Source organism: Mya arenaria, chromosome 7 (genome assembly GCF_026914265.1).
Source record: "Mya arenaria isolate MELC-2E11 chromosome 7, ASM2691426v1".
NCBI lineage: Eukaryota > Metazoa > Mollusca > Bivalvia > Myida > Myidae > Mya > Mya arenaria.
In genome coordinates this window covers 14,988,867-15,060,955 of record NC_069128.1, presented here as the reverse complement: position 1 = coordinate 15,060,955, position 72,089 = coordinate 14,988,867, and the positions used below count along the sequence as shown (strand labels likewise).

At 33.2% G+C, this 72,089-nt stretch overlaps 2 protein-coding genes across 2 annotated transcripts; both read right to left on the bottom strand.

Moving 5' to 3' along the window:
* Nucleotides 1-24,203: 24,203 nt before the first annotated feature.
* On the bottom strand, nucleotides 24,204-25,250 carry LOC128240949 (uncharacterized). The gene has a single exon (XM_052957937.1). It carries the CDS (start codon nucleotides 25,248-25,250, stop codon nucleotides 24,204-24,206), a length of 1,047 nt encoding a protein of 348 aa, XP_052813897.1.
* Nucleotides 25,251-55,793: 30,543 nt separating this feature from the next.
* Nucleotides 55,794-56,354, bottom strand: LOC128240947 (homeobox-like protein HDP1). The gene has a single exon (XM_052957936.1). It carries the CDS (start codon nucleotides 56,352-56,354, stop codon nucleotides 55,794-55,796), a length of 561 nt encoding a protein of 186 aa, XP_052813896.1.
* Between the last annotated feature and the right edge of the window lie 15,735 nt (nucleotides 56,355-72,089).

Here is a 72,089-nt window from a genome sequence, read left to right as displayed (position 1 = left end):
GTTAGTGAACTTAAATAAGTCTTAGTACAAGACAAGTTTGACCACTTGAGAACTAAGTTAAAGCATCGGAACAAGTAATGTTTTAAGTATATATGTTAATATGCTGCAACAGATCATTGCCCAATCCGGAGGCTAGGTTTCAATAGAAGTTTCAATTTTATTTCGACGAACAAGTCCAAATTAGAAGTTGAAATAGATATGATTATTCTCTGCCGAAAGTTTCAATTACTGATAAGTACAGACCCGTACCTTAATAACTGATATGTACAAACCCATACCTTATAGTAACAATGCGTATAACAAAATGTGGATATTCTATTCTGCGCACCTGTTTATTCTATCTTGAAAATATCAGAAACATATATCGTATAGATAGATCTTCAGGCTTTGTGTTTGATGGTGATATTTATCTCCAAAGTGTCGATTATTTTATTGTCAGCCAGTACAAATTGGCAAAGGTTTTGTGTTCTAGGTGGATATGTGGATAATATTACTCTACGTGAAGTTGACAGCATCTAACATAATTGATTACTTTCAAGATGCACTCAACATTTGTTTTTCAATTTAATGATTCACTAAAGAGAAGCACAAGAGAATCTCAGAGATTACACTGGATTGCAAGGGATGATTGATTGTGATTATCATGATGGGTACTCAGTTGTGATTTACCATGTTAGGCGGTCTTAAATAGTATCCTACTAGGTTTTCAAGTTCAAATGGCAGTGATCTCCCCTGCCGCTTAGCCCGGTGATCTCTGCCACCACGTTTAACTTGTATCCGGATGTCGATTTTGATTTGCATACTGCATATTAACATATATACACTAAAAGCCATATAAAGTATATAGTGTAAAAATTACTTAATATTTTAATAATTGATACATTAAAGTGACACACTTATTCAAAACCAATACATACAAATGTATAACAAACATACATTTTGAGTAATAAACCTTTAACTAATTACTAAATAATGCATTTATGGAAAATATAAATTACTGTTAACAAGATTATAACCGTGCATTAAATAGCTGAAAACACAAAAATATTAAATAATTGGTGAATGCTAAAATATTTACTGTGATCTACTTTAGTCTCATAGAAATACCGTGTTTAATGTACATCTATTTCAAATTAAACTCGGTATCCTTCATAAAAACCATTATTTTCGACATTTATTCATCTTTTTCGGTATATTAAGACAATAATATTAATTGTGATAAATCTTATGAGGGAGTAAGAGTATCGTTAATATTTACGAAATTATTGGGGTGAACAATTCATAATAGTCTGCCAAATGTAACAAGGTATGGATATATAAAGGATAAAAATGATGCATTTAATATCTCGTGAAAATATTTACTGTCAAAACTGAAATTCACAGACTAAGTGAATATGGAATATGGCGTCATAGTTGCTTGGTATCTTCCTGCGGCAATGCATTCAATTTTTCATCTTACGTAATTCGTCTGGTTAGACGGTGGATGTTGACGTCGATCCACTCCTCGTCCCAACACACTCGATCATCTCGATTGTATTAAGGTCAGGAGAGTTAATTGGCCTCTTTATGACATTGATCTGCTTCTGTTGCACGTATGTCGATGTGGCACGAGCGCGGTGTGCGGCGACATTAGCGTGCTTATAAATGCCACGAAGAAGGACACGCCTCATATGGGTAACAACCACAGAATCGGGTACACCTTGTTTAACAAAAGTTCTCTGTACATGATAGCATTTAAATTCCCATTTAACAAGGACTGTTTTACCGTAGTCTGTAATAACTTCCCCCACAAGAACCGTTTCGCCGTCCCATCTGTCATCTTCCTTTTACGCAACAGTGTGCCCGGCGTCTCCACACACGTAGTTGACTATCGCCTTTGCTAACGTTAAACTGCGACTCACTTGTAAAAGGCGACGTACCCCACTGACGTATATTCCATCGAACATGACGTCGACATCAAGCGCGCCGGTTCTGACAATGTCTTTGACAGAGAAGTTTACCGACATAGGAACGTCTAACGTACAGTTTTCTTTGTGTTTTTGTCGACGACGGGCCGCCACTTCGTTGATCGTACGACTGCAAGAAACACAATATATAGCATTAAATGTTCTGAATAAGTTCCGGAATGATTTTTTTTTTTATAAATTTAAAACAAATATGTTTATTATTATTTCGTGTTGGATGTAAGAACCATAGTGATGATCAGTTTTTGATATAAAGCTTATCTAATGAAATTGAATAATGGGTATCACTTAAGCCTATTGAATACAAAACACAAACACATTTTAAACAATTTTGTATACGGCAAGACGTATGAGATTAGTTCCTTATCCGCAATATAATGATATTTTACACGTCCCATAAAGGTCTCACATTTAAACTCCAATTAAAGTACCCTAAATAATAAACCCGCCGTATATGTGTTGGTCTAGAAACATTCTCTTAATAATTGATTGTGTTGATTTGTATCTTCCTGTGGTTTCCGATATAATATTGAAAAATAATGCGACTAAAAAGTCCGGAACAGAAAAGTCCACTTAGAAAACATCGTATGAGTAATAAAGCTTGCATATTTGTATCTGAATTACAGTAATTTCATGATTTATGCTGCAGATGTTGTGAGGAGTATTGAAATGTTTGTAATTACGGAATGGATATCGATATTTAGTTGTTTTTTTCATTACTTATAGTTCAATTGTGCAGACAGCTGCTGCTATACACTATCGAGTTTGTACCAAGACAAATTCGGCATTCATAGGAAAAACAAGACTTTTTTTAATGCCGAGTTAGGAATTTGCGTTTATTCAAATATAAGTGATAGTTTATACTGGAGTTTTTCATTTGCTGTATGGAACCCTGGAATGGATTTGGCACGGCTGTGCTCGGGTTTCATACGGTGTCGTTTAAATGTAAAAGAATGACACAAGCTTTATTCTCGGTCGAAACCAGACCCATTTCAGACGGCATGCCTTAAATCCGCGATAAGGTGAGAAATCACATTTAATTACTGATAAATAGATTTTATATAGAATGCCAATAACGCGTCCACAAGCACCCGTCGTGCAAGCCTCAAGTCTATGATTAAATTACAGGTTAAGACCAATAGATCTACATACCGTCAAATAACCAGAAAAAAGGACAAATCAAATCATCAGACATGTGCTACATCAGGAGTTACTATAGATTAATGATCGATTGAAGTGTTTATCATTGTTAGAACATGAAATGGGGCTTAACCGTGACATGGACACGTTTTGTTCACTAACCAGGTGAATTTTGTTTCAATGGAAAAGAAAATACCAATTAAGATATGAGATTAACAATAGTAAACGTGTACAGTAGACAATATGAGTGTTGCTTAACATTGAATTTTCTTATTGTTCAGTTTAAGCTGTTGTTTTGTTTTGTATCTTTAAAGCCATATGTACAATACAATTAAGTGCAAAAAAATGCAACAAAAACTACAGAGATAGAACCAAAATTTCGAACCTTCTCAGACTTTGTTAAGTTCCACATATATTATTTTAAACATGATGGCAAACCAACAATGGAATAAGTAATGGACCGATTGTTTCAGAACTTTGTTAAAGTTAGCATCTTTGTTAAATTAATCGTTGTTACTTTTGAAATTGGGCTGCTCTGGAATTTTAATGGATACACTTGTGATCTGCATTTGTTTAAAAGGATTTCAGAAAACTATTTCAGGTGTACCTGTTTTATTTAAAAATACAAGCACACCATCAAATGATTCAGTAAACAACGATCTCGTCAATCATAATGCAAACTCTGATTCAATTCTGAACAATCGGTCAAAATAGCAGAAAGGGTTGACACATTAATGCATTAAGGTTTTTGGTTACTGCGATAAAATTGTCAGGGCAATCGTAAAATTAGTCACTTGTTAAAACCTGTTTAACCCATAAAATGTATCCATAACAGAGAAGCCTTATTGGAAAAGGTTAGGCATTGTTATTCATTTTTCTTTCGTACAGGGATTGATTGAACACAAAACAAACTGACATATCATTTGATGATGAATTTCGTTACTGACATTTTTTAAAAAAGTAAAGGATAGTTTATTTAACTAACTTACCCTGTTATGTGTAGCACATGGATATAATTCTTGCTATTTATCATATTGTAGGGACTGACATTAATTGGTGCTGCTCATCGGAGTGCATCAAATAAATAAAAACTAACTCATACAGAATATGATTTATCATCAATTTACCTAATCACAGATGGTGCATGCAAAGGTTTTGATTAGTTTCATAATGCAATTTGCTGTGTCTATAGATCAGGTTAATGAGCTATCTTGTCTTTTACAATTTTAGTTATGTTTTTGATTCATGAAAATATATTTTAAGCCGGTGCTAGAGGGCGTTGACAGGGCTGCACAACTCTTCACTGTCACAGTTATGACAGTTTTATTCAATTATATTCTGTTTTGATTTTTGTTCTAGTTATGTCTTTTTATTATATGCCTATCAATTTCCTTTTCCATATCCAACAGTGAAAATACAGCACGCCGTATTGAAAAATCCGTATCACCATACTGTCGTTTTCTAATTCCGTATCATGCGAGTACCGTGTGTAATCTCGGAACTACTTTCGCGTTGCTAAAAATAGATGACCAAAATAAACTGGTAAAACCTGTCAACTTTTAAATACATTAAATTATCTAAATATACTCACGCTCCAGAAGCATGTCAATTTTCAGGAACATGGTTTTCATGTTCTTCAAAGAACCATCAGGATAAGCACGAAGCAGAAAACACTTCCAATCTATCTGGACAGCTACTTCAGTAAACTAGTTGTTTGCCATTTCGAAGTACATATATAGTTGCATTATCCATGTTAATCACCCTGAATATGAGCAGCTCGCCAATACAAAGAAGAAGGCGAATTCGCGTCATCGATAGAAATAGCGAATGACTCACGAACATGCAGCAATTCTGCATGTCATGATCGTCAAAAAATCCCACGAATATTTACTTTGTTTAAAATGGCCGCGTTACGTCTACAGGAAATGACGATCAGTGTAAACTTGTAAAATAAGTACCGTTTTTTTGTGTGTGTTTTTGTGCTGTGACATTTTATAATTGTGTTCGTATTAGCAATTTGCTAATTTTGCTAAAACATCAAATATTTTGTTCTTATTTTTCACATTAAAGTGAATTCTGTAACTTCTGACTTCGTTTCGCTGTAGTAGCCTCCCTTGACTTCATTACGCAAAACTAGGTAACACATTCGAATTCATACGCGCATTTGACAGATGGCGGTAAATTTAAATGTAATTGAAACCGAAAAATAAAAAGGAATACTTAAATAGGCAGGTATATAATAAATGGAATATTACGATAACACGATTTTCTGGTGACCTGCATCACGTCTTGTTCGGTGAGCAAACATGTATCCGTCTCGACCTGCGGTCCCGACGGATACGTGTTTACACACCGAACTCGACGTGATACAGGTCACCAGAAAAGCGTCCTATCATAATATCCCCTATGTATCGAATGTTCTGTATAACCCAGTCCCAACGGTTAATTGCATGCTTGTTTGACGAGATTATAGCGAAGTTTTCCTCGAGGTCCCGAAGAATTCGTTATTACTGCTTTCCATTGTATGATCGTTCTCCCATACTTCAAAAGATAGTGAAGGCATAGTATAAATATTCATTTTAGCAATGATTTATCTTTAAAGCTAGTAAAGCATTAACATACACATCATTTCAACATTAATTAATTTCGTTTCATGACATAATAAACTGAGTGCTTGCATTTTAACGAGTAAAATGTCCCCCAACAAATGAGTGAAGGTGGTACGTTATTTTCCTGACCAATGTTGGGTAAAAAAACTTTCAGTTGCGGTTAGGGCAGATAATCCACCAATGTCCCTTATTGGTGGTAAGTTTTAAATTTCAAACCCCATTTTTCTAGACAGAAGTTCATTTCGATATTCTCCGGTAGCCTTATGTAATTTAACTCAACATCGTTATTAAATGAAAATAAGGAATGTAGTTCAAAAATATCGCATTCAAAAGCTTGAAATAACATGAGTAAATTACAAAATAAACCACATAATACTTTATTTCACGTAAAATGTCTAAATAAACATAAGTGTTGAATAGCTTTGGCTCTACATTAATTTTGTCCATCACTCTCTATGTCATTAACTAGAGTAGAAGATTCATGTCCCCGGAATTCCCAAGAGGATAAGGAACCATGTTAATAAATACAAAATATGTGGTGGAATTAATGGAACATTTCACAGCATTAACTTATAACTACTGGACAAGTTTCTGATAATCAAAATGATAACTTGGTGACACTGATACTAATGAAAAATCCACATGTTAAAACATAGCGATATTTTACCTTTCTAACCTGTTTCGAGGTATCAATTTACCGTATACGAGAAGGAAATAACAGGATAGCTATAACTGCTTAAGTCAATCGCCATGTTCTTGTATTGGATGTAGCAAAATATGAAATCGCCGTTATATCAAATACCGTGGTGTTGTTGTTGGTAGGTTATTATTTGCTGGTTGTTGTTGTTTCTGTTGTTGTTGTTATTATTATGGTCGCTGTTGTTTTTGGTGATGAATTGGATTTAAAGGCAACATGAAGGAAGCGTTGATTACGTAAAATTCACGAATTTTTTATTCTACATGAAATTTAAATGCATTGAATTCAAAGGAGTTGCAACATAATTGTCGTTGATTTTTTGTTTTTGTTGTTATTGACTGTTTTCCTTAACGAAAAGTCGCTCCAACAAATAAATTTCTCTTTGAAATAAATTATTTGCGTGATGATGATAAAGATTTTCATCGTTCTTGTTTCTTGTGCACTTTTCAATGATAATATTTCAACGCGTTTCGGCAATAACAATTAGGTTGTCAGTACTTGTAGTACTTTGGAATCAACTTGTTTTTGGGTTATGATGCATTTTGAAATTATAAGATTCTTTAATGTTATTCAAACAATGAATCAATTCACGTCATGCAATGAGATAGAATAATGCAAAACAGTTTGCTTTGAATACTCAAATGCTTATGTGAACGTCATTCAGATGATTTTTTATCTTAAGCGTTGGTTTTATATCCTTATAAAAAGGCTAGTAAAAGATTGTCGAAAGGCTATAAAAAGACGCAAAAGGAGTCAGATTACATATAGGAGAATGAAAACACGGAAGATAAAAGAACAGAACAGTTTTATGACACGTAAACTTTATTGTTTTTGTGTTATATCAACATATAAATATATCAACATTACAACTATACTCATTTTTCCGACATATAAATGATCGACTGAAAATAGTTCGAATGCGAACGTTTACATGTTTGAACAATCACTTTTAATATAATGACTTACTAACATGACAAATATAGTATTGAATATCTATATTGATAAATCGGATAAAACGTGACTTAAAAAACCTAAATGCGAATGTAAAAAACTACTTATAACCCTGCACAAATTAATAATGTGGTTTATATACTAGATTAATAATGTATAGCGAATCTCAAATGCTTTATGTATATATATATATATATGCTTCAAATTTATTTTATCACAAACACCATTCATGCGTCGGTGCAGTACAACATCTTAGTATTGATTTCAACCTCTTGAGCTGGTTGAACTCCCACCCCAATAAACTATTGGTTTCACTGACCATGCGAGGATGGTATCTCTACCATTTACTGATAACATTCATGCCATTTGTGCCCGAAGTCTAGTTACATTGTGTATCTCTTTAAACGTTTTTGGGCTAGGGGCCGTGTTTCTTTAAAGAAGAATTAAAGTTTGAATTTTGGCTTTTAAAGTCTCTCAAGCAGTTTCAGTGTCCGCTGAATAATAAGCGTCATAGTTTATCAGTAGATGGTTGGCTTCCAGTCCGTCCCTATTGTTTGCATTGCGAATCTTATACTATGCAACGATGTCCACATTTGTAGCAGTTCTGTTCATATGATCAAATATCGCAGCCTTCGATCGAGGATATTCTTTAGATGATTGAAATTACAAGTATTGTTTTTTTCTTACTTACAAAGCGAAATTCAGTCAACATTGTTGTGTGTTTCTCAGCGCGAGATTATTAATTTTAACGGGTGGATAATCACAGCATTTAGACTAGTTGAAAAATTCTATGACAAACCAGGCGTTTATCAGGATAGTTTAAAATTGCTGACTGCAAATATTTAAAATGTCTTTAATCCATTCAGCTCAAATGATGATGGTTTAAAACTTTTATTCCAATATTCCTGTTATAAAGGTTTGAAAAATTCGAGGAGCTATAAAGATTTTGTGTCGTCGATAATATCGCTACGTCTTGCAATGAGCGCCGTGCTTTTTTTATTTCTAGTAATTGTTTTAAATCATATGTAAATACTTTGTTTAAAAAACTGAGATCTTGATATGCATATGAAATTCGGAAATGTATTTCATGTACAAGTAGTTACCTCATTTCACCCTTGATTGTTTGACTAGCGTGTTTAAGCTGTCGAGATAAGTCAAATCGTGTTTAAAACTTATGTGAAAACAAATAATAAAATAAAATAGAAGTCTATGAATAAGGGTTTATTGTTTTACATGTATCTGATAAACATACCTTTTTTTATGACTGGATAATAATTTTGGAATGTCTGCAATACAGTGATATGTCTGTCATGTGATATTTAAGTGGTAATAAAATAGGTTGTAGATAATACATTTTCTAACATAAACATATTAGTTCATATCATTCAATATGTACATGCTTTTAAAATAACCGCACTTTAAATTGTATTAATATCCAAATCGGAATCGAACCACAGATCGTTAGATCCAATTCCGGTACGCTCAAGTGAACGAGTCATATGTTTATTTTCAGGGAGCCAAAGAATTAAATCTATGCACAATACTTATTCTTTCATATAATCATTTGCTTAAACACTCTTCCTTCAGATACATATGCATGATAAAGCGTAAGATCATATCTCTGGCTGAAGTTCATGGGGCAGAGACAGGTGCTTAGTAGTTTTATAAAGTGGACAATGTATTTGCAACCAGCCGTCTGTATTATTCAATGTGTCTAAGTGCATGCCAATTAAGAAAGATATACTTTCCTCAACGATAAAATATATATCATTTTATATAGTTGTTGGTGTAGATTACGGAATCATTAACCGCTGAATAACCACTTCGTTATTCCTCAGATCTTTGAACAGTAATGCATTGAACTTCTAATTGAATAGTAACCTTCGTTTTGTCTTAATGAAGTCATTAATCATGTTTGATGTTCTGTTATATGTAATGAAATTGTTAATTGTTGAGAGCTGTTTATAATAACTATTGGTTAAACAAAACCATATACCTTTTGAGCTATTTAGTTTTTGATCAAGGGGCGATTATTCAAAAGTAAATATTGTCAAGCAACTTTCATCATCATGACGTTTACATTGATATCATCAAAATAAATAAGATGATTATGCTTTTAAATCTATTAACGTTATAAGTATGTTTCCAGGTTATTGGCTCTACATTGAATTACCGCCCTTTGCTCAGAAACAATGGAAACAAGTTTGTGATCAATTTATCTCTAGCTTATATTTGCATTACCAGCATCGAAAGTCTTATGGACATGGTCGGTATGTGGGAACATCAACCAGTATCAGTACAAAAAAATGTTAACACGTTTTGAAGTTTTTAGTCTTTTTTCTAAATAAGCATGTGTCGATACATACCTTTTTGACGATCAACGATCATTCAGCTTAATTGTTGATAGTTATGCAGTTTCTTAAGAAACTAAAGCATTATGTAAACTCTGGTTTAAAAACGATGTATATAGTCGAAGAGATGTGCGAAAATTTGGTGGGTGTGAAAATATCATGATATGCCTGACACGATCAAGCCAACGTCGCAGACGGTCGACAGTTCGCGTTTATCCTTTTTACACTTATCTTGCATTTTTGATCTGCAAGAGTCCATACATGAACTTTTGTTGTTTGATTTCGAATTCAAATGGCAAAAGGAAATCTACGTTGCCGGGACATTATTTGGACTTTCAAAGAGTTGTCTTAACACTATAATATTCGCAATGGAATACGCGAAATTTTTCCTAGGTTTTTTTCTCTTTTATTTGTTTATAAACTGTTTTAAATAAACATAAATGAAACTCAAACTTTTGTGATAGAAATGTACACTGCATTAAAGGAGTAAATTCTCTTATAGTCCTCTGATTTAATAATATTTAATATAAAATTTTATTGCATGAAAACACATTTGACAATGAGAATACCAATGCAAATGTTAACACAATATTTAAACTGACATTATAAATTCAAGCATATAAAGGGATTGGGCCTTTTGAGTTTTTCCAAAATCAGTTACGGCCCTCATCCCTCAGGACACTTTTGGGAATACATTGCACATTCAGAAAATATCATAGTATCAACTTTGTCAATGCAATAACGAGAAAATTGTTTCGACAGTAAAGAAATTATATCAAGAAGTAAAAATTGCATTTCGTTCTGAGCGATGTGTTTTTGATCCAGCGGCCTGATTTATCTGGTCAGATTCCTTGAAGTATTGCAGGAAATGGAAAAGCATGAAGTGCTGATTTTGAATTCATTAAACACCTGTATTTCGGTAAATGCATACCATGTATATTTATATATTTTGAGGGACCGCTCCATTGTAATCACCAAAAGTCGAATTAAGTTATCATTTTTAATTATCGGCATGTTTTGACACAAGTAATGGCAACAAAGAACACTCACATGAAGGAAAATGGTCTTTAAATGATTCTTAAATGCAACTATATGTCATTGATGATTTCGGATGTATTTCAAGGAGTTATATCAAGAGATTGACGGATGCACATCATGGGGATGTTTCTTTAACATACTATTTGAGAACATCGGGAACACAGCTGATATTGTTTAAGGCAATTTATTATGAAATTTAATAATGTATCGCCTGATTCTGTTCTAAACGTCATGGTAAATAATGAGCCACTACACATTAATTAACAATAATTACTATCTCGACATGAAATATGAAATAGTTGCTACAAGTAAATACATTCATGATTAAGAGAAGTGCTTTGCATGTTTCAGCAATTACTGCGCATGATAAAGTCTTACAGCATATGAGTGTTTCTCTTTTTTTGTGCAATTATTCAATTATAAAAAGACGGTTATCACTAGAAGCTCGAGGTTATGTAAATCTTGGGGAATGAATCTGATTACAAACAAAATGGATGATTGCTCAATAAGCATCCATGACTGCAGGATCAGACAAACTATATAAATCATATATACAACGGAAGGGCGTTTTGGAAAATCAATGCCAAGGTAATTCAGTTAACAAAATAATGAAATTTACATACATTTTAACTGGCGACAGTCCAATTAAAACTACACAAAGGAGCACATCAATAAAATAATTACGAGCTTCTTTCAATGCACTATGATCAAAGCCATTCGAACAAACACTCAATGAGTCAAATAACGCCGCAAGACAGCAGACACAGCTTACACAAGTAGTGATGATTTCTATTTCGCACATGTAAATGCATTTGCAATGAGAGGGTTTATTTTGCCACCAATCTATCCACATAGCTATCGATGATCGGCAGATGCCAGACTTGATGTGGCCATTGGTATGTCAACACAGGTTTTGGTCCTCGGGTGAAGCCTGTCTTGATGAGGCAACTTGTCCATCAACATTATAGCCTGTCCTCGTAAACAGAAACATGATAAGATCCAGTCCACAGCTATCCATGCTTCGATCGAATAAGCATATTCCAATTCAGCCTTTTTATGCCTCGTAAAATTGCTGTCTGGTGAATCGTGTAAACAAACAATCTGACGCTTTTCCTTTTTGTGTCAACATACGGACACTGCTTCGGAATTAATCACATCCAATTCTATCATAGAAATGCAATTTTCCGGTCTCCTATCTCATACGTTATATACGCCAATTAAGAGCAATATCAAGAATATTTATTGCCCGAATTGTAAATAAAAAAGGCTTTTTAATAAGGCAATTGCTGTCAAATATGAGCATTTTCTGAATTGGCCTTTGCAGTGCTTGTTGACACGAACGATTGTCTCAGGCATTTCCAGAGGTCAACAGTTGCGGCACACTGCGATAAAACAGTACCATACCCAAAGATATTTAGTCCTCCTGTGTATGTATAAAAATAATGTGTCATACAGTTAGCATTATACACTGTAACAGCCGCTGAGAGTCTTAAAAGGAAATAAAACGAAATCAAAGAAAAACGGAAGAACGAAACGTCATCGTCTTTATGTTGCACAATGGATTGTTTCTCCGCGTTATGCACTCATATATATGTGGCGTTTAAATCGTAACTGGAGTGAGATGATTGTTTACGATGGAAATATTATCACACAGGAATGGAACATGGGTCTTAATCATAAGCAAGTTGGATAGGTCTCTGTTGTTGCGTCCATATAATTCAAATAGTAGGTAATATTGGGGTTATCTCTGTGGTTGTGCCCATTTATACTAGGCACTGAAATAGTTGTTTTTACAAGCCGTCGGTACCAACTTACCTTCACAAATGATCGTGTCTTTCATTTCCAAGAATAGCTTAAGTCAAATATGAGTTCCGCCATAAATGATTCGCCTCATATCCTGTCAAGGGTAAAAAGATACTAACGTCCGTGCATAAATTAGAATCGGAATATGTTATTGCACTTAATATTGCATTAAAGTATCGAGGCTCTTCTTTTGTGAGCTTTGTGGTTTTACCATTTTCCCGATATTTTTATACCAATTTTGACGTCATAATGATAGGAATCCATTCTATAACTAGAAGTATGTTTATATTTTATTAAGCGTTGCTTTGAATTAAAGAATCGTGAATATGAAAGAAATTAAACTATATCTAAAGCGAAACAACCTATGTCGTATTTGGATTAATCTGTGTGAGAATGGTTGTCGAGGAGGCCATTTGCAGCAGATTTGCCTTTCTAAATCATTTGTCTGTTTAGATCATGCTTTGATGGTCGTTTTCAGTGGAATAAATGCTTCCAAACGGCAATGACGCCATATAGATTGCTGCAACAGTGTTGCTATTGGAACTTTGCAACATTGTTTTTTTTTATTTACTGTTATTGATAAATTGCATCCAACAAATTATAATGTGCCCAAATAATGATCGTAGTGCTTTGCAAAATACATTTGTTTGAGGTATGTGAGGTATATTATATGTGAATATATTTTCGACTTTCAAATACGACTTTAGGACAATTGTTTTTTTTTCATGCTCTGAGCAACATTCACAGCATTTATGACATTCATAACAGAAACAATATTCACAACATTTTCGACATTCACAACAAACACGTCATTCACGACATTTTCAACGGTAATGACATTCGAAATATTCACAACATTAACATCATTCACAGCATTCACAACATCCATGACACTCACAGCGTTAGGGTGATTGCATCCAAAAAATTATAATGTGCCAAAATAATCATCGTGCTGCTCTGCAAATTACATTTTTTTGAGGTATGTGAGGTTGGCTGAATATATTTTCGACTTCCAAATACGACTTTTGGACAATTGTTTTTCATGCTCTGAGCAACATTCACAGCAATTATGACATTCATAACAGAAACAATATTCACAACATTTTCAACATTCAGGACATTAACATCATTCACAGCATTCACAACATCCGCGCCACTCACAGCGTTAGCGTGATTCACAACAATAACAACATACACGAAATCAGAAACATTCGCGAAATCCATTACTTTCACAACACTCATGATGAACTCACAAGTAAAATTAAACATCACCGGTAAAAGTAGTTCTCACTGTTCTGGTGGGGATTTTATAATACCATATGTGTTTATGAAATGTAGTTAATTAGTTTATTTATGTCGCATCTGTTTATATTTGCTTTGATACCCTCATGTGAGTATTTAAAGTGTAGCATGAATTTGCTGTAGCTTTATTTTGATCGTCTATACAAAAAAGGTAATTTTTGTTGTTGTTGTTGTAGTTGTAACCTAATAATGTTTGACCGCTGATTATTGCATTCCTTTTTAGTATGACACAGTTGTCATTAAAAAAGTTATTGTTTAACAATCCAGATTACAGGGACCATCCCAGCATAGATCAACTATGATTCAATTTAATGGGAACAAACTTGTATCTGATTAAAACATGACTAGTTTTAAATAAAAAATAACAAATATAGCAAACACATCTATATACTGTTTATAATTATACATGCCGCCTTTGACCGACAAGATAAATAGTGACATAAAACAGAACATTGTTTAACCTGAAACTCATAAACAGAAGTACAGATTGGCGACCAAGACAAATTTACAAAGTAAATGAATGCACATGGCAGTGCCATTAGGTCTGATTTTGTAAAACATTTCGATATATTATGTTAGAGAAAGCGATTGTGACAACTGTCTGATACCAAGTATATATAAACGGAATGAAAAAGAATGAAAATCAAATTAAAAAAAATAATTTATAAAAAATACTACTGCTATAATTAACGGCCGTATAATGTGCATTTCAGAAGTTAAATAAATAAAAGATCTTATACTTTTTGGTCAACGTTGAAAACTTATCAGAATGAGTGTAAGTCATCTAAAAAACAATTAAGCTCGGTAACATTATCGGTTTATTCCAAAGAATGGCTTAAAATAGTAATACTATTACACCAGTATTGCAGTTTGTAACTTTTCTTTTTAAATCGGACGTGGAATTTGCAATCTTTAAATGCCCATGACATGTTAAATTATATAATTTTCGGTATATTTTGACATAAAACCACATTTACATTATCTGATTTACGGACGCTCAACATCACAGTTGCCCCACCATATAATTTGATGAACAAAGGCTGTAATATTTTGATTGAACAAAACGGAATTTACATCTGCAAGGATAACATAATTAAATTCATTTCAATATTGTAACTTATTCCATCTCACCTGTAGATATAATGTATCGATTTCAGCATAAAAAAGAACCAATTTGATTTCGGTAAACTGTTGCAGTAATGCAATTTCCCCCCATATCAAAAAAATGCAACAACGTGCCAATAGCTTTACAGCTTCCATGTGATAGATTATCAACCCAGGTGGTATGTATGTTTTTGCTCTATTCCAAACGATAAGAAGGTTTAAACCTTCAAGATAGAGATGACATAGTTTGCTGCATTAACAAATATGTATCTCACTTTGTTTTCTGAAAAAATAAATTAATGAACAAAAGCTCCTACAAAAATACACAAAAAGTACACAAACATCAAACAATTTGAAATTGATTCCACGGTAGCCATGGAGACACATTCTTGTCTAAAACAATTTTTTATTTTGCAAATGTTATTGTATTTCATAAAATAATCTGTGTTCATCAATAAAATCCATCAATTGAAGTTTATTTTGGTATAATGAAAATTCACATTGATATTGAATGCAATTGAATGAAAACATATGCTATTGTTTATTATTTTGGACAACATTTTTAATATGGCCTGTGCTACAATATAATTGAGAAACAGCTGTTTATTGGAGAAAACAAATATGTCAATGGTCATTCATTTGTTTTTTTTTCTAGGTTTAGTGTTCTGATCAAGAATAAGTTAATATGAAACAACAAAAAACTTTTGTAAGAAAGTAATTCTGCATGTTCCCATGGCAACCGATATTCTTTATTTGATATTCACACCAAAGTGAAAGAATTTGACCAATGTTCATGTTTTAATTGACTACATTACCATCTGTTTAATCTTTTTAATGTCATAATGAATAATTTTCAGCAAATAAAACTATCATAATAAGTTATTTAAGTGATACTTAGCTAAAGATGGAAAAAACAGTTAACAATAGACTAATGGCATAGACCTTATACTCTGTTTAAAGGATCACAAAACAATAGTCCAGTATGAAATTGATATTACAATATTACTGAATTGGAGCATGATTGATTAATAAACATTCCGCAATTATATATCTTTCAGTCATTTCATTTCAGTTTTAAAAGGTTGGTATGGAAACATATCAACTATGTTTTTTTTTTAAAAGTACAATATACCAATAAGTTGCAACTCTAAAGTTGTAGTCATTTGAGACTGCATAAACACAACATGAGACAATGAATCAAAACTATGCTTTTGTACAGTATAAATTAAATTTTATAAGTACAATCATGTTTCTTTAAGGAAAAAAATGTTAATATTTGTTATTTCCAACCGGGGACTGAACTTGTCTTCGTTAGTAGCAGTACTCAAGACTTGGTGAAGGACAGTATCAAAAGTGTATATGATATAAAATAAAATGATCTTTAAAATAGTGAAAAAGAAGTTTAACGAATCTTTTTATGTACATATGTACTAAATAAACAATAACAAGGAGTTACTTTAGATGGACAGGATAGAACCAATACTTAAAAACAAGTTGCCCATTGTACCCACTGGCGGCACTAAAGGGGGAATCGTACCAGGCAGCGCCCCTCACATCGTTTGAATTTACTTCTTCTATATCGGAAAAAGAAGATAAGAAGTAATTTTATACGCTAAACATGCAACATCTCAGACTAGAATTGCTTAAAAAATAATTTGGGTGGGGGAACCATAAAAAACAGTCTATGCAATCCGCCCTGGTACCATTGTAAGTAGTTAATTTTGTAACTGTACGAATTCATTTTTAGGGAGCATAACTTATTTATTTTTATAACCATTGTGAAACAAAGTTTTGCAACTCACATTGGGACAATGATACGAGAGAGTGTGGTCTTGTTTAGTAGGGGAAACCGGAAAACCCGGAAAAGAAACCCACTTGTCCAACTTGGTGACCACTAACCAAACTCATACTCGCATAGCCTGGGAATAGAACACAAGAGGCGAATAGGAAATTCATATTGAACCCATTGGTATAGTTATATAGATATCATATAGCTTTCCTATTATTTAACATGTGTTACTTTATTTACTGCTTAGAAAATACATGCTCTGCCTCAACAAATCAAATAGTTTTAGTTCTTTGATGGCTGTGCTAAATTTCATTGTAGGACTGTATATTCTAATACATTTGATATTATTTCATCTTATGATAACATTAAAACAGAGAGAGATATACATGAGTAAGCAAACTATCATAATTTTTATACTTTAACTATTTAGTCATCGGGTGGTTTAATGTTACCAAAGGGCCATCAAAAAAAAGAACACATTGACATGTCTGTATAGTCATTTTTCAACACCATACTGTTTGTACATATTTTAAAATACAATGTAAAGCTTTGTAAAAATCACTGCAACTTTGAAAAAATATAATGTATCCTTTTTAACAATAACGGCAGAATGTTAGATCTCATCTCTGCTTTAAGTTACATGCAATGATTTAACTTGTCATTTCTTAGAAATCTTGTGCATGTATGCAAAAACATAATTTTGGTTCATATTGTACATGTTGAGGAAAAGCTCTCATGAGATGCAACATGTTTTGCCTTTTTTAATTTAAAACACACATTATTTTGGTGACATAGACTGTGATTATATTTTTTCAAATAAACATGTAAATCCATATGTAAGGTAGGTTTTTTTCTGTGTTGAAATTCCTTAATTAGTTGTTTAAAAAATGCATGTATAATAAATAAATTCATAAGAATAGTAATTGCCAATTACAATTTTAACATTTGATTTTTTTCTAAATGTTTTATTATTTTCTGTGTTATGACACTATTGTACATCAGAATCATAAGGAATACTTTTAGATGTGATAATAAAGGTGTTTTGGTTAAGGGGTGATTATTTAACGCGTTGGTCCTTTTCCCCCTTGTAAAACCTTCGAGGTATTTTGCCACCTAGTGATTGGGGGGAGGGAGGTCCACCTTACAAAATTATGCAGGGGGTGTTTTGTTTGAGGTGTAGTTGTCCCACATCCTTATGTGTAACCTTGGAGCCTGTAAGGTGTACTTTAACTGGTTTGTTAAAAATAAAATCTACTCTATTGTATTACATTCTCCAGATGACAGCAGCCAATTGAATTAAACCAGTAAATTTGTTTGTAAGTTTAAAATTAGTTGAAAATAAATGTTTATTTAATAATTGGTCATCATTCATCAAATAGGCACTGTTCGTCAATTTAATTAAAACTGTCATGTGTGAAGTAACCAAAAGATTACATGCGGATCAGTTATCTTAAGTGTTTACAATTTGCCCCCAGATGACTTGCGGATATGTAAAACAATCTACGATTAAAGTAAAAACTTTATGACATTTTTGAATGAAATATGGTTCTTTTTCGACTAGATCTAAATGATAGCAGTCATATCATTCTTTGTATGAAATAACTAATTAAAATATGCAGGAGTTGTTAAAATAACAATAGCAATAAGAATTGACAAATGTAACAGCCGACACAAACAATAACTGTCACGTGATTGTTGTTTTTCCCCGCCAATTTAGGTCATGAAAATATTGTTGTTTATAGATAAATCATGACTGTCAACGGCGGCCATCGAATTAGTAGACACAAATACCTATAACTTATGTGTAAGAAAAACATTTTGTAACAGTATATGGTTAAATGTCAAATAACAGTGCAATAAGTGTGAGTGATGAAATCGAAAGTAAATTTTCTAAGTTGACACCTAATTTCACAATTTAATCTCAAGATTGGTTGGTGGTGTTTATGGATTTTAAATCACAGAATAGTTTGGAAATACTTGTCATTGAGTCAATGTAAATCTTGTGTGTATTCTTAATTACGTGTTTATTCATGTTTGGGTTAAAAGTACAGTAAAACAATGAAAGAGCTGAACACATGTGTCGATGACATTTACTGATGCCGGGAGTTGTAACTGCAAACCATTCAGATAAAACAACACGGAAAACTATTTTGAATAAGTCCATTTCAATTTGTAATGAACTTAAACGTTCACTATAAATGAGATTAGTTGTTCTAACCAAGGAATACTCTTTAAATGAAAAATAAACAAGCATGAAGTATAGTTGCCCTGTAAACGTATACATAAAATGGCGGAGATGGGAGAAAATGAAAATACCCGATACATAATTATGGATTTCTCTGTCAGTTTACTATTATTGGTACATAAAGTTAACTCACATGCTAGATTTATTATTTTTCTATGTGATATTTATGTACTGATGTGGTAAATTGCTGCAAGATTTGAATTTGAAATGGTTTTGCTGAACATCACATGGTAAATATCCCGGTCCGAAAATATCCGGACTTAGCATGGATTGGTTGCACCCAACTAGGTCCGAATTTATTCGGACGCCGCATGGTAAGGGTTACAACTTCTCATTTGTCCTAAAATTCAACAATAATACAGGAATTAAATGGGTAATCCTGAAGGACCCAGTATCAACCTAAATTAGCAATCAATTTATGAATTTATTTTATGTTCTCTACGACCCGCATCCCTCCCCCCCCCCCCAAAAGAAACCAAACAAAAAAACACAACAACAAACCAAAAAAGAACCAGCTTGTTTCCGTTGGTCCAAAGTAGTAGCATTGTCTTGAATTGGTATGCAATATTGTTTATAAACTTCATGTGTTGGCTCTTGATTTAGGTGGATTGTATATTTAATCTCTGTGCATTTTCAGCGAACCCAGTGAACGTAATATTTACTAGTGCATGTATTTCAACAAATAGATGTACTTAATGTTTGTATACGTCATCATTTCATCTTATGCCTGTGAACAATCAAGTCTGAGGATCTGTAATAAAAGTAGAGGCTTGGCTACTGTAAAATACTAAAATTTTGCAATGGTCAATATTCTTTATTCTTTTAAGAATCGATCAAGTAGTGAGGGTAGTAACCTAGCGATTAATTACTATATCAATGGTACCGGTTGTCAGTTATTAAACAATGACAACGCAAGATCTAACCCTTATCAATTTGAAAAAAAAATGCAAATCAACGATTTAATTATTATCGCGAAAAAAAAAACGAAAACATGATAGTGACTTAACCATGAACGAAAATAATATTATTGACAATAACAAATATCCAATATGGTAGGTTATAATAGTTTCACTTTTATGCACGATGTCTGAGTGTAGTATGTTTACATGACTATAACTATTATTACTAAAAGATCACCCCTTGGACTGATATGATAACATTGTCGAAACGTATTTATAAGATTTGTAATTAAACCAGTTTGATGAGGCCACTGTTCTATCCACATATTTATCGGTCCTCGGGAGACGGGTGTCCTGATCAGTTGTTGAACAATAACACAGACATGATTCAGTCAGCAGCTATCCATATTTTTATTGAGTAAAATTTGAGTTCTGACGGAGCATGATATTATCTCGTCTAAAGCAGAATGGGATAGTATTTAGCGCTTTTATCTGGAATTGCTTTGGACAATCAGTCCTGTAAACAAGCAGTAAAGAGGTCGAATTCAGAAAATGCCGTTATTTACCAGCAAACACTCAAGTAATTGGCTGATCTATTTACAATATGGATAATACATAGTGGTGGTATTGGTATAATTTGGCGTTTATGATGTATACATTACAATACCGGAAACTTCCAATCCAATGACGTAAAAGCGATAAACTTGGTCATCAAAATTATTCTCTGACATTGTTAGTTTTTGAATATCCTAAGTAAAACGGTCGTTATACACTTTCGGACGTTCGGCGGCCGATCCGTATCACGGCTTCTAGCACACCGGATAGGCATTTCCGGTGAATTCAGCCGTGCTGGAAAACTCCATCTGGCATCCCCCCATGCCAGATGAGTCACGCGCTGTGACGTAATAATTTCAATTTCTTTTATAATACACTTAATGTAATCATAATTATGAGATTTAAATAGATAAGTTCCATTAACATTAAATTACAAAAATATACTTTAAAAACAAAACAAAATAACCCTTAAAAGACGTGATACTGAAGGAACTTCTTGACGTATGCAGTAAATACGTATTACTGCGCGTCATGACGTCAGTAAACATCATCGCACGCGCATTTTGGTGATACGTACAAAAATGCGCTTTTTATGTATTTTCTCCATAAAAATGTAATATATGTATGCTAGAAAAAATATCTATCATGTGTGTCCGTTCCGGATAGAAAATTCCGACCCTCGGGCACGCTGCGTGGCCAGTTACTCGGCAAGCCTCGTTACCTTGCAACGCAGGTGCCCTCGGGTCGGATTTTTCTATCCGGAACGGGAACACATGACAGATATGATCAATATGTACATTATAGGTGAAAGGTTCCGCAGACTGTAACGTTATGCTTTGTTCGAGTTCTCAAATGAAACTTACAATATTTTAAAGTAAGAAAAAACATTCTTGTAATTTTAGTTTTCTTGGTCGAAAGAAGGAATTTACTTTTGCAAGGATATAAAAGTATCATCCACATATCGGAATTTTTGATCACCTTTAGATATAGCGAACCGTTTTCAACATAAAACAGCTCCCATTTGATCTAAAGAAATCGTTGGCATCATGCAATTTCCTCCCACATAAAACAGTCTAACAAATCAACAAATTGCCATCAGCTTCACAGCATACTGATAATTGATAATTAAAACATATGGTTTGTATGTTTTGTGATATCAAATAAAAACTTTCAGATGATATATTATGCTGCATCACGAATTATTTATTTTCTTGTTTAATCATTCATATTTAACACCTTACCTCTTATTTTTGAGAAAAGCAAAACACTGATATGTAACAAGCTACTTTAAACATACAGAGAGCACACACAATTTTAAACATTACATAACATTTGTAGATGACTGACAAAATCATGAGCCTAGAAACCATTTAGAAAATCTCTTGGGTAAACCAATAAACAAAATCAGCATCGTGTTTACATTGAGCAAAGAATGTCTTCAAAACATCAAGCTTGACAGAAAATGAAACTTACAGACGTGGTCGGCTGGCAAAAGCTAAACTACGAAAAGCCCTCTTTTTTGGGGGAAAACTCAGAAACCTCTATCTCTTTGTTAACAAGATTTTCAGGAAATGTCAGGACTCGTCTCATCTCATCTGTTGTCAGGAGATGTCAGGCATCAACATATCAACTTATATGATGCATGTTAACATGAACATCCGTATTGCACTGTTCAAAATATCAAACAGAAAACGACGTAAAAGATTGAATTTATTTGGCACGACTCGCTAAAACTGCCATTTAGGACCAAATTAAGCCAATATTTCATTGTACTAGTTGTACTGGTTACAGTGGTAATAATAAAACTATAATATACATGTGTATATTCTATTCTATCTGTTCTTCGTAGATTGGTGAAACGATTTTCACAATGCCTATAATAAACATAAATAAGAAAATACACTTTCATCATTCACAAATGCTTGTGTGAACGTCTCGGTTTCCCAAAGCCGAATGCCTTTCAAATTTATGAGCACGAATACTTTCTGCTTATGATGGCCACTTGGTGGTTTTATATACTTAACAAGGTAAGCAATTTTCTTTTATCCATCATGTTTTATTTTTACGCTGAAAAGTTTTTAATTCGATCGCTTAATTCTGTTTTGTTTTTCATTTTAAGTAAAGACTTAGAATTAGCGGGAGATATTCAGAGTTGAATTGTTAATTTTATAGTAAGGAGTTAACATCTTACTCTTGCTATTAACCGACGATTGTGTTTTGCTGGCAGAAATTGAAAATGACTTGCAAACTATGTTAAATTGTGTTAATTATCGGTTTCGAAAGTGGAGGTTGACATTGAATAAGAACAAACAATGAGACTTCAAGTAGCACACATATTCATAGACCAAGTTCTGTCAATACACAATTATAAATCAAACGAGTCCAGTTAGGGGCAGCCCTGCATCTTCTCATCTTATATATCTGCACTGAGACATTGCAACTTTTCTTAATATTCTGGTTCATGTAAGAAATAACCGACCTAACTCATGATATCAAAAGAGGCCCATTACATTTTTAAAGTTGCTAATATTCTGTAATGTTTTTACTAGTTTTAGTAGACGCTGATGTGTTGGTTGTCAGTAGAACACTTTGCATATTTTTTCTAAACTAGAAGTAAAACTAAAAATGTAATCGTAATTGAGCATATATATGACAATCAAACACACTACATCTTGTAAACATGATTTCAGAAATACTTATTTCTTTCCAATTGAAATTCTTCGAAATTATTTTATGCAACTGATGACTTAAAGAAAAATCTTTGTGAACAAATGTATTGTATCAATTTTCTAAGCGATAAGAGGATAGGAACTAGGTGATTATTTATTATTTTTATAAATGCTTGTTATTTGATCAGTTTGACAGGTTAACTGATGTCGTATCTTATTTCTAATAGAGCAGTAACAATTATGAAGAGAGACGTTCCGACTACGAAATAGATTTAGCTATATTCCAAATAAAACAAACACGATATTTCATCCAGACGTTAAAGTACAACGTGCGCTTAGAGAATGACGTCATATCTAACATATTTTGCTCAAAAAACTTGCATCTTGATTTCACATGTCTTGTTCAATCTTATTGGTAATAATTTACTTTGAAATGGTAGAGAAAACCAACACATATCTTGGCATTTGGTGAACAACGTCATGATAATGCACTTACATAATATTTGCTCAAGAATGTTTTAACATTTAACCCTTATAAATGCAATGAATACATTGCTAACGAATAAAGAAAAAAACATCTAGCCGAAAACAACATCTAACTTGCAATGCTGTTATAAATACATATATGTTTTACATGTAGCGCAAGGCATCTTCAGTCAACTTTTATAAGTCTCAGTAAAAGACAAGTTTGATCACTTGAGAACAACAAAACATTGTCTATTCCGGAGGCTAGGTTTCCATAGAAGTTCATTTTTATTTGGACGACCCAATCCAAATTAGAAGTTGAAATATATATAGTTTATTATTATTGTATGCCAAAAGATTTAATAACTGATATTTATAGGCCCATAACTAATAGTAACAACGTGTACAACAAAATACGGACATTCAATTCTGCGCATCCGTTTTGTACTTTTTGAACAAATAAGAATACATATCGTTTGGTTAAGTCCTTATCATGCATTGTTTTTAATGATCGTTTGGTTAGGTCTTTATCAGGCATTGTCTTTAATGATCGTTTGGTTAGGTCTTTATCAGGCATTGTCTTTAATGATCGTTTGGTTAGGTCTTTATCAGGCATTGTCTTTTATGATCGTTTGGTTAGGTATTTATCAGGCATTGTCTTTAATGATCGTTTGGTTAGGTCCTTATCATGCATTGTCTTTAATGATCGTTTGGTTAGGTCTTTATCAGGCATTGTCTTTAATGATCGTTTGGTTAGGTCTTTATCATGCATTGTCTTTAATGATCGTTTGGTTAGGTCTTTATCAGGCATTGTCTTTAATGATCGTTTGGTTAGGTCCTTATCAGGCATTGTCTTTAATGATCGTTTGGTTAGGTCCTTATCAGGCATTGTCTTTAATGATCGTTTGGTTAGGACTTTATCAGACATTGTCTTTAATGATCGTTTGGTTAGGTCTTTATCATGCATTGTCTTTAATGATCGTTTGGTTAGGTCTTTATCAGGCATTGTCTTTAATGATCGTTTGGTTAGGTCCTTATCATGCATTGTCTTTAATGATCGTTTGGTTAGGTCTTTATCAGGCATTGTCTTAAATGATCGTTTGGTTAGGTCCTTATCATGCATTGTCTTAAATGATCGTTTGGTTAGGTCCTTATCAGGCATTGTCTTTAATGATCGTTTGGTTAGGTCTTTATCAGGCATTGTCTTTAATGATCGTTTGGTTAGGTCCTTATCAGGCATTGTCTTTAATGATCGTTTGGTTAGGTCTTTATCAGGCATTGTCTTTAATGATCGTTTGGTTAGGTCTTTATCAGGCATTGTCTTTAATGATCGTTTGGTTAGGTCTTTATCATGCATTGTCTTTAATGATCGTTTGGTTAGGTCTTTATCAGGCATTGTCTTTAATGATCGTTTGGTTAGGTCTTTATCAGGCATTTTCTTTAATGATCGTTTGGTTAGGTATTTATCAGGCATTGTTTTTAATGATCGTTTGGTTAGGTCCTTATCACGCATTGTCTTTAATGATCGTTTGGTTAGGTCTTTATCAGGCATTGTCTTTAATAATCGTTTGGTTAGGTCTTTATCAGGCATTGTCTTTAATGATCGTTTGGTTAGGTCTTTATCAGGCATTGTCTTTAATGATCGTTTGGTTAGGTCCTTATCAGGCATTGTCTTTAATTATCGTTTGGTTAGGTGTTTATCATGCATTGTCTTTAATGATCGTTTGGTTAGGTCTTTATCAGGCATTGTCTTTAATGATCGTTTGGTTAAGTCTTTATCAGGCATTGTTTTTAATGATCGTTTGGTTAAGTCTTTATCAGGCATTGTCTTAAATGATCGTTTGGTAAGGTGTTTATCATGCATTGTTTTTAATGATCGTTTGGTTAAGTCTTTATCAGGCATTGTTTTTAATGATCGTTTGGTTAAGTCTTTATCAGGCATTGTTTTTAATGATCGTTTGGTTAAGTCTTTATCAGGCATTGTTTTTAATGATCGTTTGGTTAAGTCTTTATCAGGCATTGTTTTTAATGATCGTTTGGTTAAGTCTTTATCAGGCATTGTTTTTAATGATCGTTTGGTTAGGTGTTTATCATGCATTGTTTTTAATGATCATTTGGTTAGGTCCTTATCAGGCATTGCTTTTAATGATGATATGTATCTCCAAGTTGTCGATTATTGGCAACCGGTACAAACGGGTAAAAGTTTTGTATTCTTGGTGTGTGTTTGGATTATATCACAATACGTGAAGTTGGCAGCATCTAATATAATTGATCAACATTCAAGATGCAGTCAACATTTTTTTTAAATTGAATATGCATCAAGCAGAAACACAAGAGAATCTCACAGATTACACAGGATTGCAAGGAATTACACGAGATTACACGGGATGACACGGGATGACACGGGATTACACGAGATTACATGGGATTACACGGGATTACACGTGATTACACGGGATTGCAAGGGATTATTTATCGTGATTAACAATTGACTCAAACTCATTCATTGTCGTCAAATAGACTTAATCGTTAAATTAAAGTTTACTTTTTTAACAATAAGAAAAGTTGTTTCGTACTATCGGAGGTATTCCGAAGATAAAGCGTTCATCAGAATATGCATCAAATATGATTCAGTTGCAGAGATATGTGCATTCAGAACACCTCGGCCATTTTCAATTGAAAACAACCTTGGATGTATATGGGCGGTTAACAATATCAGAAATCTTAACATTTAACTGCGTTGCAAGTAGATCGCGGAGTAATTTCAATTGAGCAGTTAAACCTAATGCCTTAACTCTTGTGAATCTTTATTATTTATGCAATCATACACTTCACTGACAATGGATTTAAACTTAGTTGTACAAAAGACACGATAAATACATTAAATAATTAATACTACCACTTAAATATTTACGAACTACTATACCATTTATACCGGCATACATTCGAGATTGTTTTGATGGAAAATGGCCGAGGTGTTCCGAATGCGATATGTGTTCTTCCTCGGGTGCGCAACAGCAGTGTATTTTATAGATTACAGAAAAAATTGTTAAACCAATTAATATGGACGGACTATACCTTAACATGATTTTCCTTATCCGCGATAAATTTATAATTTGCACGTCAGCTTATTAAAGGTATATATACCATTTAAAACTGCAATCAAAGTAGAATAAATGACAAACCCGCTAATTGTATATTGTGGTGATTTGTATCTGCATGTGGTTTCCGTTGTTGTGTTGGAAAGAGCTGCAACTAAAAAATGTAATTTAAGATGTTTACAAGTCCGGAACAGAAAAGTCCACTCAGAAAACATCGTATGAATATTAAAGCTTGCAGATTTGTATCTGAATTACAGTAGTTTGTTAATTTATGCTGCAGATGTTGTGATGAGTATTGATTGTCATTACGGAATGGATATCGATATATAGTTTATTTTAATTAGTTTTAGTTCAATAGTGCAGACAGCTGTTGTTATACACCATCGAGTTGAACTGAGTCAATTTCGCAATTCATAGGACAAACAAGACCCTTTAAATGCCGAATTAGGAATTTGGCGTTTATTCAAATATTATTGAAAGTTTATACTGGGGTATGGTATTTGTTGTATGGATTACTGGCGTTGGTCTGGCACGGCTGTGCTCGGGTTCAAGATGGTGTCGTCGGAATGTCAAAAATGACGAGAGCCTGTTTCTTGGTCGAAACAAGACCAATTTCAGTGGACATGAAGGTAAATCCGCGATAAGGTTAGAAATCCGCATGTAATTACTGTTAAATATCTCTAATATAGAATGCCAACAACTTATCCAAAATCAAAACAAAATATAAATACACTCATCGGTAGACTTGTTGCCATTGGCATTATATTTCCGACGTTCAAAAGAGTCAGGCCTATGATTTAATTACAGGTTCAGGCCAATGAAACCACAGATTCCGTCACACAATCAGAAAAAAAGATAAATCAAATCACCTTTCATGTATCATTCCAGGAGTTACTATAGATTATTAATCGATTGAAGTGTTTATAATTAAGAGGACATCAAATAGGGCTCAACCATGACATGGACAAGTTTTCATTCATTTAACCAGGTCAATTCTGTTCTAATGGAAAAAAGACAATACCAATTGAGGTATGAAATTAACATGAGAAATCATACACAGTAGACAATATGAGTGTTGCTTTAGATTGAATTTTCTTATTGTTCAGTTTAAGCTGGGTTTTTTTTATCTTCAAAACTATTTGTTCAATATAATTAAGTGCAATAATATGCAACAAAAACTGCAGGGACAGAACCAACAAATTGAACCCTGCTCAGACATTGTTAAGTAACACATATATGTAAAACATGATGGAAAACCAACAATGGAATAAACAATGGGCGGACTGTTTCAGAACTTTGTTAAAGTTAACATCGTTGTTAACGTCATCGTTGTTACTTTTGAAACTGGACTGCTCTGAAAGTTTAATGGAAACACTTGTGATCTGCGGTATCTTATATAACATTTCAGAAAACTATTTCAGCTGTACCCATTTTATTTAAATATACAAGCACACCATCAAATAATTCAGGTTAAAAAATAAACGGCGATCCAGTCAATCACATTCATTGTGAACTTTAAAATAGTTCTGAACAATCGGCCGGATATAACACAAAAGGGATATCAAAGTAATGCATTGACATTTGTGGTCACTGCATTAAATTATCAGGGTAATCATAGAATAATTCACTTGTTGAGTCCTATTTTACCCAAAAATGTTCCCATAGCGAAGAACCCTAATTTGAAAACGTTTGTAATTTCTATTTTTTTTGTTTGTTATCGAATTCATATTTACATAAAACAAATATACATAATTGAATTTCTTACAGATTTATAAACGTAATGGGTAGTGTATTTTATTAACTGGTCCTGCAATATGTTACACATGAAGATAACACAGAAATCTTGATATTAATCAAATTGTGATGGTGACATTAATTGGTGCTGCTCATCGGAGTGTACGGGATAAAAAATGAACCCATACATAATATAGTGCATCATTAATTCAACTTATCACATATGGTACATGCAAAGGTTTTGATTGGAACAAAGATATATTTTCTGTATAGGATCGGTAATTGAGCAATGACTTTCAATATAATGAAGTCTACGCATGAACTAAGCTTCATTTTGCCGTTATGGTTCCGGAAAAAAATATTTCCTTTTTAACCGGTACTTGAGAGCTTTGACAGTATCGCACAAATCTTTACTGTCACAGTTAGGACAGTTTCATTCAAGCATATACTGTTTTTTAGCATTCTTTGATTTTTGTTCCGTTTATGTCGAATGTCGTTGTATCGAATGTTCTTTATATCGAGGAGATACTCATGGTTTGACGAGGTTATAGCAAAACTTATCTTGAGGTCCCGGCGATTACGTTATAACGTGTTTTCATTGAAGAATCTTTCTGTCATACATCAATTCAGAAGCGTACGTTAGCAATAATGGTAAGCTCTACTACCTATGATAATATTTGTAATTCAACTGAAGACAGTTTCAACTATTCATTTTGGCAATCTAAAGTTAATATGGACATACACGTATATTTCTTTAAACATGTATTTTTTTGTGTTTTATGACATATTATGACTTAGTACTTACATTTCTAACGATGCCAGTTTAATGTCCCCTAACAAATGAGTAAAGTTTTGAACAAACTAAACTACTTGAAGAAAATACAAAATATCGCACTCAAAAGCTTGACATTAAACATCAACAAATAAGATAAAAGACCACATCAAACTGTACGTAATATATATAAATAAACATACATATTGAACAGTATCGGCCCCAAGTACACGTTGTCCATCACTCGCTATGTCATTAACTAGAGTGGACTCATGTTCCCGAAATACCCAAGTGGATTAGGAACCATGTTGATTATAATTTTCATTGAAGAATCTTTCTGTCATACATCAATTCAGAAGCGTACGTTTGCAATAATGGTAAGCTCTACTACCTAGGATAATATTTGTAATTCAACTGAAGACAGTTTCAACTATTCATTTTGGCAATCTAAAGTTAATATGGACATACACGTATATTTCTTTAAACATTTATTTTTTGTGTTTTATGACATATTATGACTTAGTACTTACATTTTTAACGATGCCAGTTTAATGTCCCCTAACAAATGAGTAAAGTTTTGTACAAACTAAACTACTTGAAGAAAATACAAAATATCGCAATCAAAAGCTTGACATTACACATCAACAAATAAGATAAAAGACCACATCAAACTGTACGTAATATGTATAAATAAACATACATATTGAACAGTATCGGCCCCAAGTACACGTTGTCCATCACTCGCTATGTCATTAACTAGAGTGGACTCATGTTCCCGAAATACCCAAGTGGATTAGGAACCATGTTGATTATAAAATATTTGATGGAATTAATAGAGCATTTCACAGCATCAGACTATAACTACTGGTCTAGATCTTGATGATTGAAATGATAAATTGATGACAGTGGCATTGCTGAAAAATCCACATGTAAAACTGAGCGACATTTTAGCTTTCTAACCTGTTCGAGTTTTCAATTTGCCGTTTACGAGGAGAAAATAACAGGACACCTATAACTACTTAAGTCAATCGCCATGATTTTGGTTTGGTCGTGGCAATATTAAATCGCCGTTATACCAAATAACGTATTCTGTGTTGTTGTTGTTGTTGGTGTGTTGGTGGTTGTTGTTGTTTTTTGGTTATAAGAGGTTGTTGTTTCTGTTGGTGTAGTTGGTGTAGTTGTTTTTGTTGATGTTGATAGATTGGTAAAAATGCCACTTGTTTAAATCGTTGATAAATTAATTTTCACGAATGTTTATTTTACATAAAATGTGAATGCATTGAATTAAAAGGAGCTGCGACATAAATATCGTTGCTTTTGTTGCTTTTGTAGTTGTCGATTTTTTCCTTAACAAAAAGTTGCCTTAGCGTAGGAATTGATTACTCTTTGAAATAAGTTTGCTTGAATATTTACTTCATAAATGATGACAAATATCATCGTTCTTGTTTCTTGTGCAATTTCCTATGATAACATTTCAAAGCGTTTCGGAAATAATAATTCGATTTGTCATTACTTGTATTAATTTGAAATTAACGTGGTTAATGATGTTTTTTGAAATTATAAGATAATTTAATGTTATTCAAACAGCGAATTAATTTACATCAGGCAATTGGATATAAAAACGCAAAGCAGTTTGCTTTTTAATGTTCCAATGCTAATGTGAACGTCATTCGGATGTTTTTATTTTAAACTATGTATAATTAGTTCAATGAGTAAAATGAATGGATTTGGAATGTAGCAGAAGTAGAATAATGGTTAAAAGAAACAAACAAAGTAATATCTTAAGAAGCAATCAGAGTTGTTATATTGATATAAAATGGATAATAGCCAGCAAAAGCTTGTCATTAAGCAATACAAACCAGACGCAACGTCACACGAAACAAGGGTCATATTAATAATATAAATGACAGGACTGACAACACTAACAACATTCATTTATTCCGGAGTTATCGTCAGTTCAGTACATACTGATTAAAAACCTCTAAGATTGGTTGAACTCCCACCAAATGAACTATTGTTTCGACAGACCAGGCGAAGGTGGTATCCCTACCATTGACTGATAATATACATGTGATTTGTGCCTGTAGTCTTGTGACATTGTGTGTCTCGTTTAATATTTTAAATGTTTTTTTCGAGACGTGTTTCTTTAAAGAAGGATATAGTTAGATATGTGGCTTTTGAAGTCGTCCATGTAGTTTCAGTGTTCGCTGTATAATAAGCGTCATAGTTTATCGGCAGATGATTGACATCCAGTCCGTCCCCATAGTTTAGACTGTATAACTATACACTATACAATGGTGTCCACATTTTTCAGCACATCTCTTTATATTATTAAATATCGAAGCTTTCGTTTTAGGATATTCTTTAGTTGATTGTACTTACAAATATAAATATATTTTTAATATGGATCCTACTTTTTACAAACAAAGCAATATTCAGTCAATATTGTTGTGTGCTTCTAAGCTCCCCCCCCCACGTTAAAAAAAGAAATATCGCGCTGAGAAACACATTGATTGTTGTTGATAAATCAATTAGCGTTTCCAGGTTATTGGCGCTACATTGAATTACAGCCTTTTGCTCAGAAACAAGGGAAATATATTTGTGATCAATTTATCTCTAGCTTATATTTGCATTACCAGCATCGAAAGTCCTATGAACATGGTCGGTAAGTGGGAATATAGGCCATTATCAGTACAATAAAAAGGTTAACACATAAAAGTTTTTCTTCTAAATAATCATGCGTCGATATATATATTTATATATATTCTTACCATACGATATCAACGAGTATTCAACTTTATACTTAAGTTTCATAGCAACACAGAAGCAATATATTTTAAGGGTTTATTTCTAAAGGCGGGTGGAGTACATCATGAGGATGTTTCCTTAACATGATATTTAAAAGAGAGAACACAGTTGATAATATTATAGGGCAATTCATGTTATAAGTTATCGCCCGCTCCTGTTTAAAACTAATAAAAAATATGTTTTCAATTCGAATGCCGCTTGAGGTATTTCAGCCAATATTATTTAAAGTATTAAATTTGGTATAGCTCTTTAGAAGTTTACCTTCATTTAACACTGTTTTGTCAAATGCAATTTAACCACAAAAGAGCTATACCAACGTTCTGTTTAATTCTTTTGTAAAGAGTTAAATGAAATATAACTTTTTAAAACGAATTGATGTGAATACGTATTTGAAAAAAGACCATACAAAAAAGAACTTATTGATGTAGGAAGCTTTTAAATTGACATTCTGAAGTAATAACATTTATTACTCATTTCCATTGATCTAAATAATGAGCCACTACACATAAAGCATACAATAATTATTATTATGACTTGAAACATGACTCACCTGTTACAAGCAAGTATATTCATGATTATGTGAAGTACCCTGCATGTTTCAGTAACTGCTGTGCATTATAAAGTCTTACAGCATATAAGTCTTTCTCATTTTTGTGCAATTATTCAATTATAAAAAGACGATTAGCACTAGAAGCTCGAGGTTATGTAAATCTTGGGGAATGAATATGATTAAAAAATATGTGGATGATTGCTCAATAAGTATTCAAGACTGCAGGATCAGACAAACTGTATAAACCGACGGAAGGCCAAGGTAATTCAGTTAACGAAATAATTTATTTTACGTACATTTTAAATGTCGAAAGTTTAATTAAAACTACACAAATGAGCACAGCAATAAAATAATTACGAGCTTCTTTCAATGCACTATGATCAAAACCATTCAAACAAACACTCAACGATCCAAATAACGCCACAAGTCAGCAGACACAGCTTAGACAAGTAGTGAAGTTTTCTATTTCGCACATGTAAATGCATTTGAGAGGGTTTATTTGGCCACCAAACTATCCACGTAGCTATCGGTGATCGGCAAATGCCATACTTGATGCGGCCAGCTGTATGTCAACACAGGTATTGGTCCTCGGTTGAGGCCTGTCTTGATGAGGCAACTTGTCTATCAACATTATAGCCTGTCCTCGTAAACAGATAGAGAATTAGATCCACTCCCCAGCTATCAATGTTTCGATCGAATAGGCATGTTCGAATTCAGACTTTTAATGCCTCGTGAAATGGCTGTCTGGTGAATCGTATAAACAAACAAACTGACGCGTTTCCTTTTTGTGCCAACATACGGACACTGGTTCGGAATTAATCAACATCCAATTCTATCATAGACATGCAATTTTCCAGTCTCGTATCTCATACGATATATACGCCAATTAAGAGCAATATCAAGAATATTTATTGCCCGAATTGTAAATAAATAAGCCTTTTTAGTACGGCAATTGTTGGAAAATATGAGCCTACGATTAGCATCGCTCCGCCCTGAACGCCAACCTCTGGTACAGCCACTGAGAGTCTTAAAAGGAAATAAAAAGTAATCAAAGGAAAACGGAAGAATGAAACGTCATCGTCTTTTCTCCGCGTTATGCACTCATTTATATGTGGCGTTTGAATTGTAACTGTAGTATAGATGATTGTTTACGATGGAGATATTATCACACAGGAATGGAAAAATGGTATTTATCATAAGCAAGTTGGGAAGATCTCTGTTGTTGCGTCTATATAGGTCAAATAGTAGATAATATTGGTGTTATCTCTGTGGTTGTGTACTTTTATATCAGGCACTAAATATTTATTTTTACAAGCCGTCGGTACCAACGTTCCTTCACAAATGATCGTGTCTTTCATTTCCAAGAATAGCTTAAGTCAAATATGAGTTCCACCATAAATAATTCGCCTCATGTCCTGTCAAGGGTAAAGAGATACTAACGTCCGTGCATAAATTAGAGTACAAATATGCTATTGCACTTAATATCGCATTAATTAATTGTCGTATTTGGATTAATTCGTGTGAGAACGGTTATCGAGAAGGCCATTTGCAGCAGATTTGCCTTTCTAAATCATTTGTCTGTTTAGATCATGCTTTGATGGTCGTATTCAGTGGAATAAATGCTTCCAAATGGCAATGACGCAATATAGATGGCTGCAACAGTGTTGGTATAGGAACGATGAGAGATTGTTTATTCTATTTACTGTTATTGATACATTACATCGTACTAATTATAATGTGACCAAATAAAGATCGTGCTGATCTGCAAATAACATTTTTTTGAGATTTGTGAGGTTGAATATATTTTCGACTTTCAAATATGATTTTGTGACAGTTGTTTTTTATGCTTTGATCAACATTCACGGAATTTATGACATTCACAACAGAAACAATATTCACAACATTTACGACATTCACAACAAACACGTCATTCACGACATTGTCAACGGTAACGACATTCGAAATATTCACGCCATTCAGGACATTAACATCATTCACAGCATTCACAACATCAGCGCCACACACAGCGTTTGCGTGATTCACAACAATAACAACATACACGAAATCAGAAACATTCGCGAAATCCATAACTTTCACAACACTCATGATGAACTCACATGTAAAATTAAACATCACCGGTAAAAGTAATTATTACTGTCCTGGTGGGGATTTTACAATACCATATGTATTCATGAAATGTAGTTAATTAGTTTATTTATGTCACATCTGTGTATATTTGTTTTGATACCCTCATGTGATTATTTAAAGTGTAGCAATAATTTGCTGTTGCTCTAATTTGATCGTCTATGCAATAAAAAGGTTATTGTTGTTGTTGTTGTTGTAGTTGGTAACGTAATAATCTTTGACCGCTGATTATTGCATTCCTTTTTAGTATAAAGTTGTCATTAAAAAGTGACTGGTAAACAATCCGACCAAAACATAATTAGTTTTAATTAAATACAACAAATATAGCAGACATATCCATATACTGTTTATAATTATAAATGCCGCCTTTAAACGACCAGATAAACAGTGACATAGAACAGAACATTGTTTAACCTGAAAATCATAAAAAGACAGTACAGAATGGCGACCAAGAAAAAATTACAAAGTTAATGAATGCATATGGCAATGACCATTAGGTCTGATTTTGTAAAACATTTCGATATATTATGTTAGAAAAAGCGATTGTTGGCAACTATGTTGATACCAAATATATATATATATATATACTGAATGCAAATGAGTAAAACTCAAATTAAAAGTTAAATTTATAAAAAAAAATATTATACAATAATTAACGACAGTTTTGTGTACATTTCAGAAGTTAAATAAATAAAAAAATCTTATACTGTTTGGTCAGCGTTGAAAACTTTTCAGAATGATTGTTAGTCATCTCAAAAAATCAATTTAGCTCGGTATTAAACAATATCGGTTTATTCCAAAGAATGGCTTTAAATAGATATACTATTTCACCATTATTGCAGTTTGTTACTTTGTTTTATTTGAAATCGGATGTGGAATTTGCAATTTTTCAAAACCAATGACCTGTTTTATAATATCATTTTCGGTATATTTTGCCATAAAACCACATTTACACTAACTGATTTACGGACATCAACATCACAGTTGTCCCACCATGTAAATTGATGAATAAAGGCTAAAATAGTTCGATCAAACAAAACGGAATTTATATCTGTAGCACAAAAATATTCATCTAAATATTGTAATTGATTTAATATCACCTCTAGATATAAAGTATCACTTTCAAAAAAAATCAGAACCAATTTGTAAATTGTTGAAGTAATGCAATTTCCAACCGTATCATAATGTCAAAGAAATTAACAAAGTGCCAACAGCTTTACAGCTTTCTTGTGATAGATTATCGACAGAGGTGGTATGTATGTTTTTTATGCTCTACTCCAAGCGATAAGAAGGTTTAAACCCTCAAGATTGAGATAATATTTTTAATGCATTAACAATGATGTATCTCGCATCGTTTCCTTGATAGAAAAACAAATAAGATAATGAACAAAAGCTACTTCAAAAATATACAAAATTTCACAGACATCAAACATTTCTAAGCATTTGCAGGTGATCTCGGACTTAGTGTTTGATCTAGCGCTTTGCCATAACTAGGTAAAATTACACTGCTAACAACAGCACTAAACTATTGATATAATGTTATAAAACAATTGCTTTTGAAATGCGTGTTATACATTATATGTCAACTACGGTGACAAGACTAAAATTCAAATATCTAAATATGAGCTGGTTTAATCTTTAACGAAGCAAGGAACAAAACCAAAAGACACTTTACGAGACAAACAATAATAATCAAAATATAGTTGTGATGAATGTAGGGGTCGCCGCCTTTAAAAGGTCAGTAAAAAATAGTTCACTGGGGGTATACCTTGATAACATGATACCAACTTCTCATTTGTTCGAATATACATCAATAGCAGGGAAATCAATGGGTAGTTGTCAAGGAGTCATTATCAACCTCAATTTGCAATCAATTTATAAATTAATTTGAAGTAGTCTATGGCACTCCTATAAACCGAATCATCATTGGAGCTTGTTTACCTTGGTCCAAAGCTGTAGCATTATCTTCAATTGGTATGCAATATTGTTTGTACACTTCACTTGTTGGCTCTTGATTAATGTGGATTGTTTATCACTGTGTTATTTCGAGGATCACACTAATATTTAATAATGCGTGTATTTCAACAGATATATTCACTTACATCATTATTTCATCTGATGTCTGTTGAACACTAATGTCTGAGACTAAGTAATTTGAAATAAAATCTTGCCTACTGTAGAATTCATATACTTAAATATCGCAAAGGTTTAATATTCGTTTTCTTTTCAGAAGTTTTTAACCCCGAAAATATGGTGGGAGTAAAAATACCATGATGCGCCTAACACGATCCAAAAACGTGGCGGCTTTAAATATGTCGTATAAAATGGACGATATCCTACATGATAGCTTAAATATTTGATTTTAGAGACCAATACCCGCCATGGCAAAAGGATATCTACGATGCCTGGAAACTACTTTGACATTCAAATAGTTCTCTTATCCCTATTATACGAGGATACGTAATTTGATACTCACGATTTCGAAGGGTTATAATGTATTCATACAAAAACTGTTTTACAAGAAGATAAAACGAAACTCGAACCTTCTTTTTGGCTTCGGGACAAAAGTTTTAACTGTTACACAGATGACCATGCAACAACTGTCTACTATTACGACTTGAAACATAAAACACCTGTAACAAGCAAGTGCATTCGTGATTAAGTGAAGTGCACTGCATGTTTCAGCAATTATTGCGCATGATAGAGTCTAATAGCATTAATGCATTTTGTCATTTTTGTGTTTGCAATTCATCTTACATCACAAACAGAGGATTAGCACTAGAAATAGGTTTGCGCTACTATTTTGAGGAATACGAGTACTAAACAACGAATAGTTACATAATAAACATTCATGTTCGCAGGATCAAACTAACTATTTATCAACCAATAAAGGAAGAGCTTTTTTGGATACTTGATGCCAAGCTCATTAAGATAACAAAAAATATTGGATTTTACTTACATTGTAACTGTCCAAAATACAATTAAAACTTAATAAAAACTGTTCATTAACAACAATATTAAGTTCAATGCAATCTAGCACAGGCGTAAGAGGTATACACTTGATTGGCAGGAATCATTACAAAATATTCACCAGAAAACAATAAACTACACTCTGCAGAAGAACGGGTTGCATGATAAACCAACCATACTTCACACAACGCCTGTTGTAGTGGACGGCAAATCAATTATGAAGGGTTTATGGCCATCGGTCTATTTACATCGATGATTTCGTGAGGCAGTTCTTGATATGGCCACCGGTATGTCCACATGCAAATTGCTTCTCAGGCGTGGCTAGTCTTGATGAGGCCACCGATATGTCCACATAAAAATCAGTCCTCGGGAGCTGCCAGACGGGCCATTGGTCTATCCACATATGCATCGGTGATCTTGTGAGGCCAAACTTTATGTGACTACTGCTATTTCCACAGAGGTTCTTATCCTCGTGAAAGGCCAGTCCAGTATATAATATGCAATACATTTTTCAGCTATCCAGGTTACTTTCAAGTTAGCATGTTTCAAATTTATTGTGTTGCATGCCTTGAAAACTAGCTATCTGATGAGCCATGTAAACAAACAAGTTGACGCGTTTCCGATTTGCGCCACATACGTAGACAAAGACCGTTTCTGAACTCATCAACATCCCATTCTGTCATAGAGATAACATTTCCGGTCTTGTAATTTATACTTTATAAACGCCAATTAAGACCAATATCGACAACATTTATTGCTCGAAAATAGATAAGCTAATTACTGGAGTGTTTGCTGGTAAATATGAGCATTTTTGTATCAGGGTTACCCAGAGGAAAACCGTCGTGGCAAACAACGATAAAATGTTCTCACACCGGAAATGTTATCCCGTTCGTCTATAGATTTAACAACAGCATGCGTCATACAGTACGCATTGCACAACTCTTAAAATTATATAGTAAGTTTAAGAGTCCATGGATATTATACCGCGTGTAGAGGGCATGTTACCGCTTCAACCCCCAACGTCTAGAGCCGCCAATAAAAACCTTGAAATGAAGGGAAAAGTAATTAAATGAAAAGAGGACGAATAATATAGCTTCAACATCTTTCGTACTGGTTTGTTTCTCTCCGTAATACATTTATTCATATGAGGCCGTTCACTCTACAGTCAAGTGCAGCTGATTGTATACGGTGGAGATATTATTACACAAGTATGGTAAATAGTTACTAACCATATGCATATTAATGTTTTTGATTTTTGTTTTATTTTTGTTGCCACAAACGGTTTTTAAGGGCGTATCGTTCTTGTTCATCAGTGCAACGCAAAAATGGTAGACACACACTCCTAATATATCCTGATTTTTTTATCGTAATTGGTGTAATTTATGAACATCGGCTCATTGATTCCACAGTTTAATCCTGCTTAAACATCAGTTAACTAATGTATAACAATATGTAATGTATGTGTTTTGTGTTTTGATATAGCATTAGCATGCCTTTAATTTCTAACAATTACTAAGTAATCATATTAAAAAGAGTTTAAACTTATTTTATTTAATCATGAATCTATTTTATTTCACAATGTTTGTGAAACAAGTTATTCCAGCATTATATTCATCACTCTCGTTGGCACGATGTTACGTGAGAGTTTGGTCTTGTGTTGTTTGGAAAACCGGAGTATCAAAGGGAAACCCACTTGTCCGGCTTGTTGACCACACAAATAATTATATAATATGTATGGAAACGTGACAAGTATATATTTTAATTAGTAATTATGACATCATGATGATTGGAATCCAATCCATAATCAGGATTACTTTAATATTTTATTTAGCGTTGCTCTGATTTAGCGACCTTGTGGAGCAGCGAATATGGGAGTAATAAAGTTATCTCGATATTGAAGCATTCTATGTTGTATTTAGGTTGTGTACACGTTGTGTGACAATAGTTATCAAAGATGTCATTTCCAGCAAATTGGTATTTCTAAATCAATTGTCGGTGTTAATCATTCTGTAATGGTCGTATTCATTTACTTTCTATGCAATAAATACTCTCGAATGACATTGTCGCCATACAGATTGCTGGACCATTGTTGATACGGGAAGGGTTATATATTGTGCAACGGTGGTCAGTAACATCCCTTCTTTGTTTTATCATCAGTAATTGATAAGATGATCATATATATGCTGCTATATGATCCAATATAATTATTAAGATATATGAATCGTATATTTCTGAGTCGTGCAAAGTTGGCTATTTATATAACATTCGAAACTCGACATATAAATACATGACATTGTATTAACGACATTTGCCGACATTCGATTTGCACGCTCTGGACAACATTGGCAATATTCGTTACTTTTAAAGCAGGCACGATCATTACAATATTCACAACATTCACATCATTTACAACTTTCACGAATCTTACAACATTCGCGACATTCATGACATTTACAACATTAATGATATGTACATATAAAATTCAACAGCAATAGTAAAGATTGACCCATATTGTGAAGGCGTATAATCTATTGCCGCTGAGATTGACATTCCAATGAAATTGAACAGCCAGGTAAATTTATTACCCAGAATGTCATATACCAAGATGACCGAATAATGTATACAAATACAAACACTCAAACATGTTTATTAATCGAACATACAATCAAAATATACAAAAAAATGAATGCATATTCAAAATGACCGTTTGGTTTTGTTGTATAACATTAAAACATATCAAGCGTTTGAGTATATGCCAACTAATCAACTGTCTTGTTACGAAGTTCATATATAAGATAAATGAAAATGAATGAGTTATGTACTGAAAATTAAATTAAAGGGTATAATTTTTAAAACATTAACTAATATTATAAATATAATAATCAACAGCCGTTTTATGTAAATAATATAAGTTAAATAATTGAGGGCTCAACGTTGTTCGGTTAACAGTATCGGTTCATTAAAAAGTACTGATTAGTTAAACTGATTTACAAATCATTCTAATTGCTTTAAAGATTGTAAGAATAAATATGCGTATATTAGAAACGACATGTCATCAGCCAACATTCCAAAGTTGATTGAGCCGAAAAATTCATTAGAGTTTACAAGCATGCCTTATAAGCCATCGTGGTTAAATGTTAATGACATTGTAGTTAACATAATTGCAGTTTATGACTTTGACCTAGTTTGTTTTTTCCGAAATCGGACGTGAAATTTTTAAACTTTCAACGCAAGTTTTCCTTATTACAAACCGATTTATGAACGCTTAAACTCTCACTTAGCCCCACCATGTCCATTTCTATACATACACTTAAAACACTGAACATAGACTGTATTTTTTTCTATCGAACGTAACTTCTGCAAGAACAGCAAACAGTCAAGAAATTCATCAACACATCGAAATTGATTCCAGATCACATGCAGATATACAGTATCGCGTTCAACATAAAACAGAACCCATTTGATTTATGTAAACTTTTGACATCAGGTAATTTCCTCCAATATCAAAAAGTGAAACAACTTATCATTGTGCCAATAGCTTTACAGCTTACATATGATAGATGATAGATCCAGGTGGTTTGTATGTTTTTGCTCCACTCCAAATGATAAGATGGTAAAAACCTTCAAGATGGAGACGATATATTTTCTGCATTAAGAATGATGTCTGAACTTCGAAGTGAACATGTCGCATTTTTTCTTGTTAGAAAAAAAATATAATGCATTGAAATTAAACTTCTATAAAAATACACAAAGAGATCGAAGGACATCAAAAGTTCTTAACATTTGCAGATAATCTCCGGCTTTTTAAGGGGCTTGAAAAACCACGAGATAGAGAAACACTCTACTAGCAAGAGGAACTACTGTATAACACTATGTGACCAATCAGAATCAAGCATACCGTTGTTTCGATTTTGATACGCGCGTTAAATTCATGGCTCACTTGAAGAGTAAACCGATTTCCGATCGCTCGAATAAACAATAGAAACTAAACGTACAATACCAGTAGTCAATTATCTAACTCTGATCTTGTTTGATATTTAAAAGCACACGGATCAAAGCCCAGTGACTATGAATGAAATCCAACGCCACAATAAAGCAGAAATAGGTAATTATGATTAAAATGTGATGTATTTTGACTTAATGAAGGGATAACCGCTTTTGGACTGTCAGTGAAAACAAAATGTTTACTGGGGGTATACACCCATTTAAGTGATTACAATTTCACGTTTGAACAATTCATCAATGGAAGACTTAAATGTATATGTCTCATAGTACCCAAAACCAACCTTACAGATATCCCAACATTTACCAGAAAAAAGCTAACATAAAATTGTAATACGTATATTTTGGATCTGTAGCGAATCGTAGTACAATAGCATGGTACAGAATTTATTTCAACCAGTTCAGGAAATGTGTTAGTACGCGAGCCTTATTGGGCATAGTAACTATTATATTTCCGGTGCGAGTTGAATTTAATTGTGTATTACATGATTTCGAGTGTTGAATGATGGTTTGTCTTGCATCAAGAACTTGCCAGTAGGACACAGAACAACATTCGGTCGTACAATATAACTATACTAAAACAACGTGCCGAAGAGCGTGCCAAAAGGATTCCAGACCTACCTAGTTTTTTATCCGCCCGACCCTTTTTTTTATTGCCTTTGGACATTTTTTTCTGAAAAAAAATGTTTCCTTTCTTGGGTACAATTTTTCAGAGAAAATATGTATTCTTTATAGAGCAAGATAGTTAGGACGATAGTCCAGATGAAATGGCGCAAGATACAAATGTTCCTAAAAATAAACATTTAGACCTACCTTACCCTTTTACCATAAAAGGTGACGTCTCATCGCCGGCGCCTGGACATTCCCCCACAACGCTGTCTCTTCGTTCGTGGCAGCTGCCGTCGGAAACAATATCAACGGAAAAAAACCTATATTATGCTTATTTTTGAGCATAAGGATTATTGAACGCTAACAAATATGTTATGAATGTAGAGTCATATAGAAAGTAAATAAGTTTTGCAGTTATTAGAAAATACACATATAATGGTAATATTAATAATATAAAACACTTTCTGTGTACAAATGATAAGAGAGGTATGGATAGGGATAACAGTCTCGCAAGATCATTATGCTGATGCTGATGATGCTCATATTTTTTTTTCTACTCACTTCTATTTAAGGTTAAGTATTTAAAGGATCAACTTTTTTTTGAAAAGCAGTCTAGATGAGAACGAATTTTTTCACTAAATAATACATTTGATATTTCAAGAGCACATCATTTATCGCGAACAAAAATCATAAATACTTCATTATTCTAATTAAAGTTGAAATTATTTAAATAAAACTGATTTTATCTCTTAAAATGAGAAATACAAACTTCATTCATCTTATTAAAGCTCAAAATATTTAAATATAACTAATATTTTATCTCTTAGAATAAAATCAGAAAAACTAAATTCATTATTCTGATTAAAGAATATTATTTATATTTGACTAATCAATTATCTAATAAAAACAGTATTAATGCATTATATTGAAGTAATTTTATTTTGATTATTAAATCCAAGCTTTGAAGACAAACTTCAATTTGTTTTTTTTTTGTATTAATAACAACAACAAACTTAATGGAAGAAATACATTATCACCGAAAAGGCATTTTCTGTTGGACCTGGAAACTGACAATGGGTGTTTAATGGCGCCAGCATTTTCTGCAAGATTTCTTTAATCCAACCCAAGTAACAGAAAACTTAATTTTACATGTTTGTATATATTAAAAAACGTCATCTGTGTCCATTGGTACAGACCACTTCGGTGCGGTGGTAAGCGCGGTGGTAAGCGCACTCGCTTCTCACCTAGTCGATCCGGGCTCGATTCCAAGCCCGAGCGCATGTAAGTTTGGTTAGTGGTCCCAAAGCCTGACACGTGGATTCCTTCGGGTATTCCGGTTTCCCCATCACCACAAGACCACACTCTCGCGTAATATTCTGATAACGAGAGTGATAAAAGTGATGTTATAGTAACTTGTTTCACAATCGTTGTAAAATAATTAAGTTTAAACTAAAGTAACTTTCTCTAGGGGGCTTTGTATGAGTGTGACGAATCTATCTAGAATGTGGTTGAAATAAAAATAAGTATAGTAGAAAAGGCTATGTATAAAGTGAAAAGCAAGATAAGAAATAGTCTTATCATACAAATATATTTGTAACTGAGTATATTCATAATTACTTTCAAATGATATAAGTTTATTACCTGTCTTATTAATATATCTTTTTTAAATTTTTCACCTTTGTCATCCATTTTGTCGGTGTACAAAATCATAATAGTCGTAAAATTCACCAACGGGTTAAATCAAACCGTACAACGTGGTTCAAGTATTTAATAGGTTCAAGTATTCCAAATAGGTTTATACGAAGCAAACAATTTTCAAATGTAGCCAATCAAAACGGAGGAAACTCATATTAGCCGAGTTTTATTAAAATTGGCCGAGTTTGGCAATATTGAGCGAGTTTTGGCATATATTGTCTCCAGCTGTCTGGTATTGGTACCGCGATTCTCCCCGTATCTCGTCAAATACGTAATTGTTGTTTAATAAACATTTGTATAAATCGAAATTACAATGAAAACACAAAAAGTAAATAAATAAATGATCATTAGGTCTCATTATGGAAAACATTCAAACATATCGATATCATAGAGAATGCGAATGTTACAAATACCTTGCTAACAAGTTTATAAATAAGGCGAATGCAATTGAATGAAATTCAAACTAATGAGTATAATATATAAAATGTTGATACAAGGTTTTAAATATAAAGTTTTATATAACGGTTTTATTACATGACCTGGGCCGATATCATCCCCCGGACTTTCGACATTGAGTCAAAACCGTTTGATTACATGACCCGTGCCGATATCATCCCCCTGACCTTCGACACCGATTTATAAGTTTGAGCACATGACCCAGGCCTCTACCATCTCCCCGACCTTTGATCGGTGTCCACCTCCATTGGAAACTACAACCCAGCAGCACGACCGAAAGAGAAGCTAATTATCTCAGGCTATAATTGTGCTGCAGTATCCATCATGGGAAATGTTGATGCCTGCAAGGAAAATAAATAGTGCTTGCTCATTAATAATATGTCAATAAAATGACCAAAAATACATTGTAAATAAACTCTTTGTTTTATCCGAAACCCGATATTTCAATGCCAAACCTTTTATATAATATTAGTTTCTTTTTTTTTCTTTTTTTTTAAATCCTTTGCCTTAATTCATTCACGGACGTTAACAGGAAAGTTGCCTCACCATGTCAAATGATTAACAAAAGCTGTAAGATTTCAATCGAGTTAAACTGAATTTACGTCTGCAAGGATAGCACAAACATATTCATTCAAATACTGTAATTGATTCCCTCTCACATGTAGAAATAAAGTTTCGCTTTCAACATAAAACAGAACCAATTTGATCTTTGCAAATTGTTGAAATAATGCAATTTCCTCCCATATCAAAAGGTCTAACAAATTAACAGTGCCAACAGCTTTACAGCTTTCATGTGATAGATTATCAGTCCAGGTGGTATGTATGTTATTGCTCTACTCTAAGCGATAAGAAGTTTAAAACCTTCAAGATGGAGATTTTTATTTATTTTTTATATTTTGCTGCATTAACAATGATGTATCCCGCATCGTTTCCTTGATAGAAAAACAAATAATATAATGAACAAAAGCTACTTCAAAAATACACAAAAGTACACAGACATCAAACATAACTTAACATTTCCAGGTAATCTCGGGATTAGTGAAGTGCTTGAGCTATCGATTTGCCCCCACTAGGTAGAAAACACTCTGCTAGCAACAGCAATTAACTAATGATAAAATGTTATTTTTGATTTTATTATTTTGAAACTCATGTTATACAATATAAACTACGGTGACGATTTAAGCAGTCAAATATTTAACTATGAGCTTGTTTCATTCTTTTTAAAATACACAAGGACAAAAGCCAAAAGATACTTATCGAGAAATTACGCCGAAATAAAGCTGAACACATATAAATCAAAATACAGTTGTGGTGAATGTAAAGGTTGTCGCCTTTGTACGGTCAGTGAAGATATAAATCACCGAAGTATAGACCTATTCACCTGATTACAACTTCTCATTAAAAACATATATGTGTAATCCTCCAGGAGCCATTATCAACCTTAATTTACATTAAATTTATAATGTCATTTTAAGTACTCTAAGATACACCCCAATAAACAATGCATCTTTCAGTTCGGATATAAATTGTTGTTTGTCAGAACCACAATTTGCATGTTTTTTTAACTAGATGTTAAGCAAAATATGTTATCGTTATCGTGCACATACGTAGAACAATCATACACACTAGATCTTGTTAACATGAATTGAGAAATAATTATTTCTTTCCAAATAAATTACTTCGAAATTAAATAGACGCCAGTACTGTTTGCAACTGTTGAAATATATTATTGGTGAACATATGTTTTGTACCAATTTTCTTAGCCATTAGAGGATAGTAACTTATTATTTTTATAAATGCTCGATATTTGGATCAGTTTGACAAATTAATTGATGTCATATCTTATTTCTGAAAGCGTAGTAACAATAAGAAAGAAAAACGTTTTGTATACAAAGAAACTCTCGCTATATTCCAAATAAAACAAACACATATACTTAAAGTAAATCATTCGCTTAGGGAATGACGTCATATCTAACATTTTATGCGCAAACAACTTCCGTCATGATTTCACATGTCCTGCACAATTTTAAGGACTACTTTAATATTGTAGAAAAAAGCAACACAAATCATGTCATCTGGTGCACAACGTTATGATAATGCACTTATTATAATAAATGCGTGTTTTAACAATAGTATATCTAACCCTTGTAAATGTAATGATTACATTGATAACAAATAAAGAAAAAAACAACATCTAATAGATAACAACATCTAACCTACATTGCTGTTATAAATACATACATGTTTTTCATGTAGCGCAAGCAATCTAGTTAGTGAACTTAAATAAGTCTTAGTACAAGACAAGTTTGACCACTTGAGAACTAAGTTAAAGCATCGGAACAAGTAATGTTTTATGTATACATGTTAATATGCTGCAACAGATCATTGGCCAATCCGAAGGCTAGGTTTCCATAGAAGTTTCAATTTTATATGGAGGATCAAGTCCAAATTAAAAATTGAAATAAATATAATTATTCTCTGCCGAAAGTTTTAATATCTGATCAATACAGACCCGTACCTTAAAAACTGTTATGTACAGACCCACACCTTATAGTAACAATGCGTATAGCAAAATGTGAATATTCTATTCTGCGCATCTGTTTATTCTATCTTGAAAATATCAGAAACATATGTCGTATAAAAGGTCTTCAGGCTTTGTGCTAGATGGTGATATTTATCTCCAAGGTGACGATTATTTCATTGTCAGCCAGTACAAATTGGCAAATATTTTGTGCTCTAGGTGGATACGTGGATAATATTACCCTACGTGAAGTTGACAGCATCTAACATAATTGATAACTTTCAAGATGCACTCAACATTTTTTTTCAATTTAATGATACAACAAACAGAAGCAGCACAAGAGAATCCCAGAGATTACACTGGATTGCAAGGGATGATTGATTGTAATTATTATGATGGGGTTACTAAGTTGTGATTTACCACGTTAGGGACCGTGATTATTTAATTTAACTTTTCAGCCGGTCTCAAATACTAACCAACTAGGTTTTCAAGTTCAATTGGCAGTGATCTCCCCTTAATTACAAGATTGTAACCGTGTATTTTATAGCCGAAAAGCAAAAATATTAAATGATTGGTGAATGCTTAAAGGTTAACTGTGATCTACTGTAGTGTCTTAAGGTAGAAATACCGTGTTTTATGTACATTTCTTTCAATTTAAACTAGGTATCCTTCATAAGATCCATAATTTTTTACATTTATTCATCCTTTTCGGTATATTAAAACAATAGTGTTAATTGTGGTTAATCTTATGTGGGACTAAGAATGTTTACGAAATTATTGGAGTGAACACTTCATTATAGTCTGCCAAATGTAACATGGTATAGATATATGAAGGATAAACATGTTGCATTTAATCACTCGTGAAAATAACTACTGTCAAAACTGAAATTCACAGACTATGTGAATATGGGATATGGCGTCATAGTTGCTTGGTATGATTCTGTTGCAATGCATTCAATTTTTCAGCTTACGTAATTCGTCTGGTTACACGGTGGATGTTGACGTCGGTCCACTCCTCGTCCCAACACATTCGCTAATCTCGATTGGATTAAGGTCAGGAGAGTTAGCTGGCCTCTCTATGACATCGATCTGCTTCTGTAGGTATGTCGCTGTGGCATGAGCGCGGTGTGCGGCGTGCATTAACGTGCTAATAAATGCCACGAAGAAGAACATGCCTCATATACGTAACAACCACAGAATCGGGTACACCTTGTTTAACAAAAGTTCTCTGTGCATGATAGCATTTAGATTCCGATTTAGAATAACAAGGAATGTTTTACCGTAGTCTGCATTAAATCCCCAGACATGAACCGTTCCACTTACCACCTGTCATCATCCTTTTCGCAACAGTGTGCCCGGCGTCATCACACACGTAGTTGACTATCGCCTTTGCTGACGTTTAACTGCGACTCATCGGTAAAATGCGTCGTACCCACTAACGTATATTCCATCGAACATGACGTCGACATTAAGCGGTTCTGACGATGTCTTTGGCAGAGAAGTTGACCGACATAGGAACGTCTAACGTACAGTTTTCTTTGTGTTTTTGTCGACGACGGGCCGCCGCTACGTTGATCGTACGACTGCAAGAAACACAATATCTAGCATTAAATGTTCTGAATAAGTTCCGGAATGATTTTTTCTTTTAAATTTAAAACAAATATGTTTATTATTGTTGCGTTTTGGATGTAAACACCATAGGGATGATCAGTTTTTTATTTAAAGATTATCTAATGAAATTGAATAATGGGTATCACTTAAGCATATTGAATACAAAACACAAACACATTTTGAACAATTTAATATACAGCAAGACGTATGAAATTAGTTCCTTATCAGCGATATAATGATATTTTTACACGTCCCATAAAGGTCTCACATTTAAACTCCAATCAAAGTACCCTAGATAATAAACCCGTCGTATATGTGTTGGTCTAGAAACATTCTCTTAATAATTGATTGTGTTGATTAGTATCTTCCTGTGGTTTCCGATGTAGTATTGAAAAATAATGCGACTAAAAAATGTAATTTACGATGTTTACAAGTTCGGAACAGAAAAGTCCACTTAGAAAACATCGTATGAGTAATAAAGCTTGCATATCTGTATCTGAATTACAGTGATTTCATGATTTAAGCTGCAGATGTTGTGGAGAGTATTGAAATGTTTGTAATTACAGAATGGATATCGATATTTAGTTGTTTTTTAATAACTTATAGTTCAATTGTGCAGACAGCTGCTGCTATACACTATCGAGTTTGTACCAAGACAAGTTCGGCATTCATAGGACAAACAAGACTTTTTTTAATGCCGAGTTAGGAATTCGGCGTTTATTCAAATATAAGTGATAGTTTATACTGAAGTTTTTCATTTGTTGAATGGAACTCTGGAATGGATTTGGCACGGCTGTGCTCTGGTTTCATACGGTATCTTTTAAATGTAAAAGAATGACACAAGCTTCATTCTCGGTCGAAACCAGACCATTTCAGACGGCATGCCGTAAATCCGCGATAAGGTAAGAAAATCGCATTTAATTACTGATAAATATATCTTATATAGAATGCCAACAACGCGTCCAAAAGCAACCGTCGTGCAAGCCTCATGCCTATGATTAAATTACAGGTTAAGACCAATAGACCTACATACCGTCAAATAACCAGAAAAAAGGACAAATCAAATCATCAGACATGTGCGACATCAAGAGTTACTATAGATTAATGATCGATTGAAGTGTTTATCATTGTTAGAACATGAAATGTGGCTCAACCGTGACATGGACACGTTCTGTTCCAAGAAAATACCAATTAAGATATGAGATTAACAATAGTAAACGTATACAGTAGACAAGATGAGTGTTGCTTGACATTGAATTTTCTTAATGTTCAGTTTAAGCTGTTGTTTTGTTTTGTATCTTTAAAGTCATATGTGCAATACAATTAAGTGCAATAAAATGCAACAAAAACTACAGGGATAAAACCAACATATCGAACCCTTCTCAGACATTCTCTTTAAACGTGTTTAGGCTAGGAGCAGTGTTTCTTTAAAGAAGAATTAAAGTTAGAATTTTGGCTTTTGAAGTCTTCAATGCAGTTTCAGTGTCCGCTGAATAATAAGCGATTTATCAGTAGATCGAGGATATTCTTTAGATGATTGAAAATGATTTTACTAACAAAGCAAATTCAGTCAACACTGTTGTGTTTGTTCTCAGCGCGAGATTTATTTAAATTTTAATGGGTGGATAACCACAGTATTTAGACTAGTTGCAAGTGTCTATAACAAAGCAGGCGTTTCTCAGGAGGGTTTAAAAATACTGACTGCAAAGAATTAAAATGTCTTTAATCCATTCAGCTAAAATGCTGATGCATGCTTTAAGACTATTTTTACAGATGTATTGGCAACATACGAAAACAAACAATGAAATAAAACAAAAGTCTACGTATAAGTGTTTATTATTTTAAATGTATCTGATAAACATATCGCACAAATGAGTCATATGTTATTCGCAGGGAGCATAAGAATTAAACCTATGCACAATGCTTCTTCTTTCATATAATCATTTGCTTAAACATACTTCCTTCAGATGCCATATGCATGATAAAGCGAAAGGCCATAAATCTGGCAGTATTTCATTGGCCAGAGACAGGTGCTTAGCAGTTTTACAAAGTGAACAATTTATTGGCATTCAGACGTCTGTACTATTCAATGTGTCTAAGTGCATGTCAAATTCCGAAAGATATAATTTCCTCAATGATAAAATATATATCATTATAACTTTCATGGATTACGGAAACATTAAGCGCAGAAAACCCACTTGGTTATTCCTCAGATCTTTGAACAGTAATGCATTGTACTTCTGAATGAATAATAACCTTATTTATATTTTTTCATGAAGTCATTAGACATGTTTGATGTTTTGTTATAAGTAATATAACTGCTCATTGTTGAGAGTTGTTTGTAATAACTATTGGTTAAAAATCATTTACCTTTTGAGCTATTTAATTATTTACTTTTTTATCTAGGGGTGATTATTCGACAGTAAATATTAGCAAACAACTTCCATCATAATGACGGTTTAATTGGTATCAGCATAAATAACTGAGATGGTTATGCTTGTTAATCAATTAACGTTATAATTATGTTTCCGGGTGATTGGCGCTACATTGAATTACAGCCCTTTGCTCAGAAACAAGGGAGTCCTATTTGTGATCAATTTTTCTTTAGCATATATTGCATTACCAGCATTGTAATCCTATGAACATGGTCGGAATACAAGCCATTATCAGTAACACAGTTTCTCTTCTAAACAATCCTGTGTCGATGAAGATATTTATATATATTCTAACTATACGATATTAACGATCATTCATTTTAATTGAAAATTAAGAAGTGGTCCTAACTCAAAAACAGTATTTAAACTGGTTTTAAAATGATTTATATAGTCGAACGGTTGGTGGGAGTGAAAGTAACACGATTCAGCAAACTTGGCGAGAATATAGAAATAATACATCGTATAAACAGGACGGTCAACAGTTCGCATTTATCGAATTTATATCTGTTGTTGCATTTGAGCTGTGCTGGGGTCAGTTAATAATGGTGTTAACATTCGATTTTGAAGACGAAAGGTCAAAGGAAATATACGCTGCAGCGGCATTACTTTGACATTCAAACAGTTGTAATAACCATATTAATTACACAATGGGATACGTAAGGTTTCCCAAGGGCGTTTGTGTTTTAATTCATTAAGTGTTTTGTTTGAAAATAAAACGAATCTCAGACTTCTATTATTCGAAATGTATACTGCGCTGTACTAGTAATTTCTCAAACAGTCCTCTCAGAACACTTACAAATTACAAGACAGTGCGCTTTCAAACAATATTATAACATCAAAATTATCGACACCAATGCGAACAAATTGTTTCGACAGGATCAAAAATGTTTCAAGAAGTAACAATTTCATTTCGTCTTGATTCTCACCCAAAATGCTTTTGGTACATGATAAATTGTTGGTCTGATTTATCGTATCAGTTTTGTGGAAGTAGTAAACGAAATCGAAAATCATATCCTGTATTTTCTTTTTGCTTGTAGTGTTAATTCAGAATGACTTAAATCTATATTTCGGTAAACGTATAACACGTTTTTTCATACTTTAAGTGACCGCACCGTATACTCCTGAAATCTCATTCTTAAAAATCTTCATGTTTTTACACACTTCATAGCAACACAGAACAAATCTTGTGAAGCAATATATATTAAGGGGTTATATCTAAAGGCGGATGGAGTACATTATGAGGATGTTTCCTTAACATGATATTTCAATTCGAATGCCGCTTGAGGTATTTCAGCCAATATCATTTTAAAATATTAAAGTTTGTGTAGGTCTTTAAAGGTTTACCTGCATTTGAAACTATTTTGTCAAATGCAGTTTAACCACTTAAGAGCTATAACAATTTTCTGTTTAATTCTTTTGTAAAGACTTCAATTAAACATAACTATTTAAAACGAATTGAAGTTTATTCGTATTTAGAAAAACGAACATACACATAAATAACTTATTGAAGTATGAGGGGCTTAAACTGCCATTCTGGAGTAACAACATTTATTAATCATTTTCACTGAACTAATTAATGAGCCGCTACACATAAAACAAACACTAATTATTATCATGACCTGAAACATGAATCACCTATTACAAGCAAGTACATTCATGATTATGTGATTAAGTACCCTGCATTTTTCAGTAACTGCTGTGCATGATAAAGTCTTACAGCATATAAGTGTTTTTATGCAATTATTCAATTATAAAAAGACAATTAGCACTAAAAGCTCGAGGTTATGTACATATTGGGGAATGAATATGCTTACAAAATATGTGGATGATTGCTCTATAAGCATTCATGACTGCAGGATAAGGCAAACTATATTAACTGAAGTGCGTTTTCGAAAACCAATGCCAAGGTCATTCAGTTAACGAAATAATGATTTTTATAACATTTTTACTGGCGACAGTCAAATTAAAACTACACAAAAGAGCACATCAATAAAATAATTACGAGCTGTTCCAGCAAACACTGGAGCGATGAGTGTCCAAGGTACAAAACCATCGATGAAAGAAAACAAAGACTAAAAGGAAGTTGTTATAAGTGTTTAAGGGAAGGACATATGTCCAAGGAGTGAAAAACTAAAGGGGAATGTGTTCATTGTAAGGAGAAAAATTCGCATCATCGCAGTTTGGGCCCCCAAAAGTTTAGCAAACGTGTAGTTAGAGAAAGTGTGAATGTGTGTGATGAAGTAGTTGATGAAAATGGAGAGGAGACAAGTATACCGATAAGTGAAAATGCCCTACTTTCATCGAATGAAGTTCTGATGCAAACTGTGCGAACAAAAGTTAAAAGCCCTTCAAGCAGAAAACAACAAAAATATAAGAATATTATTAGATTCTGGTTCACAGCGCACGTATGTTACTGAACGCTTAGCGAGAACGTTAGATTTGCAAAGGGACTATTACGCCACAAGACAGCTGACACAGCTTACACAAGTAGTGAAGTTCTCTATTTTGTACATGTAAATGCATTTGAGAGGGTTTATTTGGCCACCAATATATCCACTTAGCTATTTGTGATCGGCAGATGCTATACTTGATGTGGCCAAGTGGTTTGTCAACACAGGTATTGGTCCTCGGGCGAGGCCGGTCTTGGTGAGGCAACTCGTCTATCAACTGTATAGGCTTTTCTCGTAAACAGAAACAGGATTAGATCCAGTCCCGAGTTATCCACGTTTCGATCGAAAAAGCATGTTTTGGTGAATCGTGTAAACAAACAAGCTGACGCGTTTCCTTTTTGTGTCAACATACGGACACTGCTAAGGAATTAATCAACATCCAATTCTATCATAGCAATGCAATTTTCCGGTCTCGTATCTCATACGTTATATACGTTTATTAAGAGCAATATCAACATTATTTATTGACCGAATTGTAAATGAATAAGTCTCTTTTAATAAGGCAAGTGCTGGCATATATGAACAGTTTCTAAAATCGATCTTTTCAATGCTTGTTGACACGAACGATTGTCTCCTGGATTTTCAGAGGTAAACCGTTGTGGCTCACTCCGACGAAACAGTATCATACGCGAAAAGATATTAAGTCCTCCTGTTGATGTATAAATATAATGTTTCATACAGTAAGCATTTACCAACTATCAAAACTAAATCGTCAATTTTAGAGTCAATGGATTTTACACTTCGTGTAGAGGGCATGTTCAAACGATTAGCACCGCTCCACTCCGAACGCCAACTTCTGGAACAGCCACTGAGACTCTTAAAAGGAAATAAAAGTCATCAAAGGAAAACGGACGAATGAAAGGTCATCGTCTTTATTTTGTACAAAGGTTTGTTTCTCCGCGTTATGCACTCATTTATATGTGGCGTTTGAATCATAACTGTAGTGTAGATGATTGTTTACGATGGAGATATTATCGCACATGAATGGAAAATTGGTCTTAATCATAAGCTAGTTGGATAGGTCTATGTTGTTGCGTCTATATAAGTCAAATAGTAAATAATATTGGGGTTATCTCTGTGGTTGTGTCAATTTATACTAGTCCCTAGAAAAGTTATTTTTTACAAGCCGTCGGTACCAACGTACCTTCACAAATGATCTTGTCTTTCATTTCCAAGAATAATGCAAGTCAAATATGAGTTCCGCCATAAATTATTCGCCTCATGTCCTGTCAAGAGTAAAAAGATACTAACGTCCGTGCATAGATTAGAGTCGGAATATGTTATTGCACTTAATATTGCATTGAACTATCGAGGCACTTCTTTTGTAAGCTTTGTGGTTTTAACATTTTCCCGATTTTTTCATTACCAATTATGACGTTATGATGATACGTATCAATTCTATAACTAGTAGCATGTTTATATTTTATTTAGCGTTGCTTTGAATTAATGAATCGTGAATATAAAAGAAAAAAATATATCGAAAGTGAAACAATCTATGACGGTTTTTGGATTAATCTGTGTGAGTACGGTTATCAGTAAGTGTATACCACGTGATCAACTGCGTTATAAATGCTACGTCGGAAGGCAATATTTTGCTTGGAATGATAACTTCACTATTTCTTCACCATTTTAAATAAAACATAGCGCAGTCTACGCCGCTTACATAGCCCCGCATTCGGTCTTTTACTAAAGTTCGATTAAGAGTTTAGTTTCTTAAAACACTTCGACAAACCTTTTCACAATACGACCGTCTGACGGAGCATTGTCAAAATAATATTTTGAAAACAGGTTTGTTGAATTGTTTGATGAAACTAATCACCTTATTAAACTTCGGTAATAAAACAAAAGCGGGGCTCTTTAAGCGGTATAGACTGCCATATGTTTTATTTAAAATCGTGAAGTAGAAGAAAAGTTATCTTTAAGTCTTAATTTTAAGCTGAATGTTGCCTTCTGACGTAGCATATATGACGTAATTTATCACTTGGTATTCACACACACTGGGTTATCGAAGAGGTCATTTGCAGCAGATTTGCCTTTTCTAAATTATTTGTCTGTGTAGATCATGCTGTAATGGTCGTATTCAGTGGAATAAATGCTTCCAAATGGCAATGACGTCATATAGATTGCTGTAGCAGTGTTGGTATAGGAACGATGATACATTGTTTATTTTATTTACTGTTATTGATAGATTGTATCCAACAAATTATAATGTGACCAAATAAAGGTCGTGCTGATCTGAAAATAACATTGTGTGTGGTGTGTGAGGTTGGCTGAATATAATTTCGGTTTTCAAATACGACTTTAGGACAGTTGTTGTTTATGCTCTGAGCAATATTCACAGCATTTATGACATTCACAACAGAAACAAATTCACAGCGTTAACGACATTCACAAAAAACACGTCTTTCACGACATTTTCAACGGTAACGACATTCGAAATATCCACGCCATTAACATCATTCACATCATTCACAGCATTCACGACACTTACAGCGTTCGCGAGGCTCACGACATTAACATTATTCACAGCATTCACGACACTCACAGCGTTCGCGAGTCTCACGACATTAACATCATTCACAGCATTCACGACACTCACAGCGTTCGCGAGTCTCACGACATTAACATCATTCACATCATTCACAACATTCACGACACTCACAGCGTTCGCGAGTCTCACGACATTAACATCATTCACATCATTCACAGCATTCACGACACTTACAGCGTTCGCGAGGCTCACGACATTAACATCATTCACATCATTCACAGCATTCACGACACTCACAGCGTTCGCGAGTCTCACGACATTAACATCATTCACATCATTCACAGCATTCACGACACTCACAGCGTTCGCGAGATTCACGACAATAACAACATACACGAAATCAGAAACATTCGCGAAATCCATAACTTTCACAACACTCATTAAATCCACATGTAAAATTAAACATCTTCGTCTGGCGGCGTTTCTCTTATGGCGTTTTTTTTGCCGCAAGTTAAGTAGTCATCTGTACCACATTGTTCGTACTACTGATGTATAAATATATGTTATGGCATTTGCAATTAAATGCCCAGTTACAAACATATTAGATCTTGTTTTGATTACTTACAAGCTTGGTATATGATAGTCATCAAATAGCCTTGAAGTTGTTAAGAATTGAATGGTCTGCAAAAGCCTGATACAAAACATAAAAATAAACATCACCGGTAAAAATAATGCTCAATGTTCTGGTGGATTTTACAGTACCATATGTGTTTATGAAATGTAGTTAATTAGTTTATTTATGTCGCATCTGTTTATATTTGCTTTGATACCTTCATGTGATTATTTAAAGTGTAGCAATAATTTGTTGTTGCTCTATTTTGATCGTCTATGCAATAAATGTAATTGCTGTTGTTGTAGTTGGTAACGTAATACTTTTTGACCGCTGATTATTCCATTCCTATTTAGTATGACACAGTTGTCATTAAAAAGGTGACTGTTAAACAATCCAGCATAGATCAACTATGATTCAGTATAATGGGAACAAACTTGTATCCGACTAAGATATTACTTGTTTTAAGTAAAAAACAAACAAATATAGCAGACATAGCTATATCTGTTTATAATTATAAATGCCTTTGAACGACCAGATAAAAAGTGACATAGAACAGAACATTGTTTAACCTGAAAATCATAAATCAAACAGACTGGCGACCAAGACGAATTTACAAAGTAAATGAATGCATAATGATGGCAGTGACCAATAGGTCTGATATTGTAAAACATTTCGATATATTATGTTACAGAAAGCAATTGTGACAACTATCTTGATACCAAGTATATATAAACTGAATGAAAATGAATGGAAATCAAATTAAAAAATCTAATTTATAAAATATAATAATACAATAATTAACGGCCGTTCTATGTACATTTCAGAAGTTAAATACATAAAATATCTTATACTGTTTGTTCAACGTTTTAAACTTTTCAGGATGGTTGTAAGTCATCTTAAAATATCAATTTAGCTCGGTAACAATATCGGTTTATTTCAAAGAATGGCTTAAAATAATAATACTATGTCACCATTATTGTAGTTTGTAACTTTGTTTTATTTTAAATCGGACGTGGAATTAGCAGTCTTTCAATGCCAATGACCTGTTTAATAAAATCATTTTTGGTATATTTTGCCATAAAACTACATTTACACTAACTGATTTACGGACGCTCAACATCACAGTTGCCCCGTCATGTAAATTTATGAATAAAGACTATAATATTTCGATCGAACAAAACGGAATTTACATCTGCAACGATAGCATAAATATTCATCTAAATATTGTAATTGATTCAATACCACTTGTAAATATAAAGTATCAAGTAAAACAGAACCAATTTTATATATGTAAATTGTTGAAGTAATGCAATTTCCACCCGTGTCATAAAGTCAAACAAATTAACAAAGTGCCAACAGCTTTACAGCTTTCTTCTGATAGATTATCGACACAGGTGGTATGTATGTTTTTGCTCTACTCCAAGCGATAAGAAGGTTCAAACCCTCAAGATGGAGATAATATTTTTGCTGCATTAACAATGATGTATAACACATCGTTTCCTTGATAGAAAAACAAATAACATAATGAACAAAAGCTACTTCAAAAATATACAAAATTTCACCGATATCAAACATTTCTTAGCATTTGCAGGTAATCTTGGACTTAGTGTTTGATCTAGCGCTTTGACATTACTAGGTAAAACACACTGCTAGAAACAGCAACTATCGGGTCATTCATAAGTACTGATTAGTAGAACTGTTTCTTACAATTCAGCCTTATTGCTTTAATTGTAAGTAATAATACTATGCGTAGATTAGAAACGACATATCACCAGCCAACCTTCCAACGTTGATTGACCCCCAAAATTCATAAGAGTTTACAAGCATGCCTTAAAAACCATCGTGGTTAAATGTTAATGACATTGTAGTTAACATAATTGCAGTTTGTGACTATGACCTAGTTTGTTTTATCCAAAATCGGACGTGAATTTTAAAACTTTAAACGCATGTTTTCCTTATTACAAACCGATTTACGAACGCTTAACCTCGCACTTAGCCCCACTATGTCCATTTCTGCACAAACACTTAAAAACACTGAACATAGACTGTATTTATTTCTATCGAACGTAACAGACTTGACTTCTGCAAGAACAGCAAACAGTCAAGAAATTCATCAAAATATCGAAATTGATTCCAGATCACCTGCAGTATACCAAATCTCGTTCAACATAAAACAGAAACAATTTGATCAATGTAAACTGTTGACATCAGGAAATTTCCTCCAATATCAAAAAGTTAAACAAATTATCATTTTGCCAATACAGCTTAAATATAATAGATGATAGACCCAGGTGGTTTGTATGTTTTTGCTCCAATCCAAATGATAAGATGGTAAAAACCATCAAGATGTAGACGATATTGTCCCTGCTTTAAGACTGATGTCTGAGCTTCGAAGTGAACATGTCTCATTGTTTTCTTTTTAGAAAAAAAATAATGTATTGAAATTAAACTACTATAAAAATACACAAAGAGATCAAAGAACATCAAAAGTTCTTAACATTTGCAAATAATCTCCAGCTTTGTAAGGTGCTTAAGCCTGCTCTGGGCAACCACTAACTAGAGAAACACTCTACTAGCAATAGGAACTACTTCACAATACTATGTGACTAATCAGCGTGAAGCAAACCGTTGTTTCGATTTTGATACGCGCGTTATATTCATGACTTCCTGGAGGAGTAAACCGATTTCGGATCGCTCGATTAAACAATAGAAACTAAACGTACAATACCAGTAGTCAATTATCTAACTCTGATCTTGTTTGATATTTTAAAGCACACGGATCAAAGCCCAGTGACTTTGAATGAAATCCAACGCCACAATAAAGCAGAAATAGGTAATTATGATTAAAATGTGATGTATTTTGACTTAATGAACGGATAACCGCTTTTGGACTGTCAGTGAAACAAAATGTTCACTGGGGGTATACACCCATCTAAGTGATTACAATTTCACGTTTGAACAATTCATCACTGGAAGACTTAAATGTATATGCCTCATAGTACACAGAACCAACCTTACAGATATCCCAACATTTACCAGAAAAAAGCTAACATAAAATTGTAATACGTATATTTTGGATCTGTAGCGAATCGTAGTACAATAGCATGGTACAGAATTTATTTCAACCAGTTCAGGAAATGTGTTAGTACGCGAGCCTTATTGGGAATAGTAACTATTATATTTCCGGTGCGAGTTGAATTTAATTGTGTATTACATGATTTCCAGTGTTGAATGATGGTTTGTCTTGCATCAAGAACTTGCCACAGAAACAACACAGGCCCGATTGTTCAGAACTTTGTTAAAGTTAACAACGGGATTAACGACATTGTTGTTAACTTTTAAGGGTGAAATATTTGCTGATGTGCTCGTATATTCAAATTAAACAAGTACAGCTTAAACAGTTGTCTCACCTCTTGTTAGGAATACTGCAAATCATAAGTGTGTCTGTGAAACTTACAGAGCAATATTGATTTGAAAGTTAACAGCGATGACGTTAATAACGATGTTAACTTTAACAAAGTTCTGAACAATCGGCCCATTCTTAACGGTCGTACAATATAACCATACTAAAACAACGAAGAGCGTGCCAAAAGGATTCCAGACCTACCTAGTTTTTTATTCGCCCGACCCTTTTTTTATTGCCTTTGGACATTTTTTTCTGACAAAAAATGTTTCCTTTCTTGGGTACAATTTTTCAGAGAAAATATGTATTCTTTATAGAGCAAGATAGTTAGGACGATAGTCCAGATGAAATGGCGCAAGATACAAATGTTCCTAAAAATAAACATTTAGACCTACCTTACCCTTTTACCATACAAGGTGACGTCTCATCGCCGGCGCCTGGACATTCCCCCACAACGCTGTCTCTCCGTTCGTGGCAGCTGCCGTCGGAAACAATATCAACGGGAAAAAACCTATATTATGCTTATTTTTGAGCATAAGGATTATTGAACACTAACAAATATGTTATGAATGTAGAGTCATATAGAAAGTAAATAAGTTTTGCAGCTATTAGAAAATACACATATAATGGTAATATTAATAATATAAAACACTTTCTGTGTACAAATGATAAGAGAGGTATGGATAGGGATAACAGTCTCGCAAGATCATTATGCTGATGCTGATGATGCTCATATTTTTTTTTCTACTCACTTCTGTGTTTTTGATTTTTTAAAGCTTAAACTTCTATTTAAGGTTAAGTATTTAAAGGATTAACTTTTTTTTGAAAAGCAGTCTAGATGAGAACGAATGTTTTCATTAAATATTACATTTGATATTTCATGAGCACATCCTTTATCGCGAACAAAAATCATAAATACTTCATTATTCTAATTAAAGTTGAAAATATTTAAATAAAACTGATGTTTATCTCTTAAAATGAGAAATACAAACTTCATTCATCTTATTAAAGCTCAAATTATTTAAATATAACTAATATTTTATCTCTTAAAATAAAATGAGAAAAACTAAATTCATTATTCTGATTAAAGTTAATATTATTTAAATTTGACTAATCAATATGTAATAAAAACAGTATTAATGCATAATGTTGAAGTTATTTTATTTTGATTATTAAATCACAGCTTTGAAGACAAACTTCAATCTGTTTTTTGTATTAATAACAACAACAAACTTAATGGAAGAAATACATTATCACCGAAAAGGCATTTTCTGTTGGAAACTGGCAGTGGGTGTTTAATGGCGCCAGCATTTTCTCCAAGATTTCTTTAATCCAACCCAAGTAACAGAAAACTTAATTTTACATGTTTGTATATATTATAAAACATCATCTGTGTACATTGGTACAGACCACTTCGGTGCGGTGGTAAGCGCGGTGGTAAGCGCACTCGCTTCTCACATAGTCGACCCGGGCTCGATTCAAAGCCCGAGCGCATGTAAGTTTGGTTAGTGGTCCCCAAGCCTGGCACGTGGGTTTCCTTCGGGTATTCCGGTTTCCCCATCACCACAAGACCACACTCTCGCGTAATATTCTGATAACAAGAGTGATAAAAGTGATGTTATAGTAACTTGTTTCACAATCGGTGTAAAATAATTAAGTTTAAACTAAAGTAACTTTCTCTAGGTGGCTTTGTATGAGTGTGACGAATCTATCTAGAATGTGATTGAAATAAAAATAAGAATAGTAGAAAAGGCTATGTATAAAGTGAAAAGCAAGATAAGAAATAGTCTTATCATACAAATATATTTGTAACTGAGTATATTCATAATTACTTTCAAATGATATAAGTTTATTACCTGTCTTATTATCTCTTATGTGTTTTTGTTAAGTTGTGATAATTGTTTAATTATATATAAACTTTGTATTGAAATTAAAATGCATATCCAATGCAGTCGATGCTTCAGCGTCCTCGATTCCGGAATAATGTTTGTTGTTGTTGTTGTTGTTGTTGTTGTTTATCGCTTTTTTAGTTATAACAGTAAGAAAGGTTATAACATATCAAATGAAAGGTATTTTTTTTATGTAATACGAATATATTTGTTTGATGGTTGCATTTTTACTTCATTTTGAATGATATAAGTTAATTGCCGATTTTAATCATCTGTTGAATATATGTTTGTTTAATTGCTATAATTGTTCTGATATCATATACGCTCTTAAATGAAATTAAAGTACATGCATCACTTCGATGTTTCAGCGTCCACGGTACAGAAAGTATCCCTTCATGATGCCCCTTGTAAATTCATTCTGTGGATGCTCAACAATGAAGTAAAGATGATTTTCTTTAATATAAAACTTTTGTTCATTTTCCTTACGCGCAATTTCCTAAACAAGACAAGTCATGCATATATATGTAAAACACGAATTAAAAAGTCTGGATAATTTCAAGCAGTATTCTAGCGCGTTTCGTGGATTTGTAAAATCGCGGCCGAGCGATCGTACTGCATGAAAGCATAAGAAATAAGCAACCATCCTTAAATGAAGATAATTGTTAGTCCAAATACCGTCAATTAATAAAGCAGTCATGTTTAAATATCATGGATACATCAAGGAAACTAAAAAATTGGAAACTGTAATTATAATGTTTTTGATACCAAAAACTTTGAAGACGTGTCATGTAATGGCCACAAAAAGAACGTCAAGCTATGTTAACAAACATTGTAGCAAAAAAACATACATGTATTTTGATTCACCGGATACACTTTCAAACAAATGGAATACAATCCGCTATATAATCAACGTAACAAAGGCTGTCTCTAACCTTTAGCTTGTCAAACGAGTTACTTCCCTTAGATGTAAATTAGCCATGAAATGAAAGTCTTGCAAGTAAACATGTTATATATCAAAGACATTTCTAATCAAGGTTTGGGAGAAAAAAACTTGTACTAAACGTTAAATCATATTGCAGAAATAAAAAGCACCTTAACTATAATTATGTACAAATCATTAATCGTAAAAATCCGAGGAGGCGCATATTTTGATAAATCTTAAGATGAAATAAGTACAAATATTAATGTCCTTGTATGTGTCTGGGCACATCAATATATACTATGAAGTGAATGAAAAATTACAATTTAAATAAGCATTTTCATTACCCATTTTAATTTCAAATGTTTTGATTTTTTATAAAGGGTTGAAATACGAGTAGAAGTAAGATCTTAGCAAAATATTTAGAGTGGTATGCACCTGTATAACTTCATAGAACATTTGAAAATATGTGGACAGGTTTAGGACAAACATGCAAGTAAGTTGAGTATAAACATATAAATGGTCATGAAAGGTTTATTTTTAACAAACCGTTCTTTAAGTTATGCTTTAAGCGTTGATATAATTTTTATTGTTTACAATCTTTATTTACAGTAATTTTTACAGTACTTATTTACAGTACTTATTTACAGTACTTATTTACAGTACTTATTAACAGTACTTATTTACAGTACTTATTTACAGTACTTATTTACAGTACTTATTAACAGTACTTAATTACAGTACTTATTTACAGTACTTATTTACAGTACTTATTTACAGTACTTATTAACAGTACTTAATTACAGTACTTATTTACAGTACTTATTTACAGTACTTATTGACAGTACTTATATACAATACTTATTTGCAAGTTTGATTTGCTACATAAGTATATGTGTTCACGAGCATTTTATGATGTTGACTAATTAAATCCATCTTCATAATAACCAATACTGGTTGAGAAGAAGTTTCCGACAGTTTTTAAACGTTTTTATTGAATTATTTATACGTGTTTAAATATCTACTAAAATTGTTCACATTTTATATAACTACAGCTCAAGCTGCTATTGTCGATATATTTCTTACATGTGTGACGTCACATATAGTGTATCTAATAGGGGCGCAAAGAGGGTACTTACATTGTTCTGATTAGCTTGTGATGAGAAGCAGTTTCCGACAATTTGAGTGCGGGGCATATGTAAGGTGCCTGTTGTGTGTTTTTATTATCCGTTTATTTAATACACTAAATATAAGACTGTAATTAGAGAAATGTTATTTAATTTTTCAGCATTTACGAACAATTTAAACCTTAAAATTTACGACATTCAAATCATACTCGATATCAGGCAGAGACTGAATATCAATGATTGTTTTTATTCATTTCTGATGGAAACTTGTGTTTGTATACATTTAAGTGAATGTGGATGCGAAACAAACATGACACCAGTGTTCATAAATATGTACACAATGACCATCGTTTGTATAAGTCAATTAAGTAAAACCTTGTAGCTATTCATAGATATGCAAATTAGGTTCACACGCATGCGCAATACGCTGCGCGTGCAGATCCCCCACGTGCAAGTTTGTGTACAAAATGAAAAAAAAAAACATTAAACATTAAATAATAATAAAAGTTTCTTACGTGTCTCAGTAAGAATTAAAACGTTTGATTGCCTAGTTACCATATAGTTGAATTGCAGTACCTTCTTTATGAAGATCTAAGGAAGGTACGCGAAAAAGCGATTTGTCGTAAACTACTTTCCGTCGGAAACTGCTTCTCAACCAGTAAAATACTTCATACTCTGACTGATCTGGCCGTGCAATACAACATTAGAGAATACACACATATCATTGTAACATTTACTTGTTCTTTATAGTATGATGTTTTTCATTAATTGTCTACTGTAAAACACATACATTTATTCTAACATAATATACACAGTATTATGCATAATTCATTCTGCATATTTTTTTCGTACCTTTATATTGAAATATTATGTTCGCTTTTCACGTCATAAACATTTAATGTACTAGTTTTTGACACAATAGTTTTCTTCAAGCAAAAATATGATTTGCAAGACAATCAGAAACTAAACATAATTGTTTGATGGAAAAGTAGATGATCTTTATAAACTTTTAACAGTCGATCACATTCGGGGGGAAAATGATTGAAATATACGGTGTCATTTGTAACTATTCATGAAATAAAATATATTTAAACCAAGGACCATATACGGACATGTCCAACAAATGAATTTAGCCGGAGCAACAGTTCCAAATCTTAAAAGGTTAAATGCAGTCATTCGAAGACAGCCATCTGACATGGCTCGCGTTAGCAAATTCAAGGTCTAAAACTATTATTGTACTATTGACTTAAAATGAAAAAAGAAAAAAATAACATAAAAATATGCAGCCTTATATTCTTCGGAAAATCAAAAGGAACTGAATAGATAAATATACGAACTAGATCGTATACGTAAAGCGGCATCTGCTGGCTTCTTTATTTCCAAAGAAAACCACCCGCGGACGCCGACGCTCACCTCGATCAATAGAGCGGAACATTCGTCACTACATTCAGAGTGGAAGAATAAGAGCACCACTTAGGGAAATCTAACGCTCACATCCGTCAAAGAAGGCATATTAGCGCAATAAATGTAAGTCGGTTAATGACACAGGGAGTTCAGATCAACTTTATTTTATTTTATAAGATATTCCTTTTCAAATCCTAACAGACGTGTATCATGTGAAAAGATACTGTCACACCCTCAATTTTTATAATTATTTAAAAGGTCAATAAGCCGATCAATAAGTATATTGGGAGGATGCATTTTAAGATTATATACCTTTTTGAGAATATAGCCATAGAAATCAGGATGACTAACGATCAGGGATTGAAAACTGCAATTGTATTTTGTAGTTCATATTGCAAAATTTTGAAATAGGGTTTCGCTTTTTTAAGACACCTTTATCCATGCTTAAGCGGTAAAACATTGATTCATTTAACTACTTACCTAAGTAATTAGTATTTGTGTTGAGGCAGGCGTAGTTTTGGCCGCTGTCGGGGCAGTCTGACTTATGGTCGTAATTTATCTATATATCAAAATCATATTCATACATTTTAGATGAAAGGAATCTTTAATGTTGTCCAATTTGATGATGCAACGTGTTGATTTCGTTTAGAAATAAATATACTTGTTATGAACAAGCAACATATTCATTATAACATGGACACACAAAAAACCTGATTTAGATATAAACATAAACATCAACTGACATTGTAGTGACATTAGCCCCAGAAAGACATGCCACCAGCGGATGCAATGGGGATTACCAATGGACAACACGCCGAGGACCCGATAGGTCAGATGAGGACTACATGTATGCCAAGCTAGAAGCAAAACCATCATACATCACCGCTCTTCCTAACCAATATATTTAATCATCTTTGAATAATCCACCGATCTTTAAAAAGCACCGTTTTAGGAGATTTTTAAAGGGAATCGTTCGAAAATTATGTTGGCAACCTTCTGTATATATTGTTTTTCAAATTGAGTTGTTTACGGACTTCTATCAGCAAACAGCAATTGATGTACTTCAACATAACTGGGTTTATTTAAGTCTAGAGTCATTTAATAATTAAAAGCGTTACTGAAGCTTTTCGCTGAAATAGAGAACGTTCGGTCCCATTTTAAATAATTGTTGAAGTTTGATCATCGTTACAAGCATTTTGTTTACAGTTTACACAAAAAAGATACCCCCACGCTCCCTGAACACAGGGATGGTTTACAATTTCTTTAAAAAGGGAACATGACTGCGGTTGTTACCAAAATCCATACTTACACTAATATTTATACTTAATATATTATATAGTGTTTAACACGTGTACCATAATGTATTTAAATATATTATACCTATCATCCGGATAACAAATTTTGGCAAATCTAAAATCGAAAAGGGGACATAACTGCGAAAGAATAGTGGATAGTAACCGAAGTCGAACTTTACAAGACATGATTAATTGCGTTTAATGGCGTTTAATATGTGAAGCAACCAAGATTTAAATCCGTAAACCCTTTTTATTGTCAGTTAACGGAAAGGTCTAAGCGTTGAAAATGCGGTCGCTATTATGACGCTTTATGTATTTAAGGTTGTAAATCATCAAATCAAGTAATTCAGTTTATTCAAGTAATTGAATACAATTTTTTTTTACGAAACTCGGTAATGAAATTGGGATACTTTTTATCAATTTTAGGAAAAGCGTTTAATACATTCCGTATTGAATGACAACTAATGCAATTTTATCAATTTATCCTCTAAAATCCGTAACGGCAAATCTAAGAACTATTTTTACAAGACGATCTTTCAAAAACGCGTATTTTACCAAATTATCCTCTAAACTCCGTTATGAAGTATCTAACAAGTATTTTCACAAGACGATGTTTCGAAAACGCGTGTTTTTACCAATTTATCCTCATAACTCCGTTATGGCATATCTAAGAAGTATTTTCACAAGACCATCTTTCGAAATCGCGTATTTTTACCAATTTGTCCTCTAAACTCCGTTATGGCATATCTAAGAAGTATTTTCACAAAACGATCATACAAAAACGCGTAATTTTACCAATTTATCCTCTAAACTCCGTTATGGCATATCTAAGAAGTATTTTCACAAGACGATTAGAAACTGTATAAACTTGATATTTAAATCGATATTAACATAGTGTGTGTCTAATTGCCTTTCAAACCTGACCCTATTGTTAAAGAACAAAACAGAGCAAATAAATTATTAAGACTTGTACAAAGTAAATCATCTTCATAACAACGTATAATTATATAATAATTGTCCGTTTTATACATAACGCTTCTTTGACAAATATAGTTAATTTTATGGGTTTTTGACTATTTGTTGTATTTAACAGTTCGATAAATTTCAGTACAGATGGGCGAATTTAATAACGAAATTTTATGTAATTCATTCTAATAAGAAATCAAAGCATGGACAATTGAAAATAAAATGGAATTCGTCTTCTATATATGTTCTATTAAAACATAAACAATATATTTTATCACGTTGAATACGATAACGGTTATATATACCAGTTCGGATTCTTAAAGGGTAAACAGAAAGTCTAAGTCTACAAAAGCATAGGCCGAAGCTATAAGGTAATATGTCTAAATAATGATCATAAACCAAGGTGGTTTTCAATGCTTTATACAAACACAAGACTGGACTATCAAGGGATCGATATTTACACACACATTATTTTGATATATATTTAAACACCGCAAATCGTCGGGAACCAGATAACAATTTCGAAATAACGATATTTCGGATTAATAATTTTAGAAAATGACAGCGATCGCTAATTAAAGATGATGTAAAGTATTAAGTCGTGAATTTGGCAATGCGGATTACACGTTACCAACATGTTACATTTTGGTTTTTCTTAAGTTTGTTCGGTAGTTGTAACGCTTTGTTATCTATTAGAAAGCACATATGCAATTAAATCCGCAATGGAAATGAACAAGGATATTTGGTTGAGCTAAGATAAAACATATTCTTATTGCCGTCAAGTGCATGTGCAGTTGTACAACCTTTCACAACGAGCATAATTCACTGGAAATTATCTCATTCACTCATAAATGAAAAGTTATTTTAACGTTGGCACGATGGAATATGATACAGAAAACTATGAAGTATAATGGAATGAAATATGACATTTTTTAACGTTGACACAATGAAACATGATACAGAAAACTATGAAGTATAATGGAATGAAGTATGACATTTGTTAACGTTGACACAATGGAACATGATACAAAAAACTATGAAGTATAAATGGAATGAAGTATGGCATTTTTAACGTTGACACAATGAAACATGATACAAAAAATATGAAGTATAATGGAATGAAGTATGAAATTTTTAACGTTGACACAATGAAACATGATACAGAAAACTATGAAGTATAATTGAATGAAGTAAGGCCTTTATAACGTTGACACAATGGAATATGATACAGAAAACTATGAAGTATAATGGAATGAAGCTTGTCATTTGTTAACGTTGACACAATGGAGTATGATACAAACAACTATGAAGTGTAATGGAATGAAGTATGGCATTTGTTAACGTTGACACAATGGAACATGATACAGAAAACTATGAAGTGTAATGGAATGAAGTTTGACATTTGTTAACGTTGACACAATGGAACATGATACAAACAACTATGAAGTCTAATGGAATGAAGCTTGTCATTTGTTAACGTTGACAAAATGGAGCATGATACAAACAACTATGAAGTGTAATGGAATGAAGCTTGTCATTTGTTAACGTTGACACAAAGGAGCATGATACAAACAACTATGAAGTGTAATGGAATGAAGTATGGCATTTGTTAACGTTGACACAATGGAACATGATACAGAAAACAATGAAGTGTAATGGAATGAAGTTTGACATTTGTTAACGTTGACACAATGGAACATTATACAGAAAACTATGAAGTGTAATAGAATGAAGTTTGACATTTGTTAACGTTGACACAATGGAACATGATACAGAAAACTATGAAGTGTAATGGAATGAAGTATGGCATTTGTTAACGTTGACACAATGGAACATGATACAGAAAACTATAAAGTTAATGGAATCAAATATGACCTTTTGATGAAAGATGTCAACAACACAAGAGCACATCAAAAGATTGGAGAAATACTGTGCAATTTGCTTGTGTGTTCATAGGAATAATCGGAAACACAGCTGCTTGTGCTTACTATGTTAAAATATTTAAACCATCCATGTGGACAAAACTGATGACAGTGTTATCATGTAATGACCTCTGTGCATCGATGGTGTTTCTAGGAACAATATCTTTTGCCGTACGAAACATCAACTATCCAAGTATCACTCTTTGTCAGAGTCTCTCCGCCATTGGCCATGCGCTCGGCAAGGCCTCATTTCTTCTTCTTCTATTGATAACTATTGATCGGTACTTGCAAGTGTGCCTTTTAAAACGTCCTAAAATAAAGAAATTTATATTTACAATTGTTGGGATATACTGTTATTCATTTGGATCCGTCTCAAGGTATTTTTTGATACTTAACAAGAGACCCATAAATGTGACAGTAGGAAATATTACTCTTAAAGCTTACGAATGCGCACTCATTAAAGGAAATCTTCAAGGAATCATCATGCGATCAGTTGACATCTCGCTCATTGTTCTATTCATATTTTGTTCTGCTGCTTTTATACTTTAAAATGTACTGGCGACTACGGACAGTTGCTCAAAGGCTTCAGCTTCGTTCCATGTCGTCGGTCGCGTCAATATCTACGACAAGTCTGGCAAACGTTAATCAATTATGATCTGAAAGCATAAACGAAGTCACTAATTTCACAATTCAAGATAGTGACACGATAGATCGGAACGCAAAAAAGGCGGACAAATATCGTTCAGTTCAAATAATGCTTACAAAAATGATGCTTTATGTCACATTGATCACCTTAGTGTCTTACACTCCATACTTTGTGCTAATGATTACAACAAAAGTTGGCACAACCTACGACGTCCCACTATGGCAGAAAGTGTTGTTTAGAGCATATATGATAAACACCAGCATCAATCCTTACATTGTTGGTTATTTCAGCAAGGAGTTTAGAGCTATTACCAAGAACATTGTGTGCGGTGTGTGCAGAAGAAACGCCTAGAATTATGATATATAACATTACAAATTAATGGAAAACGCAATGGTGAATACCGTTTTAAACCACAACTATATATTAAAACCTCAGCTTCCATTCCTTAAATGAACTGCCTTTCGGCAATTGCAAATATTTTCCTATGAACGCAACATCTTCGGATTTTTTCGGAATCATCGTATAACAGTATAAATGAAAATGAAAAATAATTTATGTTGTTATTGTTTGTATTGTGTCAGCAGGCCATGAAATACTTAAATCAACATGTTAGAAAGTGTCTATTTATGATATGTTAAATGCATTGTTGTCATTTTTTTAACTTTACTTTTAAAAGTGATTTAAAGTATTACCTTAGTCGTCCCTCTTTAGAAAAAAATGTACATGTCTTTCATTCGACCGCTTTTGGAGTATGGTGACACCTTATGGGACAACTGCACAAAATCAGCAAAAATCTAATATAGAGTCTGTGCAAAATGAGGCTGCTCGTATAGTTTCAGGTGCTAAATACTGTAATATCAACTCAATGCTCGCTGAACTAAAATGGGAGTCCCTAGCAGACAGGCGTAGAAAACACAAGCTTATTACTTTTTACAAAATATACCACACACTTTCTCCTAAATATCTAACAGATCTTATTCCCGCACAAAAACAAACACGATACAATCTTCGAACTGCCAACAACACCCCAACCATTATGGTAAGAACAAAACTTTACCAAAACTCTTTCCTTCCAGCAACTTTATGCGAATGGAATAAACTTCCATACAAAATCAGAAATCTGCCGTCATTGATATCGTTTAAGCAATCTCTTAATTCAAACATGTCCAAAGCCAAACCAATATTCAGTTTTGGACCAGGCACTGGACAAATATTCCACAACACATTAAGACTTGGCTGTAGCTCACTTAACTATGACCTGAATCGAAGATCAATAGTCGATTTCCCTTTGTGTCGCTGCGGATCCGTCGAAACTGCCGAACACTTCTTACTTTATTGTCCACTGCTTGTAGACATTCGTCGCCGCTTCTTGGGAAACATGCTATGTGCACCTATTTATCAAAATCTTCTCTATGGAAATGAAACTCTCATTTGAACAAAACAAAGTAATATTTTCACTTGTGCAATCGTACATAACTGCCTCTAGGCGGTTCGGTTAACAATGAGCAGCAACAAACAATTAACGAAGAGCGACCCTCCCTAGCGTATCGGGCTGATCACGCCTACCCCCTAATCGGTGTGTGACCAACAATTTTCATTTTTTATCATTTTTACATAATATTAAGAAGACAAAATCAATCAATTATACACATTGTCAACGTAGCATATGCCATGTCTCATCTGTTTTTATGCACTTTATCAAAGTAGAGGAGCAGAATTAATATAAGCAATTTCTTGTTTTCTAATCCTCGAACATATTGTGACGTATTTCATTTCTATACATATAACGTATGTATGTTTGTATGCTATTTGTCAAAAAATAAAGTTTAAACTAAAAGTGATTTGACATTATTGATTTTTCCCGCGTTATTGTGACGTAATTTGATAAACTGTTTCCGGTTACAGTCGGGTCGTTTAATAAACAGAATGGGTGGGAAAGAATATGGCATCTACGAAAATTGCTTATCGTTTTAT

What these genes read in the sequence shown, in the direction of transcription:
- LOC128240949 (XM_052957937.1), bottom strand. Translation starts at nt 25,250, where the DNA reads ATGCCTGATAAGGACCTAACCAAACGATCATTAAAGACAATGCCTGAT.
- LOC128240947 (XM_052957936.1), bottom strand. Translation starts at nt 56,354, where the DNA reads ATGGATTTCGCGAATGTTTCTGATTTCGTGTATGTTGTTATTGTCGTG.